The sequence below is a fragment of the Schistocerca cancellata genome, chromosome 8 (genome assembly GCF_023864275.1).
Source record: "Schistocerca cancellata isolate TAMUIC-IGC-003103 chromosome 8, iqSchCanc2.1, whole genome shotgun sequence".
In the NCBI taxonomy this organism is placed as follows: domain Eukaryota; kingdom Metazoa; phylum Arthropoda; class Insecta; order Orthoptera; family Acrididae; genus Schistocerca; species Schistocerca cancellata.
This window is the reverse complement of record NC_064633.1, coordinates 147,152,952-147,225,040: the sequence shown is the minus strand read 5'-3', so window position 1 is coordinate 147,225,040 and position 72,089 is coordinate 147,152,952.

Below are 72,089 nucleotides of genomic sequence, written 5' to 3'. Positions count from 1 at the left end.
CTTGTCGGTCCTCTTTTAGAATACTGCCGCGCGGTGTGGGATCCTTCTCAGATAGGAGGACTGACGGAGTCCATCAATAAAGTTCAAAGAAAGGTTATCACGGTTTGTATTATAGCGAAATATGAGAGAGAGTGCCACAGACATGATACAGGATTTGGGCTGGAAATCATGAAACGAAAGGCGTTTTTCGTTGCGACGGAATCTCCTCACGAAATTACAGTCACCAACTTTCTCTTCCGAATGCGAAAATATTTTGCAGACACCTATCTACATAGGGAGGAACGATCACCACGATACAGTAAGGCAAATCAGAGCTCGTACGGAAAGATATAGGCGTTCATTCTTTCAGCGCGCTATACGAGATTGGAATAATAGAGAATTGCGTAGGTGGCACCATGAATCCTCTGCCAGGCACTTAAATGTGATTTGCAGAGTATGTAGAATAAATAGTTTAGTTCGAGGTAATTCATAATCTTCGTAGTACATTACCCGTGTTAAAATGGACCGTTTATCACTTGCGGCAAAATCGATATTGTGATGATGTATGGCTACTGTGATCAAAATGCCCAACGCGCGTGTACTATGTATGCTGGTCGGTATCCTAAGCGACATCATCCAAGTGTCCGGACCGTTCGCCGGGTAGTTACATTATTTAAGGAAACAGGAAATGTTCAGTCGCATGTGAAAGGTAACCCTCGATCTGCAACAAATGACGATACCGACGTAGATGGTTCAGCTGCTGTTGCGGCTAAACCGCACATCGGTAGCAGAAAAATTGCGCGAGAATCGGGAATCTCAAAAACGTCGGTGTTGAGAACGCTACATCAATATCGATTGCACCCGTACAATATTTCTATGCACCAGGAATTGCGTGGCGACGACTATGAATGTCGTGTACTGTTGTGCCACTGGGCACAAGGGAAATTTCGGGACAATAACAGATTTTTTGGACGCGTTCTATTTAGCGACGAAGGGTCATTCACCATCAGCGGTAACTGAAACCGCCATAATATGCACTATTGGGCAACGGAAAATCGACGATGGCTGCGACAAGTGGAACATCAGCGACCTTGGTGGGTTAATGTATAGTGCGGCATTATGGAAGGAAGGATAATTGGCCCCCAATTTGTCGATGGCAATCTAAATGGTGCAATGTAATCTGATTTCCTACGTAATGTTCTACCGATGTTACTACAAGATGTTTCACTGCAAGACGGAATGGCGATGTACTTTCAACATTATGGATGTCCGGCACATAGCTCACGTGTGGCTGAAGCGGTACTGAATAGCATATTTCATGACAGGTGGATTGGTCGTCGAAGCTCAATACCACCGCCCGCACGTTCACCGGATCTGACGTCCCCGGATTTCTTTATGTGGGGAAAGATGAAGGATATTTGCTATCGCGATCCACCGACAACGCCTGACAACATGCTTCAGCGCATAGTAATGCGTGTGCGAACATTACGGAAGGCGAACTACTCGCTGTTGAGAGGAATGTCGTTACACGTATTGTCAGAAGCATTGAGGTTGACGGACATCATTTTGAGCATTTATTGCATTAATGCTGAATTTACAGGTAATCACGATGTAACAGCATGCGTTCTCAGAAACGATAAGTTCACAAAGGTACATGTATCACATTGGAACAACCGAAATAAAATGTTCAACCGTATCTACGTTCGGCATTTTAATTTAAAAAACCTACCTGTTACCAACTGTTCGTCTAAAATTGTGCGCCATATGTTTGTGACTATTACAGCGCCATATATCACAAAGCGAAAACAGTGGTCCAAATAAACATTCATTTTTATTTACGTACTACACAGAGATGTAATAAAAAATGGAGGTTCCTATTTAAAAAAAAAACGCGGTTGATATCCGTTTGACCTATGCTAGCGCCGTTTAGCGGGCCAACCATAGCGCCATCTGGTTTCCCCTTTCAAGCAAGAGGAGTTTCGTTCTTTGTAGTTTTTTCGTTTGATGCTTATTTCGTGAGATATTTTGCCCAGTCACTATCAATGGACCACCCTGTATATCTCTCAACTGCCGTAGGTACTATCTCTTTGAAATAATTCGATAACTTTTCTATGCTTACATGATCAGGTAGGAGGGAGTTTAGACTGTCTGTTAAAGAGGCGTTAAGAGCAATTTTATCAGCTTTTTTAAATACACGTACTTTCTGTTTGTTTTTGATTGTTGTGGCTGTTACTGTATTCAGTCTAGCAGGAACTGCCTTGTGGTCGCTGATTTCTGTACCCGTCATGATATTCCCTATGTGTCCAGGATTATTTGTTACTAAGTGGTCAAGTATGCTTTCACAGCCATTTACGCTTAGAGTTGGTTCATGAACTAATAGTTCAAAATAATTTTCTGAGAGAGCATTCAGTACGATTTCGGATGACGTTTAATGCCTGCCGACGGTTTTAAACGTATAATTTTTCCATTTATCGAGGGTAGATTAAAGTCACCACCGACTATAATTATATGAGTGGGGTACTTATTTGAAATGAGACTCAAGTTTTTTATGAACTATTCAACGACTATATCAGAAAATATATATTGGTGGCTTTCTATTGCCACACATACTTGAAGGTTCTAAACAATACAAACTACTCATAATAGTAGTAATATCTAATCTGCAATAAAAGTAAATTCTGATATGTTTTTCAGTATAATGTCCTCGGTTGTCAATAAAAATATTTGATCCTGTATCTCTAACACCATTTATATGTTTGTATGGTTATTAAACTGCCCCTACCACTGTCGTTTTATGCAACAGCAATACTATAGCTGGCCCGTATATATCATACACAGGATATTCACATTCTCTCGCTCGTTATGTGCAAACTATTAGTCCTACAGGAAAGATCCACAGGACTTTTATGAACGAAATTTAATGTAGTTACATTCAGTATTGGAATACGTAGTTTTCTAGATATTCAAGAAACACGTACAAAAATTCAACCCACTCCCACACTCGGCACCCACTAGTCCTTATTTCACGGTACAAACACTTGCGACTGCACGAATTATTTCCAGCGTTCGACGTGTTTTGGCCTTCACTGCCGGGCCTTATTACGCCACCGCCTTAGTCGAGCACTTACAAATTTAAAACTGACGTTTCCGTCAATTTTACCTAAAATTTTTGTGAACTTTGACAGCATAAAACAGTTGCAGCCCTGTATTCTTCAGGTCATCTGACTGCGAAACTACTGTGCTTTTAAGGACTAATTTTGGGTCAAATTGCTAGCGTAATTACTTTTAGTGTAACCCATACGAAAGTGTACTCTCCCCCCCCCCCCTCTCTCTCTCTCTTTCATTCTTTTTTTACTTTTTTTTCATACACCAACCTCATTTGCACGTTTAAATCAATAATCTACACAAAGAAGCCGACTATGCTGGTGGCATAAAAGTCCCATCAATGGAGACCAAGGAAGGTCAAATATGGGAACTAGTTTGTGTAGTCAAAATTTTTGTACAGCGGAAGGAGAGAGTGCCACGAATAACATACAAGAAAACCTGATGACTGAGTGGGTGGAGGTGCGTTTGAAAGTTACTTTCGTACGCTTTACCTCAGCGAAAACGTATCCCAGTACAAAATTTAGCTATGTTAAATTTGCTACGAAATGATCCTGTGCATCTTTCCTGTAGGGCTAATAACTTTGCACGCAGACAGAAAACGACAATCTCACACGTGGTTTCCGAAGACCAGCTATAACATTACGGGATGTACATATTGACATTGGTTCGAGAGATATGTACAGGGCCAAATATCTCACGAAATAAGCGTCAAACGAAAAAACTACGAAGAGCGAAACTTGTTTAGCTTGAAGGGGGAAACCAGATGGGGATATGGTTGGCCCGCTAGACGGCACTGGCATAGGTCAAACGGATATCAACTGCATTTTTTAAAAATAGGAACCTCTATTTTTAATTACATAATCGTGTAGTACGTAAAGATATATGAATGTTTTAGTTGCTCAATTTTTTGGCTTTGTGATAGATGACACTGTCATATTCACAAACATATGGTTCACAATTTTAGACGAACAGTTAGTGACAGGAGGGTTTTTTAAATTAACATACAGATCGTAAGTACGTTTGAACATTTTATTTCGGTTATTCCAATACGATAAATGTACCTTTGTGAACTTATCATTTCTGAGAACGCTTGCTGTTCCAGCATCATTACCTGTAAATACCGCATTAATGCAATAATTGCTCAAAATGGTGTCCGTCAACCTTAATGCATTTGGCAGTACGTGTAACGACATTCCTCTGAACAGCTAGTAGTTCGCCTTCCTTAATGTTCGCACATGCATTGACAATGCGCTGACGCATGTTGTCAGGCGTTGTCGATGGATCACGATAGCAAATATCCTTCAACTTTCCCCACAGAAAGAAATCCGGGGACGTCAGATCCGGTGAACGTGCGGGCCATGGTATGGTGCTTCTACGACCAATCCACCTGTCATGGAATATTCTATTCAATACCACTTCAACCACACGTGAACTATGTGTCGGACATCCATCATGTTGGAAGTACATCGCCATTCCGTCATGCAGTGAAACATCTTGTAGTAACATCGGTAGAACGTTACGAAGGAAATCAGCATACATTGAACCATTTAGATTGCCATAGATACAATGGGGGCAATTATCTTTCCTCCCATAATGCCGCACCACACATTAACCCGCCAAGGTCGCTGATGTTCCATTTGTTGCAGCCATCGTGGATTCTCCGTTGCCCAGCAATGCAAATTATGGCGGTTTACGTTAACGGTGTTGGTGAATGACGCTTCGTCACTAAATAGAAAGCGTGCAAAAAATCTGTCATCGTCCCGTAATTTCTCTTCTGCCCAGTGGCAGAACTATACATGACGTTCAAAGTCGTCGCCACGTAACTCCTAGTGCTTTGAAATATTGTACGGGTGCAATCGATATTGATGTAGCGTTCTCAACACCGATGTCTTTGAGATTCCTAATTCTCACGCAATTTGTCTGCTATTGATCTGCGTATTAGACGCGACAGCAGCTAAAACACCTACGTGGGCATCATCACTTGTTGCAGGTCGTGGTTGACGTTTCACATGTGAATGAGCATTTCCTGTTTCCTTAAAGAACGTAACTATCCAGCGAACGGTCCGGACACTTGGATGATGTCGTTTAGGATACCGTCAGCATACATAGCACACGCCCGTTTGGCATTTTGATCACAATAGGCACACATCAACACGATATCGACCTTTTCCGCAATTGGTAAACGGTCCATTTTAGCTCGGGTACTGTATCACGAAGCAAATACCGTCCGCACTGGCAGAATGTTACGCGATACTACGTACGTATACGTTTGTGACTAATACAGCGCCATCTATCACAGAGCAAAGAAAAAGGTGTAAGTATGCTGTTTAGGTTCCTATATTGGTAACGCCGCCGCCACGTAGCCCTCTCTGTATGAAAATCACTGGCTGTGCTGTGTGCAGTCTGTGGCTAGTTTGCATTGTTGTCTGACATTGTAGTGTTGGGCAGCGGCAGCTGGATGTGAACAGCGCGTAGCGTTGCGCAGTTGGAGCTGAGCCGCCAGCAGTGGTGGATGTGGGGAGAGAAATAGCGTAGTTTTGAAATTTGTAAGACTGGATGTCATATATATTATGATTATTAAGGTAAATACACTGTTTGTTCTCTATTAAAATCTTTCATTTGCTAACTATGCCTATCAGTAGTTAGTGCCTTCCGTAGTTTGAATCTTTTATTTAGCTGGCAGTAGTGGCGCTCGCTGTATTGGGGTAGTTCGAGTAATGAAGATTTTTGTGAGGTAAGTGATTTGTGAAAGGTATAGGTTAATGTTAGTCAGGGCCATTCTTTTGTAGGGACTTTTGAAAGTCATATTGCGTTGCGCTAAAAATATTGTGTGTCAGTTTAAGCACAGTCTTGTATAATTGTTCAAAGGGGACGTTTCATATGGTGACCCTGCCAGGATACGAACCTGGTCTGCAAGACTTCTAAGGACAATTCCAAAAACTTTTTGTGTGCACAAGTGGTGGTTTATGGACTTGCTATCTTCTCTGCAAGACTCTTCGATGGTGATTGTGCACCTGCACAGTCGCAGCAGATGGCTGCTGGCCATCTCTACAAGGACTACAGTGGGTCTACACCTTTGATGACCCACCAATACCATTATTTCTACAAGGACTGCAGTGGGTCTGCATCTTTGGTGGCCCACCAATACCATACTCTCTACCAGGACTACAGTGGGTCTGCTCTGTGATGACCTACCTACCAATATTCTTCATAACGTCGAATGACTCTGCTGTGGGTTTGCTCTGTTGTGGCCCATTACCTGTCAGCATGTCAAGAGTCAGCACTGTCTTTCCGTTGGAAGGACAACACTACTTCTTCAAGACTGCATGGAAATCCACTACTTCTGTGTGCAATTTCTTTTACTAATGAGACTTTGTGAAAAAAAACTGTAATTACTATTGTGATGAATGATCAGGACTATCTTTATGGACTGTGAGAAAATTTTAGCTTTTGGCTAACATTGTATCAATAAGTGTGTGCATTTGATTTATTTGTTATTGTAATTATGAAAAATTTTATCAAATCATTATTGGCCACTGCCCAAAACAATTTGTAAAATGTTTTGTGGGGAGCATGGGGGCTATGTAAGTAGGCTGTTTAGGTTCCTATATTGGTAACGCCGCCGCCACGTAGCGCTCTCTGTATGAAAATCACTGGCTGCGCTGTGTGCAGTCTGTGGCTAGTTTGCATTGTTGTCTGACATTGTCGTGTTGGGCAGCGGCAGCTGGGTGTGAACAGCGCGTATCGTTGCGCAGTTGGTGGTGAGCCGCCAGCAGTGGTGGATGTGGGGAGAGAAATGGCGGAGTATTGAAACTGGATGGCATATATATTATGATTATTAAGGTAAATACATTGTTTGTTCTCTATTAAAATATTTCATTTGCTAACTATGCCTATCAGCAGTTAGTGGCTTCCGTAGTTTGAATCTTTTATTTAGCTGGCAGTAGTGGCGCTCGCTGTATTGCAGTAGTTCGAGTAATGAAGATTTTTGTGAGGTAAGTGATTTGTGAAAGGTATAAGTTAATGTTAGTCAGGGCCATTCTTTTGTAGGGATTTTTGAAAGTCAGATTGCGTTGCGCTAAAAATATTGTGTGTCAGTTTAAGCACAGTCTTGTATAATTGATCAAAGGGGACGTTTCAATGGTCCAACTAAAACTTTCATATTTCTTTGCGTACTACACGAATATGTAGTAAATTGGGGGTTCCTATTTAGAAAACGCTGTTGATATCCGTTTGACCTATGGCCGCGCCATCTAGCGCCATGTGGTTTCCCTCTTCAAGCTAGATAAGTTTCGTTCTTTGTAGCTTTTTCGTTTGACACTTATTTCGTGAGATATTTGGCCCGGTTACTATCAATGGACCACCCTGATAATGTCTCACACCAAACAGCGATTCTCGAATCCATGCCTCTCCAACTCATAGTGTGAGAAGCTGTTGTGTATCACAACATGACTGACAGTAGGAGATTGCAGGAACCCACACTGCAGCTCACACAACAAAAGCCGTGAATGATCAGATACCATTCTGATCTGCTGGGCGCCATGATTTCTTATTCACATAGCATGTCTTGGATCGGGTGAGAGGACATACGCTTTTCCAGTCGGCAGCTTTTGCGAACCGACACACCATGCCAAGAACTTCCTCAACATGACATTCGAATGCTGGTTTCTTCCACGTCACAGAGAGTGAAAGAACGTATTTGTGCCCTTGGGCGTGACATAATATAAAGGTACTGATGATTAAGATGAGTTCCGAATCGAATGAGTGTTAATTCCCGTTACATGACGAACATTTCCACAATAATTGATAATTGCCGCTTCATGGTGTGGCGTTTTCAATTCCTGCCAGTACTTTTTTTTCTTTATTGTGATTTCATTCCCCTGCCCCATATGGGCAGGGGAGGGCTGTCAGCATCACAATCCGCCTCTCTTCAGCCGAGTGACACGAGAACTAAAACAAGAATAAAATAATACACAAATAAGGAGATAAACAAGGGGAACATAAAACAGAGTAAGGGGAGAAAATGGAGGTAAAAATACACTTACATATAGACGTTCATTGGGGAGAGTTAAAAAAGTCACCAGAAAGTTAAAAAAACACAGTTGGCGATTCTTAAAACACAGAGAAGACACTGGATGCGCATGTACAGGTTAAAAGTTGGCTACAGTATTAAAACACTCCGAAACAACACACTTAAAACCCACTTGGAGCACACACGACGAAGAATAAAACTACCAGGTGGGACCTGCCGAGGGAAAGGTCAGAGAGGATGGAAAAGGAGGGGAGAGCATGGGGCAGCTGGGGAAGCGGCGGGATGAAGAGTGGAGGGGCAACCGTGGGTTCACGAAGAGGCAGGAGACACATGGGGTGGGAGAGGAAAAGGGAAGACAGGGCAGGAGGGAGCGCAGACACTGAAAGAAGGCACAAGAGATGGAAGGGGAGTAGGAGGGGAAATCCGCTCAGAAGGAGGGAGGGGGAGGAGAGGGAGCCCTGAGGAGGAGGCAGGAAGAGGGGGTTAGAGTTGGTAGGAAGGGTAGATGTCAGGGCGAAGCTCATCATCCGGGAGGGGTAGACGGTGGAAGTTGTGTTGGGAAAGGAGATGGAGGGTGTGGAGATGGAGAGAGGGAGGGACACAACGGTAAAGGCACGGCAACTGGTTGGGAGTGGAGAGGAAGGGAGACACCAGGGGGTGAGGGGGATCAAGGCGGCGGACAATATATAGTGTGCGGATGTGTTCAAGGAAAAGGAGAAGGTGGGGGAAGGGGATGTCATAGAGGATGCACGTGGGGGACGGAAGGCGGATGTGGAAGGTGAGGCGGAGTGCATGGCGATCGAGAATTTGGAGGGCTTTATAGAACTGGGGAGGGGCGGAAATCCAAGCGATGCTGGCATAACAAAGGAAGGGGCGGATCATGGATTTGTAGGTGTGGAGGATAGTGGAAGGATGCAGACCCCACGTCCGGCCAGACAGGAGTTTCAGGAGGCGGAGGCGGTTGTGAGCTTTGTTTTGGATGGTAAGGAGATGGGGAGTCCAGGTGAGGTGGCGGTCGAGTGTGAGGCCACGGTATTTGAGGGTAGGAGTGAGGTGGATGGGACAGCCATAAATGGTGAGGTAGAAATCATGGAGATGGAAGGAGCGGGTGGTGCGGCCTATGATGACCGCCTGGGTTTTGGAGGGATTAACACGGAGGAACCACTGGTTGCGCCAAGCGGTGAATTGGTTAAGGTGGGTTTGGAGGGTACGTTGGGACCGTTGAAGGGTAGGATAAAGGGCTAGGAAGGCAGTGTCATCAGCGAACTGGAGAAGATGAACAGGAGGGGGAGGTTTGGGCATATCAGCAGTGTACAGGAGATATAGGAGAGGGGAAAGGACAGAACCTTGGGGCACGCCGGCAGAGGGGTAGAAAGTACAGGAGTTGGATTTGTGGATAGTCACATAGGAGGGACGATTGGAGAGGAAGGAAGCAACGAGATGGACGAAATTGATGGGGAGAGCATAGGTCTGGAGTTTGAAAAAGAGCCCGGGATGCCAGACACGGTCATAGGCGTTCTGGAGATCAAGGGAAACAAAGATAGCAGAGCGACAGGAGTTAAGTTGGAGGGAAAGAAGATGGGTAAGGTTAAGGAGCTTGTTGTCAGCAGAGAAGGAAGGCTGGAAGCTACATTGGGTAAGAGGAAGGAGGCGGTGCTGGTTAAGGTGGCGGTGGATACGGCGAGAGAGGATGGCCTCAAAGACCTTACTGAATGCGGAGGTGAGGCAGATGGGACGATAGGAAGAGGTAGCAGAGGGGGGTTTGTTAGGCTTAGGGAACAGCAGGACACGGGAAGTCTTCCACAGGTCAGGGTAAAATCCAGTGGAGAGGAGGACATTGTACAGGGTAGCAAGAACAGACAGGAAAGATGGAGGGGATTCCTTGAGGTGACGGTAGGTGACGCCATCATGACCAGGGGCGGTGTTGCGTTTGGAGCGGAGGACGAGTGTGAAGTCTTGCATGGTGATGGGAGTGTTGATGTCAGAGGGGGGTAACCGATCCAAGTACTGAAAGCTAGGGGCGAGCGGGGGGACAGAGGTGTCAGTGCGGTCAAGGACGATGGGGAAGAGGGAGTAATCAAAATGGGGATTGTCAGGAATGGAGAAGACCTCGGATAGGTGGGAAGCAAAATGGTTAGCCTTACTGAGGTTGTCAGGAAAGAGTCGATCGTCATGGAGGATGGGGTAATGTGGGGTGGGATGGCTACCAGTAAGGTGGTGGAAGGCTGACCAGTAATTGGAGGAGTTAACAGGGAGGGTGGAGTTGAGGCATGTGCATGTCTGACGCCAGTCCCGGCGTTTCTTTGCTGTAAGGAGGTTCCGGATATGTCGCTGTAATTGCCGGTGGCAGGTGGGAGTATCCCTGTCACGAGTGCAGAGGAAGGAGTGGTAGAGCCTGCGGGATTCATGCAGAAGAAGGACAGCCTGTGGAGGAAGCGTGGGGTGGTGAGGGTGGATGAGTTTGGTAGGGACATGAGCCTCCACAGCGTCAGTGATGGTCTTCTGAAGGAAGGAAGAGGCATGGGTGATGTCATCAGGGTGGTGGAAAGTGAGGGGGTGGCTTTCGACCTGTAAGGCAATGGATTCCCGGTAGGCATCCCAATTGGCACGGTGGTAGTCATGGACAGACTTTGGAGGGGCAGTTGGGCGGGTGGCTGCAGTGGCAGGACGGGTAGAGGAGATAGTGAGAAGGACAGGGAAATGGTCACTACCGTCGGGATCGAGGACATCAACGGCAATGTGACGAAGGAGGTTGGGGGAAGCGAGGATAACATCAGGACTGGAGTTACCTTCAGGACGCCTCGAGCTAGGGGAAGGGGATTGTCAGTGCGGTGAAGGAGATAAGGGGAGATGCGGACCACATGGTGGGGTTGGAGAAAGGTTACATTAAGGATGAAGGAGTCAACCTGGTGCTCAGAGAGGGTATGCATGAAGAGGTATTTGTTTGCAGGGAGGGAGCTAATATTGAGGTAGAGGAGATGATACTGTTGACGAGCCATGAGGTTGGTTGTGGGAAGGGTGCGGGAAGGGGAGAGAGGGGCTTAAACGAGGGTGTCTAGGCGGATGAAGGTAAAGTGGGCCTGGTTGTGTGAGTATGTGGCGTAGGTGTTTAAGTGGAAAACAGAGCAAGCAGCGAGGGAAATCTGCTGGAGTGTGTGGGGGCGCTGGAAGGGGTGGATGTTCTGCAGGACTACGGTGAGGAACTGAATGATGTCTTCTGCTTTAGGGGGAGGGCGGAGGGTGGATGGGTGGGTCAATGGGGCGAACGGGGACAGTGAGTTCAGGGTTGGTGGGAGGGGGTTTGGCTTTGCATTTGGAGGAATAGGTGAGGTGAGTTTCATTGCAGGTGTTGCAGGATGGGGGGCAGGCGAGGTTGGGACACTGTTTGAGGAAGTGGGAGGCTTTACAATGGGGGCAGGTGGGTGGGTTCTTGTAGTTTTGGGTGAGGTGGTCATTGTACAGAAGACCACACTGGCAGCGGTAGGATTGAGGAGGGGAACGGGACGGGTCAACAGGGTGGCGGTGGTTGAAAATCAGGGCTCCCTGCATGAGGAGGTGGTCGATGGAGGAGGTGGACTCTGTAAAGATACGCATGAGTAAAGTAGGGCCAGATGAGTTGTAAATACGGCGGGCAGAGTGGACTTCCAGGGAGGGGTGGGCATTCAGTTCCGCCAACACCTCAGTCTCCGTGACCACAGGGCTGAGTTTTGTGATGACGGCAGTGAGGGTTGGCGGACGATGAGGCGGTTGGGGTTGACGAGGAGAGGAGGTTGTAAGGAATGGGGTGAGGGATGCGTGGGGCCCAAAGGTGATGCGGGGAAGGCGCCAGAGGAGATCAGTATGGAAGGACGGAGAGGGAGACTTGATGAGAACAGAGTCTCTGCGAGGGAGAAGTTGGGTGATGGGTGCACTGGGGATGTACTTCCGGATTTCAAGGGTGAGGGTGCGGGCACCCAGGAATTTCGGATCAGGGTTGGCTAGGACAAAGGTATACAGGGAGGGGGCTGGAGAGGAGGGAGGTGGGGTGGTATCCATAGCAGGGTCAGTGGGAGGTGGGGCGGGCCATGGCTTTTTGGAGGAAGGAGTAGAGGAGAGGTCGCCACTGGGCCGTTTGGAAGATTTTTTGACGGGTGTTGCCTGGGAGGAGGGATGAGAGACTGGATGGATGGGGAGGTGGTGGGAGGCAGGGCCCTCCTGTGAGGCAGTAGCACCGGATGAGAGGGTGGGGCGCTCTGTGGCGGCGACTGTGGCGCGGCGGGCGGAGACTCTGGCAGGGGAAGCAGTGGTAGTCGCAGGGGGGAGAGGGGGAAAGTCGTCTCGGCGGCCGACAGGAGTGGGAGGGGGGTTGGGAGCAGGGACAGAGGCAGGAGCAGGAGAAGCAGCAGGGGCAGTAGCAGGGGTAGGAGCAGGAGTGACGTACAGGTGGGGATACAGCGATGGAGAGGAGATAGATGGGGAGGAGACTGTGAGTAGGGGAGGTGCATGAGACGGGTGAATCCCAGAGGAAGCACTCCATGACGTCACAGTGGGGGCAGGTGAAGGAGAGGTGTAGATGATGGTGGTAGTTGGGGCGTCCATGATTGCAGGCGGCAGCGAACACCGAGAGACGGCGGCAGCGGCGAGCACCGAGAGACGGCGGCAGAAGAAGCGGCAAACACCAAGAGACGGCGACAGCGGCGGCGGCGGCTGAAGAAGCGGCGACCAGGCGGCGGCGGCAGAAGAGGAAGCGGCGAGCACCGAGAGACGGCGACCAGACGGCGGCGGCGGCGGCGGCGGCGGCGGCGGGCAGCAGTGACGGCGTGCAGATGGGCAACAACGCGACAAGCACGGTTGGGGCTCTTCCACGTCGAAGATACACCCTGAAAGTAGCCCAGGCAGTGCGAGTCCTCGATGAGGAAGTGAGGGAATCCAACCCTCGAATGTCCTGCCAGTACAACTGTCGTCCACTTTTAAATCAAATATTCAGTTTCACTGATGCAAGAGTGCACTTTTGAACAGAATAAAATATGTACAGCTACATCGACATCCATATTCGGTAAACTCCTCTGGAATAAATGGCAGTGATAGCGTTCTATTGCAGCTCGTAAATCGTTTCTTTTTCTGTTCTATTCCTGTAGGTTAATTGTGTCAACCCATCTGCGCGTGCTGTAATTACTCTGCTGTTCTCTACACCGTGGCTACCGCAGCGCTGTGAGAGAAGCAGTAGTAATTTCCTAGTACTATTCTGCAAAACGCTCCATTTAAAGTGGATAGATGGGTAAACCAAGTGTGGCCTGGTAGAATGAAGGAGACAGAGCGAATCAATTGCAGAATCAAAGAGTAGATATTTTATTTTATTTACTTGTTTGTTTATTTTTCCAGAAGAGATATATGATGGTATCCTGTTTCTTCTTTAAGAAATCGAGTACATTACAGACGATTTCCAAAACAAAATTTGCCTTTAGGAAGGCCGAAATATATATTCTAGAAGAGAGTTCCCTTCATGATTTTATTTTGTTTATTTTTCCTGAAGAGATATATGATGGTATCCTGTTTCTCCTTTAAGAAATCGAGTACATTACAGACGATTTCCAAAACAAAATTTGCCTTTAGGAAGGCGAAATATATATTCTAGAAGAGAGTTCCCTTCATGATTTTATTTCGTAAAACTGCCAACAATAATAGTGATAAGCTACTCGCCATGTACCAGTTCACCACGTTTAAACAACAATATGTCTACAGTGTATCATAAATGATCGCTAGTGTTTCCCGGATTCCACATTCATTTAAACGAGCTAACAACGCGCCCTCTGCGTAATTTTCCCCAAATACGAATTCCATCGCTTTTCCCAACTGTATATCAGTAATACCGCAAATCCCTCGCATTTTATTTGTAAATTAATTCCATTTAATGGATTACCCACGCCAGTGATAATTATTACCGATGACGAGAACGCTGCGGCCTTCAAAACTAACGCGTTCCGCACAGTATTATTTGTTCATACAGTGTGAAAACGAACAACCATCTGGCTGTGCACACTGTTTCAAGTAAACCGTTCCAGAGGTGTTGCTCTGTATGACCCAGTTTTACGTTGGAATCATGTTTGATATGATGGCAATGTAGTTGACAAACGTAATTCCACGATAATATTACAGCGTAGAAGAAACTAAGGACGTAAAGTATCGACTCTAACAGCTGCTGTACATGTACCAGCATCCCTAATATTTAGCTGAATGACTGTGATCACTAACTGTGGCAATTATACGAAATTTTAATGATACATCTCTCTTTGGGCTATTCAGAACAAAACTGATTGTATGTACGCTCATTCCGTGATATGCAGTCATTAAAAGTCCTTTTCAAGCATAATGCCATACGAATAACTTTTTAAGTACGAGATTAAAACGTATCTACAAGTAATTAAGTCATTTCAATTACAAAAAACAAAAGGGTTTTGTCCTAAGGACATTATGAGTCTATATCCAACATCCAAAGTTTTCTCTGAAGGTTAAGAGTTTCTCTTCAGTTTTCAAAACGCTGATATCCCCCCTTTCACGTTTCAATTGTGATAGAATACCTGTGTAGAAATTAATGTATTTCAAAGAAGAAAATTGGAATTTCCCTCGCTGTAATTCCTTGCTGTACACTAGAATTTCAGTTAGCGCGGCAATTTTGCATACGTTAATATATTCTTACATTCAAATTGCTCAGTACCTCGGTCAATGAAGGTAAAGGTAAGAGAAACAACTTTTATATTAAGTTCACAAAACAAGAAAGAATAGCGAAACTGTCACGCCATTTAGGAGCGATCAGTAATCATCTGGTATGTAAGGAGCAGTACTACGTTCGAAATCCAGAAAAGAATGCTAATGATGTGCAGAAACAGATGAACAGTCCATAAAACGCTCAACATTTAATGGAAACGGATAAAAAGATGGACAAATACGTAATTAAAGCGTATCAATACTACTATATTTAAGAGAGGAACAGGAATATTTGTGATCAAAAATAAAAATCTGAGGGGAACTGACAACGGAGCTAATTATAGCTCATGACACAACTCTTCCCTCTGAGAGTAAGATTATATCGCAGCAATCTTAAGTATTTGTAAATAGTGAAGGTCCCAGAAAATCTGAATCTGGAAATGAAAAGGCCCATCTAGATATGGTAGGACTCAGTGAAAACAACGGGAAAGGAGTTCTGGTCAAACAAAAGTAGGGTATCAATAACAGCAGCAGAAAATCATACAGTACGGCAGGCGTAGGTTTTGTTACAAGTCGAAATATCGGACACTGCAAACAGTCCATCGAAAGGTCTATTCTTATTACAGTTCCCATAAAAACAATTAGAACAACAATAGTTCCGGTGTACATGCCGACGCGAGAAGAAGAAGACGTAGGGATGGAGGCAGTATATGAAATAATTGGACGAGTCACTCACTATGGAAACGGATATGAAAATGTATCAGCTCAGAGAGCACTGGAAGTCTGTAGTTGAAAAATGAAATGATCGTATGAATTATTTCGTATGAGCTAGATCGACGAACTAGCGCAAGTCTTCGTATCGGGCACCACTTCTGTTTGGCTAATGACGAAATGAAATGACGAGGAGACAACACAAACCCACAGTCCCCGAGCGAAAACCGAACTCAGGACGCATTATCGAGAGAAAACAACGCTAGCCCCAAGATCATTTGTTGCGGACGCTGTACTATACAAAGTAATAGCAGGCAGATGATACGGGAGAACATGGGTTTGATGGTGGAACTGAGAGAGGGGAACACTCCGTGAGTTCTGCAATAAACCACAATTGTTAAAAGCAAATATTTGCTGTCCAAGAATCACAAGAGAAGAAGTTATACTTAGTATACATGGAGAACACAAGGAGACAGGTGAAGACACCAGCTACATTATATCACTATGAGACAGAGATTAGTAAATCAAGTATTGGACTGTAAGGCGTATCCTATAGCAGACATTCCTCTATATCAGGTTTAAGTACTGATCAAGTTTCACCTGGAGTTTAGGACAGTCGCCAGAAAGAAACAGTGTGTGGTAGTGGGGTACTAAAGGACTGAGGATTGATGAAATGGTCTGAGGATGTAGATACTGTGATGATGAACACCAGGTACGTAGCTCAGACATCACTAATAAGAGCAGTCACATATGGAAACTGAATATGAAAGGACCTTGGATGACAGAGGAAATAGTACAAATGTTGGAAGAAAGGAGCAAATATAAAATAATTCTGGAAATCGAAGAATTTCTGCAATGTAATTCTCTTAGGAATGAAATCAATAGAAAATGCAGGCAAACTGAAACCAAATGGCCGCAGAAAAAAAAAAAATAACGATGAAATCTAAATGTAAATGGTCATCGGAACATTAGACTCAGCACACAGAAAAATTGAGATGACGAAGGCATTGAATGTAGACAAGAGAGATCAGCAGGAATGGTGAGCGCAACGGAAATAAAGGAAGACTTGAGCAGGCAGATGACTGAAGACGAAGCCCAACTGTCCCGAGGAAGCTTACTTACTAAGTTTTGTACCTATTATAACATATTTAACCTTCTGTGAATTGTCTTGATTTTGTGTTCCTTGCTGCGCAAGGATTCGTCAAATTTTTAATTTTTGGCTCATGGTAAACTTATTACACACTGGTGTACAAAACTTAAAGACGAAGTTCACTTTCGAATGATCCGTCACAGCCAAGTAAGCTCGACGAAGCATGGACTGTACATAGAAAGCACTGTTACAGTATGGTTCAGAAGGTATCTAAAGAAATACGCTATGAGATGAATAGACATGCCACTTTTTTCCAAAAAGAGAACAGCTGCGTTGAAGTAACCCCGATTCGTGATTGTCACCTGGACGTTGTAGAAGGAGAAACATGGTGCGTAAGAGTGCGTGGGATCGCCACGGAGGCAACGTATGTTCTGCATCGTGCTCTCATGCTGACCACCATATCTGTAAGAAGCTCTTCTGGTGGGACGTTCCATTGCTCCACCAGCATGGTTGACAACTGCTTAACGTGAATGTGGATGTGGTGAAGAGGTCTCCCCAACGCTCGGAGAGTGGACTTGCCTGACCGTTCCGCCAAGTTAAATCATATCGAGCAAGTGCGGGATGTGTTAGAGAAGTGTGTTTCAGCATGTTCACACGCACCAACGTTCTTTCAGCTGTTGTCAACAGCACTTGCGGAGAAATGGAACGCCCTACCGACGTTGTGGCCAGCATGGGAGCACGTTGCAGAGCTTGCATTGCCGTCCGTTGTGGTCACATAGTCTATTAAGAACCATGTTCCGCTTATTGCAACGAGCAGGGGACCATCACAAACTGCGGTGACTCCGGTGTCATTATCATTTTTGAATAAAAGTGTTATTTCTGTTCGTCTCATAGCGTGTTTCTTTCACTTACTTTCTGTATTACATTGTCGCAGTTCCTTCTATAAACAGTCCAAGTTTCATCGAACTGTTTTACTTAGCAGTGACGCATCGTGCGAAAGACAATTTCGTTCTCAAATTTAGCATACCAGTGTATTAAATACTTATATACATACATTCACACACACACACACACACACACACACACACACACACACATATATATATATATATATATATATATATAGGGCTATTACAAATGATTGAAGCGATTTTATAAATTCACTGTAGCTCCATTCATTGATATATGGTCACGACACACTACAGATACGTGGAAAAACTCATAAAGTTTTGTTCGGCTGAAGCCGCACTTCAGGTTTCTGCCACCAGAGCGCTCGAGAGCGCAGTGAGACAAAATGGCGACAGGAGCCGAGAAAGCGTATGTCGTGCTTGAAATGCACTCACATCAGTCAGTCATAATAGTGCAACGACACTTCAGGACGAAGTTCAACAAAGATCCACCAACTGCTAACTCCATTCGGTGATGGTATGCGCATTTTAAAGCTTCTGGATGCCTCTGTAAGGGGAAATCAACGGGTCGGCCTGCAGTGAGCGAAGAAACGTTGAACGCGTGTGGGCAAGTTTCACGCATAGTGATGTGAAAGATTTTAAACACTGAATCTCCTCTACCAAGAAACGTGCCAGAACTACGAGCTCGCATCAACAATGCTTTCGAACTCATTGATGGGGACATGCTGCGCCGAGCGTGGGAGGAACTTGATTATCGGCTTGATGTCTGCCGAATCACTAAAGTGGCACACATCGATCATTTGTGAATGCCTAAAAAAACTTTTTGAGTTTTTGTATGTGTGTGCAAAGTACTGTGAAAATATCTCAAATAATAAAGTTAATGTACAGCTGTGAAATCGCTTCAATCATTTGTAACAACCCTGTATATATATATATACAGGACGGAAAATGTAAGTACGGCGACAAACGCAACCACTACCCACGGAATGGTACCTCACAAATGCACAAAATATTTTACGACTGCTTTGCAGATTACAGTCATCAAAAAGACAAAAAGGGTACAAATTCCCACCTATAATAACACAGTTATACTAAATTGTTATATTAAGGTGAGCAATTGAAGCAAACCAAACAAAATATACACTGAAGAGCCAAAGAAACTGGTACCTCTACATAATATCACGTAGGGCCCCTGAGAACACGCAGAAATGCCGCAACACCTCGTGGCATGAACTTGACAAATAACTGAAGCAGTGCTGGAGGGAACTGACAGCATGAATCGTGCACAGCTATCCATAAATCCGTAAGAATACGAAGGGGTGGAGATCTCTTCTGAACAGCACGTTGCAAGGCATCCCAGATATGCCCAATACAGTTCATATCTGGGAAGTCTGGTGGCCAGTGGAAGTGTTTCAACTCAGATGAGTGTTTCTGGAGCCACTGTGTAGCAAATCTGGACGTTTGGGGTGTCTCACTGCCCTGCTGGAATTGACGAAGCCCGTCGGAAGGCACAATGGACATGAATAGATGCAGGTGATCACACAGGATGCCTAAGAACGTGTCACATGTCAGAGTCGTATCTAGACGTATCAGATGTCCCATATCTCTCCAATTGCATACACCTCACGCCATTCAGAGCCTCCACCAGCTTGAAAAGTCCCCTGTTGACATGTAGGCTCCATGGATTCATGAGGTTGTCTCCATACCTGTACACGTCCATCCCTCGATACAGGTTGAAACAATAGTCGTCCGACCAAGGAACATGTTTCCAGTCATCAACAGTCCGATGTCGGTGTTCACGGGCCCAGGCGAAGCGTAATGCTTTGTGCCGTGCAGTCATCAGGGGTAGACGAGTGGTAATTCGGCTCCGAAAGCCCATATTGATGATGTTTGCTCGAATGGTCAGCATGGTGACACTTGTTGATAGCCCAGCATTGAAATCGGCAGCAATTTGAGGAAGGGTTACACTTCTGTCAGGTTCAACGATTCTCTTCAGTCGCCGTAGATTCTGTTGTTGCAGGATCTTTTTCCGGGCGCAGCGATGTTGGAGATTTTTTTACCGGATTGCTGATATTCACGGTACTCTCGTGAAATGATCTTACGGGGAAATCCCTACTTCATTGCTACCTCGGAGATGCTGTGTCCCATTGCTCGTGAGCCGACTCTAACGCCACGTTCAGATTCACTTAAATCTTGATAACCTGCCTTCGTAGCAACAGTAAACGATCTAACAACTGCGCAAGACGCTTGTTGTCTTCCATGTGCGTTGCCGACCGCAGCTCCGTATTCTGCCTGTCTACATATCTCTGTGTTTGAATACGCATACCTATACCAGTTTCTTTTAAGCTTCAATGTACATGTTATAATTTTTAGGCCTGCAGTAGGTATATGACTGTAAAGTTAATAGCCGGCCTGAGTGGCCGAGCGGTTCTAGGCGCTACAGTCTGGAAACGCGCGACCGCTACGGTCGCAGGTTCGAATCCTGCCTCGGGAATGGATGTTTGTGATGTCCTTAGGTTAGTTAGGTTTAAGTAGTTCTAATTTCTAGGGGACTCATGACCTCAGCAGTTAAGTCCCATAGTGCTCAGAGCCTTTTGAACCATTTTTTGTAAAGTTAATATTGTTATTTACAGTAATAAAATTTTCCCACAAAAGATGACACTTAGGTGTCGAAACATGTCTGCGCGAATAAAAAGAAATGACAGTGTTTTGCATGAGACGGATTTCGAAACAACACAATTTTTTTAAATCAGAAACAGGGAAAAATGTCAAGAGGAGCTTCAGACCTCAGTAGCATGATTCAGTGTATTAACCTAAAGAGTATTAGATTGTTACTGACAATATTATTGTAGCGGGGCAGAACACTGGACTCATCATCAAAAAAGACAAAATACATTTCACTCAGTCTAACGACAACAACTTTGCTGTAGCACATGTTCTTCAGGTGACAAGAAAATGTAACGAAAGCAATAACCGCCACATCCAGTTCAGAGCAGTCGAATGAAGAGAAACTGGAATCAAAATGACTAATTCAATCGCGTTTTCATATCAGCACAGGCGGCTCACTTGTATGATACATGAAATTACAACTGCTGTCATAATATTTCATCTTACGGTAGACTCAATAAAGTATAAAGTGGACAGGGTTGTACAAGACAACAGTTTTATGAAAAGTAAAATACTCGAAGTAATGCGTAAGCGCAAAAATGAAAATGCCATTAACACTTCAAATAATGTCTCTTTACATTTTACTAGAGTAAAAAGGAAATTGCATTACTGAATTCATAACCATTGCCCAAGCTTACTATTGAATTTACAAACACAGCAGAGAAGTATGGTCCTGTGATTAGGAACAAATGGTCCTGAATTAATGTGTAATTAAAGTGCACTTCATCCCGAATTGTGCTATTCAAATTGACTCTAAGCGTGTGCTTGAGGCAAATACGATTGTCAATGGCCTCTGTAGTTAGTAAGGTTATATATATAGTTAGTCACCACAGTCATGAAAACGTCCATAGTTGACGTCCACTATCTGTGCGGAAATGAAGGCTCACGATTCCTGTTATTAGTCCTTGTGCAATCTGGGCAGGTTACGGGCCCCTCCAGAAAACAAAGAGAACTTTTAGGAAGATCATACTAACTACATACGGCCTACCCAATCCATCTGATATTTGTTCATCACAAACATTCCAAGCAGATTATAGCGAGGATAGTGCACGTCCACCGGAAACGACTGTTACATTGGTCCTCGTAACTGTAAATACCTACCAGATTCCCCACGAAAAATTTAAGATGTTGTTAAATGTTCAAAATCTTCCTCAGCTGCTAATTATGATGGACAGTATTGATATTTAAAGTTGAGTGTAAAGTAATCTAATTCTTGACAGATTTGTCAACTGATTACATGGTTAACATTTTACAGCGGATCTTACTTAGTTGCTACTTCAGTTATGCTTGTCGTATCAATGAGAAGATGTATCATTCATCTTTTGCAACTGACTGATCATTTGGTTTCAGCATATATTTTTCAGTTATTCGTATTAGGCTGCATGTACAGTGTCCATCTAGTTCCTCAACAAAAACTAATGGGTAAACGAAAATAACTTAAAGCATGAGAATGTGATAAATCACAATCCTATAATTGTAAATAGGAAGTTAACCTAAAAGTTCTGCCAGGAAACAGTTCTTGACTTCTACCAAAGAAATAACTACCTTTTATTTTATAGATAACTAATGATTTATAACATGAAAATGTAAAACCTGTAAAGTTAAAAACAAAGATTCAGTTGCAAAAGACCCATGACATTTGCTCTTATATACATGATAATTGTAATGTAAATTGGTTATTAGGAGCACTACCACTTTCTCCGCTTATAAAGCAACAGGAATACTGACAGGTGCTAAGAGTCTCTTGAATGCAGACTATGAGACTATCTCTTGGTTGGTATTTCAGGAGAATGTCCTCTTCCTACCTTTGCTTAAAATACGACTAGCGTCCAAGTAAATTTCCAAGATATGGCATCGTGCCTCTGGAAATGTGTAAAATCTGGAACTCTCCTCAATACTATGAGAAGCAAATTGAAAGGTGGAGGTAGAAAGGAAGTTAATACATAACTCATAATGAGGCTGCTAATGACCACCGAAAGTCGTGGAAGACTTTCATAAAGATTGTAAATCTGTTTTTGGGTAACCACACAGTGCAAAACCGTTATGTCAAGATTTATTACAAGATGAAAGGCAGAACATAAGTTTCGTGTTTTCCACCAATACCTAATAGTTTTTTAGTAGAATTTCGGCGTTTGCACTAAGGAAATGGATGAACTCTTTTAAGAAGACATAGGCTGTTGGAAGGAATATCTGAAGTAAAACACCGCAAGCAGATGCATTGCTGTTGTCTCGGAGAATGATAAGGGAATGCGAGCTAAAATACAAGTAGACTAGAAGAAACACACATTTGTGCACAAGATATTGATTAATTTTTAGAGAAGTGAAGAGTACAGAAAGAGTGAAAACGATGATGCTTACAATTGAACATCTACAAATCAAAATATCTTCGAATTAGGATAGAACATTCAACATGAGACAGAGAAAATTGCAAACTGCAGCATGCAGTAGTTTCACACATGTAGAAGTAGAATTTGACACCCCAGGTAAAGATGATTTACGAAATTTACAGAATTAATAACTCATACTGGAGGGCTGATTTTTGTTTCACCGCAATCCTTTGGAGTAGCGAAATAGCAAAGAAATTGGGAATATATTATCCCTAAAACTCGAAGTGAAAGTTTTTTGTATGAGGCAGAAGCATGGACTGTCACACAGGGTAAGAAGAGGAAGTTGGAGGCCACCTAAATGGGTGTATCGGACAGTAATTGGTGTATCCAGATGAGAGAAAATTCTTAAGTTCGATTATGGATGGGAATAGAAGTGTCATTAACAGTTAACGCCGAACGAAAAGAATTAATGTGGAATGGTCACATACAATGGATTGATGAATTTGTGAATCTAAGTCGCCTAAGAAGATTGCTGTGGATACCATGGAACAGCAGATAACATGGAAGGGTATGGAAAAATTGGAAAGAGGAAATTGTAAAAGCAGTTACGTCGGGAGATTTGAGAGAAGATCAATGGCACAATAGACATTCATGGTAACTGGACATCTGACAACGCCGGAAGGCCTTCCAAAACGGATTTACGACAGTAAAAGAACATTTTTCGTTACTTGCAAAGTAGAAGATACTTTGTTTGATTCATTGCGTCTCTTAATCTATGCAATTAACTGTGTGTGATATTTCTCCATATCAATTTGATTAGGTATTTCTAAAAATTTCGAATATTCGACAAAATTATTTGTTAATATGATGTGACATTTTACGTTATAATTTTCGACGAGATTCAAGGCAAAGAGAATTAAAAACTTACTAAAAATTTACTTGGACATAATGTATAATAGTAAAGTAATTTTCATTATTTTACATACCTCATGTGGACTGAAATTTTTACGTCTGATAGATCTTACTGGGCATATCCGCGTCTAATGACATACAAAATCCTTGCACAACAGCGATCGCTGGTTTGGCGACAATGTTAAAAGAAAACGAACTAGATACGTGGTGTAAATCACCACAGAGTCTTTCAGGAAGGAAAACTAAATGAAAAGTCTGAACAGATCGCATACTCAATCTAACATATTTTACTACGTCACGATATTGGAAGAAAACTGGAGGCGAATTCTAGAGACAATAACAAACTATTCTGGGTCTAATGTAACTAAATTAGTTTTCCGACCTAAATCCTTCAGGCTGTAGATGTCTTGCTCCCGGTAGACGTGTCGTTGGTCATAATCCTATTCTCATGACTCTTTTCACACTGAAAATGGCTCTTTGTGAGAAATGGAACTTGTTTTCCATGCGGCACGTGGGCACCACCTTTAAAAGCAGAAGAGGTTGCTTTATGTGCTGCGTCGCTTCTCGGTTTCGACGTAATTTACGTTATCTGTGTTCCACTAAGCAAACGCACCTTTTCCGTACGTTTCAGTTTTGTTCCAATTTCGCAGTTACTTTGTGATCCACCAACATTTGTTCATACGAATATACTGTGTGTTACACTGCACACCCTTGCTGAATTTCTTCATATGCAATATTTTAGTTACTGTACTTACATTTTCTTAAGACAAGCATTTTCAGATTTCTTTGTCTATTCTATTCCATGATTAATCTCAAAGGAGCCTTATATTGTTGCTTTATTATCATATTATTATTGTCATTATCATTATTAACATTTGGATTGTCACGTCCTTAGAGTTTTAACTGAAACTGGAAACAGACGCTATTATGTTAGCTAACTTTTCCGTCGTTCATTGTCAGGAAACCTCATCATTGCTAACGAAAAGCAGAAATTTGTTACTGTCATTTATAATATGTATTGTTATTAATTTATATTTTATTTCCACTTTCCTTCCTGTGATTACGAACACAAAAATAGCAGTCAGATGTATTATGTCTAATTTCTTGCAATATACAGTATTATGTGCATGCTATATTTCGGCTTTTCTATATTAGCCTGATTACTCTCTTTGGATTTTTCATACAACGCCTTCGGACACATTAGGCTAATTCCTTTCCATCAGCTTGCAGATCGCTTCGGCCTTAAGGAAGATTTAAATTCTGCGTCATTATGAAAGTTTAAAATGCTCATTACATATGATGAAAAAGTCTTGTGTACACTAGGTAAAACTGGATAACGACAAAGGCATCGTTTATAGTTCTTGGACTGTGATAACGGATGACAGTGGGAAAAATGAAATGCATAGAATTTTTGAGAAAAGAAGGATGCTGAGTGGAGTGGAGAAGATGGGAGATTACTGGACGTAATGAAGCGTAGCAATCCAAACTGTACACGGCACTACAAACCGGGGCACTACAAATCTTGTTATAAGGGCAATTATCCGCCTTAGTAGTCGTTAATATCAATTTTCGGACAGGTTTCTCGTTATTGAAATTCCAGTATTAAGTTGTAACCAGGTACCTCGAACAGTGTTCCTTAGTAGGCGCTGCCGTTTAAATACACTACTCTGGCACGAAACTTACTATAGAGAATGTTCCTACTAACAGTTGTCAGAGGCGTTTCCTCTGTCTTTTCGGCAGATGTTCTCAATTTTGTTTTTATAATGTGTAGCTGTAGTGAACACAAACACGTACCGTTCATTACTTCCCTTGCGCTACAACCATGGTCGCCGGATACGTTGATTTATCTCCCATTTTTAAAGCGGAATTTTACTGGTCCACTCCATAGAGCTCTCCCAAATTATTCTAGTGTAGTACACTCCTGGAAATTGAAATAAGAACACCGTGAATTCATTGTCCCAGGAAGGGGAAACTTTATTGACACATTCCTGGGGTCAGATACATCACATGATCACACTGACAGAACCACAGGCACATAGACACAGGCAACAGAGCATGCACAATGTCGGCACTAGTACAGTGTATATTCACCTTTCGCAGCAATGCAGGCTGCTATTCTCCCATGGAGACGATCGTAAAGATGCTGGATGTAGTCCTGTGGAACGGCTTGCCATGCCATTTCCACCTGGCGCCTCAGTTGGACCAGCGTTCGTGCTGGACGTGCAGACCGCGTGAGACGACGCTTCATCCAGTCCCAAACATGCTCAATGGGGGACAGATCCGGAGATCTTGCTGGCCAGGGTAGTTGACTTACACCTTCTAGAGCACGCTGGGTGGCACGGGATACATGCGGACGTGCATTGTCCTGTTGGAACAGCAAGTTCCCTTGCCGGTCTAGGAATGGTAGAACGATGGGTTCGATGACGGTTTGGATGTACCGTGCACTATTCAGTGTCCCCTCGACGATCACCAGTGGTGTACGGCCAGTGTAGGAGATCGCTCCCCACACCGTGATGCCGGGTGTTGGCCCTGTGTGCCTCGGTCGTATGCAGTCCTGATTGTGGCGCTCACCTGCACGGCGCCAAACACGCATACGACCATCATTGGCACCAAGGCAGAAGCGACTCTCATCGCTGAAGACGACACGTCTCCATTCGTCCCTCCATTCACGCCTGACGCGACACCATTGGAGGCGGGCTGCACGATGTTGGGGCGTGAGCGGAAGACGGCCTAACGGTGTGCGGGACCGTAGCCCAGCTTCATGGAGACGGTTGCGAATGGTCCTCGCCGATACCCCAGGAGCAACAGTGTCCCTAATTTGCTGGGAAGTGGCGGTGCGGTCCCCTACGGCACTGCGTAGGATCCTACGGTCTTGGCGTGCATCCGTGCGTCGCTGCGGTCCGGTCCCAGGTCGACGGGCACGTGCACCTTCCGCCGACCACTGGCGACAACATCGATGTACTGTGGAGACCTCACGCCCCACGTGTTGAGGAATTCGGTGGTACGTCCACCCGGCCTCCCGCATGCCCACTATATGCCCTCGCTCAAAGTCCGTCAACTGCACATACGGTTCACGTCCACGCTGTCGCGGCATGCTACCAGTGTTAAAGACTGCGATGGAGCTCCGTATGCCACGGCAAACTGGCTGACACTGACGGCGGCGGTGCACAAATGCTGCGCAGCTAGCGCCATTCGACGGCCAACACCGCGGTTCCTGGTGTGTCCGCTGTGCCGTGCGTGTGATCATTGCTTGTACAGCCCTCTCGCAGTGTCCGGAGCAAGTATGGTGGGTCTGACACACCGGTGTCAATGTGTTCTTTTTTCCATTTCCAGGAGTGTATTAGTGTATCTACAGGGTGGTCCATTGATCGTGACCGGGCCAAATATCTCACGAAATAATCGTCAAACAAAAAAACTACAAAGAACGAAATTTGTCTAGCTTGATGGGGGGAACCAGATGGCGCCATGGTTGGCCCGCTAGATGGCGCTGCCATAGGTCAAACGGATACCTACTGTTTTTTTTTAGTAGGAACCCCCATTTTTTATTACATATTCGCGTAGTACGTAAAGAAATATGAATGTTTCAGTTGGACCACGTTCATCGATTTGTGATAGATGGCGCTGTAATAGTCACAAACACATGGCTTACAATTTTAGACGAACAGTTGGTAACACGTAGGTTTTTTAAATTAAAATACAGAACGTAGGTACGTTTGAACATTTTATTTCGGTTGTTCCAACGAGATACATGTACCTTTGTGAACTTATCATTTCTGAGAACACATGCTGTTACAGTGTTATTACCTGTAAATACCACATAAATGCAGGAAATGCTCAAAGTGATGTCTGTCAACCTCAGCGCATTTGGCAATACGTGTAACGACATTCCTCTCAACAGCGAGTAGTTCGCCCTCCGTAATGTTCGCACATGCATTGACAATGCGCTGACGCATGTTGTCAGGCGTTGTCGGTGGATCACGATAGCAAATATCCTTCAACTTTCCCCACAGAAAGAAATCCGGGGACGTCAGATCCGGTGAACGTGCAGGGCATGGTATGGTGCTTCGACGTCCAAACCACATGTCATGAAATATGCTATTCAATACCGCTTCAACCGCACGCGAGCTATGTGCCGGACATCCATCATGTTGGAAGTACATCGCCGTTCTGTCACGCAGTGAAATACACTCCTGGAAATTGAAATAAGAACACCGTGAATTCATTGTCCCAGGAAGGGGAAACTTTATTGACACATTCCTGGGGTCAGATACATCACATGATCACACTGACAGAACCACATGCACATAGACACAGGCAACAGAGCATGCACAATGTCGGCACTAGTACAGTGTATATCCACATTTCGCAGCAATGCAGGCTGCTATTCTCCCATGGAGACGATCGTAGAAATGCTGGATGTAGTCCTGTGGAACGGCTTGCCATGCCATTTCCACCTGGCGCCTCAGTTGGACCAGCGTTCGTTCTGGACGTGCAGCCCGCGTGAGACGACGCTTCATCCAGTCCCAAACATGCTCAATGGGGGACAGATCCGGAGATCTTGCTGGCCAGGGTAGTTGACTTACACCTTCTAGAGCACGTTGGGTGGCACGGGATACATGCGGACGTGCATTGTTCTGTTGGAACAGCAAGTTCCCTTGCCGGTCTAGGAATGGTAGAACGATGGGTTCGATGACGGTTTGGATGTACCGTGCACTATTCAGTGTCCCCTCGACGATCACCAGTGGTGTACGGCCAGTGTAGGAGATCGCTCCCCACACCATGATGCCGGGTGTTGGCCCTGTGTGCCTCGGTCGTATGCAGTCCTGATTGTGGCGCTCACCTGCACGGCGCCAAACACGCATACGACCATCATTGGCACCAAGGCTGAAGCGACTCTCATCGCTGAAGACGACGCGTCTCCATTCGTCCCTCCATTCACGCCTGTCGCGACACCACTGGAGGCGGGCTGCACGATGTTGTGGCGTGAGCGGAAGACGGCCTAACGGTGTGCGGGACCGTTGCCCAGCTTCATGGAGACGGTTGCGAATGGTCCTCGCCGATACCCCAGGAGCAACAGTGTCCCTAATTTGCTGGGAAGTGGCGGTGCGGTCCCCTACGGCACTGCGTAGGATCCTACGGTCTTGGCGTGCATCCGTGCGTCGCTGCGGTCCGGTCCCAGGTCGACGGGCACGTGCACCTTCCGCCGACCACTGGCGACAACATCGATGTACTGTGGAGACCTCGCGCCCCACGTGTTGAGCAATTCGGCGGTACGTCCACCCGGCCTCCCGCATGCCCACTATACGCCCTCGCTCAAAGTCTGTCAAATGCACATACGGTTCACGTCCACGCTGTCGCGGCATGCTACCAGTGTTAAAGACTGCGATGGAGCTCCGTATGCCACGGCAAACTGGCTGACACCGACGGCGGCGGTGCACAAATGCTGCGCAGCTAGCTCCATTCGACGGCCAACACCGCGGTTCCTGGTGTGTCCGCTGTGCCGTGCGTGTGATCATTGCTTGTACAGCCGTCTCGCAGTGTCCGGAGCAAGTATCGTGGGTCTGACACACCGGTGTCAATGTGTTTTTTTTTCCATTTCCAGGAGTGTATCTTGTAGTAAACATCGGTAGAACATTACGCAGGATATCAGCATACATTGCACCATTTACACTGCCATCGATAAAATAGAGAGCCAATTATCCTTCCTCCCATAATGCCGCACCATACATTAACCCGCCAAGGTCGCTGATGTTCCACTTGTCGTAGCTATCGTGGATTTTCCGTTGCCTAATAGTGCATATTATGCCAGTTTACGTTACCGCTGTTGGTGAATGACGCTTCGAAGTTACAGAGGACGCGGTCAAAAAATCTGTCATCGTCCCGTAACTTCTCTTGTGCCCAGTGGCAGAACTGTACACGACATTCAAAGTCGTCGCCATGCACTTCCTGATGCATAGAAATATGGTACAGGTGTCATCCATGTTGATGTAGCATTTTCAACACCGACCTTTTTCAGATTCCCGATTGTCCCACAATTTGACTGTTACTGATGTGCGGATTAGCCGCGACAGGAGCTAAAACACCTACTTGGGCATCATCATTTGTTGCATGTCGTGGTTGACGTTTCACATGTGACTGAACACTTCCTTTCCCATTAAATAACGTAACTATCCGGCGAACGGTCCGGACACTTGGATGATGTCGTCCAGGATACCGAGCAGCATACATAGCACACGCCCGTTGGACCTTTTGATCACAATAGCCATACGTCAACACGATATCGATCCTTTCTGCTTTTGGTCAAAGGTCCATTTTAACACAGGTAATGTATCACGAAGCAAATTCCGTCCGCACTGGCGGAATGTTAAGCGATACCACGTACTTATGCGTATTGACTATTACAGCGTCATCTATGACAAAGCGAAAAATGTGATCCAACTAAAACATTCATATTTCTTTACGTAAAACACAAATATGTAATAAAAATGGGGTTTCGTATTTTAAAAAAAACGCAGTTTGTATCCGTTTCACTTTTTGCAGGTCCATCTAGCGGGCCAGTTATAGCGCCATCTGGTTTCTCCCTTCAAGTTAGACAAGTTTCGTTGTTTATAGTTTTTTCGTTTGACGCTTATTTCGTGAGATATTTGGCCCAGTCACTATCAATGGACCACCCTGTATATGTACGCTTATAACGGTGAGCATACGGACGTATTCCATTAAAGGGGGGTGTAATCTGAAAGATCTAACGAACATTATTTGTTTGGGCTAATTCCATCTGCAAACTGCAAAATGGAAATTTGCAAATATGTACCGAAACATCAGATGAAACGCAACTGGGGTCTCTCAGGAGGATTACCCTGCAGAGTGCTGAGAATAGTGTCCCGTTTCCTCTCTTGTCGGATTATACCAGCTACACAGTGACACCAGCTGCCAACAGATTCCTCCGTCTCAGTGAAGCCTTATATTTCGTTTCAACCACCTTATCCGACACTCAGTTATTGAGTATGCTACTTTCTCAGGAAATCATCAACTTTTGTTTGTTGCGAAACTAAATTTGACTCGCCATATCCCCAAACAGATACGAGTTCAATTGTTCAACCCGTCTGTGTTTGCCACACACTGGTCCCGATAAGTCCCAAACATGTATGCTTCCCCACATTCGCTACAATACTGATTCTCAGAATACTGTTCCCAATTCGGTCTACGAAAGTTAGCTGTGCACCCAGGAGAGAACTTTAATCGTAAATAGACGATTATATTACAGCACATTTCTCGCACCCCAAAATTCAGCCTGCAGTGTAACGCCGTTTCCATAAGACTTAGTAAAACAGCACCGTATGCAGGTATTAGCCTCCACACGTAGTGTCAACAGCATCCACGGTAATAATGTTATATCTCTCTGAGTGGAGCATCTTAATTACCCTGTGTACAATCAACATAGGGATTAATTTTTGTTTTGATTCAGTTTAATCCTTTACTGACATATTCGATAAGACTTACAGTGATGTACATTAGGTAAAGTTTTCTGTTAAGACATTTGTAATTGAACGGCTAAGTACAGCTGAACAAATCTAACTGGTTTAATCTAACCCTTGTTGTAGAGACGTTCAAGAAAATTCTTTTGTATACCGCGGAATTTTTCAGAACCAATTCATAAGAAAGCCTCGGCTATATTCAGTCAAATATCAGGCTAGCTAGGTGTGGATCAAATGGGTTCCAAAGAGTTGCGGTTCTTTTCTACCAGTGGAGCAGACTGCTTCATAATTGGCGAGGGGGAGGGGGGAGGTAAGCATTTTAGGAATTATCAAACAAAAACTATTTATTTGTCGAACAATGTGGTCCGATGTGCCATGTTGTTGTTGTTGTTGTGGTCTTCAGTCCTGAGACTGGTTTGATGCAGCTCTCCATGCTACTCTATCCTGTGCAAGCTTCTTCAGCTCCCTGTACCTACTGCAGCCTACATCCTTCTGAATCTCCTTAGTGTATTCATCTCTAGGTCTCCCTCTACGATTTTTACCCTCCACGCTGCCCTACAATACTAAATTGGTGATCCCTCGACGTCTCAGAACATGTCCTACCAACCGATCCCTTCTTCTAGTCAAGTTGTGCCACAAGCTCCTCTTCTCCCAATTCTATTCAATACCTCCTCATTAGTTATGTGATCTGTCCATCTAATCTTCAGCATTCTTCTGTTGCACCACATTTCGAAAGCTTCAATTCTCATTTTGTCTAAACTATTTATCGTCCACGTTTCACTTCCATACATGGCTACACTCCATACAAATACTTTCAGAAACGACTTCCTGACATTTAAATCTATACTCGATGTTAACAAATTATTCTTCGTCAGAAACGTTTTCCTTGCCATTGCCAGTCTACATTTTATATCCTCTCTACTTCGACCATCATCAGTTATTTTGCTCCCCAAATAGCAAAACTCCTTTACTACTTTATATGTCTCATTTCCTAATCGAATTCCCTCAGCATCACACGACTTAATTCGACTTCATTCCATTATAGTTGTTTTGCTTTCGTTGATGTTCATCTTATACCCTCCTTTCAAGACACTATCCATTCCGTTCAACTGCTCTTCCAAGTCCTTTGCGGTTTCTGACAGAATTACAATGTCATCGGCGAACCTCAAAGTTTTTATTTCTTCTCCATGGATTTTAATACCTACTCCGAACTTTTCTTTTGTTTCCTTTATTGCTTGGTCAATATACAGATTTTATAGCATCGGGGAGAGGCTACAACCCTGTCTCACTCCCTTCCCAACCGCTGCTTCCCTTCCATGTCCCTCGACTCTTATAACTGCCCTCTGGTTTCTGTACAAATTGTAAATAGCCTTTCGTTCCCTGTATTTTACCCCTGCCACCTTCAGAATTTGAAAGAGAGTATTCCAGTCAACATAGTCAAAAGCTTTCTCTAAGTCTACAAATGCTAGAAACGTAGGTTTGCCTTTCCTTATTCTTTCTTCTAAGATAAGTCGTAGGGTCAGTATTGCCTCACGTGTTCCAAAATTTCTACGGAATCCAAACTGATCTTCCCCGATGTCAGCTTCTACCAGTTTTTCCATTCGTCTGTAAAGAATTCGCGTTAGTATTTTGCAGCTGTGACTTATTAAACTGATAGTTCGGTAATTTTCACATCTGTCAACACCTGCTTTCTTTGGGATTGGAATTATTATATTCTTCTTGAAGTCTGAGGGAATTTCGCCTGTCTCATACATCTTGCTCACCAGATGGTAGAGTTTTGTCAGAACCGGCTCTCCCAAGGCTGTCAGTAGGTCTAATGGAATGTTGTCTACTCCCGGGGCCATGTTTTGACTTAGGTCTTTCAGTGCTCTGTCAAACTCTTCACGCAGTATCATATCTCCCATTTCATCTTCATCTACATCCTCTTCCATTTCCATAATATTGTCCTCAAAAACATCGCCCCTGTATAGACCCTCTATATACTCCTTCCACCTTTCTGCCTTCCCTTCTTTGCTGAGAACTGGGTTTCCATCTGAGCTCTTGATATTCATGCATATATCCATTGTGCCATATAAAAATAATATAAAATTTGTTTCTGAGTGCGTGTGTTTGTGTTTGTCATTGCGTGAGTGTAGGAAGGTGAGTGTGGGAACGAGTGTGTGAAAACGTACGGTGTGAAAGCTAGAGTCTTTTGAACCAAATATCAGTAGGATGGCAGTGATGCATGAGAGTCCCAATAAGAGATAGTTGGAAGAAGATTTCTTGTTCCAGAATTCCCCTTACAATCAAAGGAAACTCCCCGGAATTAATTATGGGACAATAAGTATCAACCTAAAAAGTTTCAAGCGATATGTATGTGTACTTATAAACGAAATGAAGATAGTGACTTCATCCACATCTACATCTACATGGACACTCTGCAGTTCACACATAAATGCCTCGCAGAGGGTTTCATGGAACCACCTTCACAATTCTCTATTATTCCAATCTTGCATAGCGTGCAGAAAGAACAAACACCCAAATGTTTCCGTACGAGCTCTGATTTCCCTTATTTTATCGTGGTGATCATTTCTTCCTATGAAGGTCGGTGTCAACAAAATATTTTTGCATTCGGAGGAGGAAGCTGGTGACTGAAATTTCATGAGAAGATTCAATCGTAACGAAAAACGCCTTTCTTTTAATGATGTCCAACCCAAATCCAGTATCATTTCAGTTACTCTTTCTCCCATATTTCCTGATAATACAAAACGTGCTGCCCTTCTTTGAAATTTTTCGATGTACTTCGACAGTCCTATCTGGTAAGGATCCCACGCCGCTCAGCAGTATTCTAAAAGAGGACGGACAAGCATAGTGTAGGCAGTCTCCTTAGTAGATCTGTTACATTTCCTATGTGTCCTGCCAATAAAACGCAGTCTTTGGTTAGCCTTCCCTGCAACATTTTCTATGTGTTTTTAGTAACTGTAATTCCTAGATATTTAGTTGAATTTAGGGCCTTTTCATTGGACTGATTTACCGTGTAACTGAAGTTTAACGGATTCCTTTTAGTACTCATGTGGATGACCTCCTACTTTTCGTTATTTAGGGTCAACTGCCAATTTTCGCACCATTCAGATATATTTCTAAATTGTTTTGCAATTTGTTTTGACCTTCTGATGACTTTATTAGTCGATAAACGACAGCTTCATCTGCAAACAACCTAAGACGGTTGCTCAGATTCTCTACCAAATCGTTTATATAGATAAAGAACAGCAAAGTCCTGTAACATTACCTTGGCGAACGATAGAAATCACTTCTGTTTTACTCAAAGAATTTCCTTCAATTACGACGAACTGTGACCTCTCTGACAGGAAATTACACATCCACTTAACTGAGACGATATTCCATAAGCGCGCAGTTTCGCTATAAGCCGCTTCTGTGGTACAGTGTCAAAAGCCTTCTGGAAATCCAGAAATACGGAATCGATCTGAAATCCCTTGTAAATAGCACTCAATACTTCATGCGGATAAAGAGCTAGTTGTGTTTCACAAGAACGATGCTTTCTAAACCTAGTGGACTGTATGTCAATAGACCGTTTTCTTCGTGGTAATTCATAATGTTCGAACACAATATATGTTCTAAAATCCTGCTGCATATCGACGTTAATGATATGGGCCTGTAATTAAGTGGATTACTCCTACTACCTTTCTTGAATATCGGTGTAACCTGTGCAACTTTCCAGTCTTTGGGTACGGATCTTTCGTCGAGCAAACGGTTGTATATGATTGTTAAGTATGAAGCTAATGGATCAGCAAACTACGAAAGTAACCTCACTGGTATACAGTCTGGACCAGATGACTTGCTTTTATTAATGGTTCCTGTCTCTGCGTTATTCCTGTGTTCAGCCTGCACCCTTTGGGTCTGAAGCCCTTCTTGTGCCTCATGTTGGCAGCTGTTCTTGATTCGAATTCTGGAATATTTACTTCGTCTTCTTTTCTGGAGACTCGACGTGTAACGACCCACGAAGATACATTGTCGTTATGACGCAAATCAACCACGGTGTCACTACTACTAGAATTATTGTCGTACATGTCCCGGCGATCAGCCGCCTTTATTTGTTTTTCACAGGAGATCAAGTTAGTGGTAGTTACAAGTCCTTTGGAAAGTCAGTGACACCTAAGGTTTGTACTTTAACTTGTCCGTTCGTTGTTTTTAATAAAAGGTGACGTTACTGTTTTGCTTTGACAACAACTAGATCTACGATCTTATTTTCTTCGGGGAACGTCTTCCAAGCGGTGATGCTCGCTGCCTATAATCATCTTTCAGCGTCATTATGCCATTCAACAATGTTATCCACCACGTTTAACTCCCATGAAAGAAAAATCTCAGTTATTATGTCAGATTATCTGCCATACCAGAACCTTTTTCAGATAATGGGCAAACTGAAAAATTGTCCGACAAAACCGCACTTCGGAATGTGACCGGAAATTATTCTATATTGAACTGAAAACCTCACGAATTGAAGTTTACCGATCATACACGGATGCTGAAATTTTATAACATGTATGTGCACATATGTTTCAAAATTGGAGTAAAAATTTCTAAAACACCCCATCACAACTGTTTTGCAACAATCGATTCTCACACTGCATCCTCACCACTGAATTCCACGAAAAAGAATGGACTTCTCTCATCTGAAGCTTAACTAAAAGATTACGACTTTCAGTTCCAACTTTTCCCGCGTTTACAAACTCCACTAAGAACTCAGGAGATCAATGTGGCTGCTTTTTCCTTTGCAGCCATGTTTGCAGCACCAATCTATGTATAACTCTGACACTCTCTGACTTCAGCTGTCTGTGTATCGCTTCCGGATGCATCTGTAATATTGGACATGACAATCATTTACCTTAGGCGTTGCTTATTAACGTCGATACATTCCAAACAGAGTAATCCCGCTATAAAAGCAATTCGTATCAGTTGTATTACATTCGAACAATTCTTGGAATCCGTTAGAAAAGTAAGAGAAGGCTATAACGGAAAAGGACTCAGATTGTGGTCAGTCTGCTTAATGATTTTAAATAGGATAACCTGTAGCTTCACGGAAGATTCACATTGGATATTACACAAGCTGTAGCTAAGCCGCAGTTCATTATTCGTGTAAGGGTAGCTCCGATATGAGCACTATCGGCGAACGAATATTCTGGCTTTGAGCCACCGTCCACAACAATTTTCCAAATTGAGAACAATCCGCTGCATATGAATGCATTCACTATGGAAACAAAAAAAGTGAGAAACGATAGACCGCAAGTAATGGAAGTAAGAAGGCCCTCTTCATACAGTGGAAAAAAGTATAAATATATCTTACAAAATAGGTTGAAACAGTGTGAATGTTTTTTCCCCATTTTTTCAACACAATGAAAGAAGCACTATACCTTAAAACCATAAAACGATTATGGCAGAGCAAGACAGTAAGAACAACGCAACCGAAATTATCCCATAAAATGCCAAAGTAAATTGTTGCACTGGAAAATGGAAATATGGTAAATTCCCTAATCGCTTCGGATATCGATGATAAAAACGTAAGTGGAACATTTTTTTAGTATGTGAATTCTGAAAAGACTTTTTTTAGCTATAATTCCATATTTAAAGAACAGAAATTTTTACTAGAGATTCACCTGTTTACTGCCCTCAGCCATCGATACTGAGGTGTGGTTTACAAGCACGTAGTATTCAGCCGAAGCATGGAACCCGCGAACGCCTAAATGCCTCGCCGACGCCTTTGAACACTCCAGCGCTTCGGCAAATTACCAAGCGGATTGTCAGACATCATAATTATAATGTCAACAACAACTGGCAGCGGCTCAGAAGGCACAGGCGAATCAACGTCAACGAAAATTAGCTGTCGCCTTTGATAACTAAACGTTTCGTCAGCATCGGCAGCGAACTCGATTAGTCGTAATTGGACGTAGGGCGTGGAAACCGGGGCCCCGTGGGATATTCCCCGCCTACCACACACAGCAGCGGGCAGACCCGAGCATCGAGCGTTTGCACACGCACGCACTCACACACACACACACACACACACAGCCGTACAGGAGGCTCGCTACCGCATACATTACGTGCGGCGTGGCCAGGCGCCTCGCTATAAATATTAATAGTCTTCGGTTTTTGCGAGCGAATGGACACGACGTTGTGATTGCATATTAATGTATTTTAGCGTGTCAGCCCCGCTGCTCCGTACCTTTCGTGCTAGTTCCGCGTCCAGCGGAGGGACGAGAGACATCCGGGTAGCATCATTATAATGATTTCAAGCGGTAATATTCACTCCATGTCCGTGAGGATCTCTAGAACAACAACCACCACCGCTATATTGTGAAAGCCGTGAATAGCTACTGACGGTCTTTTAGTTCCATTCATGCTGCCCATTCTGAGTTTTGTACTGAATACCGAGCGTGAGTTTACTAATTGTAACAGATGAGCAGTGAAGTTACGTGAGAGGGATGGGAAAATTTTTAAGTAATTTGTAATGACGCATCCCGATGTATACCTCATCAGAATAATCTGAAAAAAATCCAGATAGAGCAACGAATAATTCGTAGTGCAAAACTTTCAGGAAAACACGTCATACGTGAGTATGGAGTCCTGTATCTTATCCTTGAGGCAACGCGCTACTGAATCATTACGATGACTGCGCCGATCAGGAAGACAGGTAACCCAGCAGGTGGCAGTACTAGTGAGCAATGATTAAAGCTCTGTAGAATGGAAAGCATGGCCATCCTTTTACCTTGTGTTTACCGTCGTCCACACTTCAGGATTGGCAGAAACCACGTAACGTGACATTAGCAGCCACTGTGGGCCCAATCGTTACGTGTAAAGCATAGAAACTGTTGTGTATCTTCGAAGTTTCAAGTAGAATATTGCCTCAGTGCTTCAATGGTTCAGATGGCTCTGAGCACTATGGGACTCAACTTCTCAGTTCATTAGTCCCCTAGAACTTAGAACTAGTTAAACCAAACTAACCTAAGGACATCACACACATCCATGCCCGAGGCAGGATTCGAATCTGCGACCGTAGTGGTCTCGCGGTTCCAGACTGCAGCGCCTAGAACTGCACGGCCACCTCGGCCGGCTCAGTGCTTCAAGTTTGGCTGTTAGTTTCAAGGCGGAGAGGGAGGAAAACTGTACAGAATTCATTCCGAAGGGAGAGATGCAACAACAAGGAGTATATTCGTCACAATGGGAAAGGTTGCAGGAACTCGACTTAATCATTCAGTTAATATTATTCATTTCTGACCTTGGGTATTTGTCTCCTTTTTACATTTTTGTTACTTAGTTTCCAATCCATTCGAACAGCAAAAAAAAAAAAAAAGGTCAGATGAGCTAATAAGATGGTTTAGTGGTAGTTTAATTACAAAATAGAAATCTTAGAGATAAAACTGCCACAGTTAGTGCCACAGTGAGTGCTACCGTACGAAGTTGCCATGGCTGGTATAACATTTGACGTGATTGACTGTACAGTGTGATTTAAACTTATATTTACCATGCTCACAATAATAAATTCTACTTTGTTCCACACAATATGATGTAATAATGTACAAAAAAAAATTCAGTAAGCAAGTACCGAACCTACTACTTTTCATTCACTAACCGTTAACGTTACCAGGAGACTATTGTTACTGTTGCAACATGGCTGCTAATCTGCATTGCATTAAAACGAATAGAGTTCTCACTGTTTCCTACAGCCTACTTTTGATCGTAGGCGTAGTTTAACTCGAACACACTTTAAAAATATGCAGGCATGTTTATCAGTTTTATTTACTGAGGTATCGCGCATATATATTTTAATATAATGGTTTATTTCGTGTAATAAAAGAGACATTGGGCGGATTTTTTGTAGCACCGAGTAGCAGGAACAAGCAGTAAGTAGACACAGAACTTTAAATTACCGATGGATTTTTCCTTGCAATTGCGAATTAAGATTGGTTCCCTTTTGTCCTGTTGACTATTGGATGAGGTCAATTTAACGCTAGTTACGAAAACAGGTGTTCAAACTCGATACCGCAACAAGAACTGGGAAATACGCTTTCGCTATTAGTACAGGGTAGCAGGGAAAAAACTGTGTTTCATGCTCGCCACAATAAAAGCTTTTCGATTCATTTAGCTTAATTTTGTTGAGATTTTTGTTGCTAAATATCCGAAATGTTCCGTTTGAAGCCACTAATCACTTTTAGCAGTGCATTAGAGGGTTGAATAGAATTCTTTAATATACACAGCTAAATACGCTACAGAAGTCAATGTACCATCAGCGGCACAGTGGGCCCAAAATGGCGGCCACCGGCAAGTTGGCGGTACTTTCCCAATATCGAGCTTTAGCAATAATACATAAGACTTAACTACAGCTATAATTCCACGAAGAATGACGAAGATAAGAGGTCATGTATGATTACAGAAGAAATGTGCATCAAATCATAATAAAATTATAACTGTCTTGAACATAAATAATATCTCATATTGTAGGGGAAGCAAGCCAATAGGGGACTGCCAGTTAAAGGTAGGAGGGGCTAATACATGGATCGGCACAATCAAAAAACTTTTTATTACACAGCATTTAAGATTAAAATATAAATAATTTGTACATTTTTTGTCCACCCGCACATGAAATCAGGCAAAGGAAACACACCTTTATATAATTTTGTGACGTATGTTTCATAAACAACCTTGGTCATTAGTGCAAAATAACAACATTATATGGAAGGAAATACAGGACACAATAATTACACAGAGAAGGCACAATATAGATTGCAACACTGGTCGTAAATGTAAACTTACAATAATGAAAAAATAATGGCTCTGAGCCACTGAGGTCATCAGTTCCCAAGAAGTTAGAACTACTTAAACATATCTAATCTAAGGGCATCACACACATCCATGCCCGAGGCAGGATTCGAACCTGCAACCCTAGCGGTCACGCGGTTCCAGACTGTAGCGCCTAACAATATTGAACTACAGAATCGTATGCGCTTTAATGTTGGTAGTTTGCATTAATGACCGGTTTTGTAACGTACATTGCACTATTTATATGCAATAAATCAATAGAAAGGATTTCTGTCCTATGGTGTTAGCTTCCGTACAGATCCTGGAATTTTCCCTACAATTGTTTCTATATTTAGGTTTCATTTTATATGTCATTTCTCGACTTTTTTCCCGACAGATCCCGCTGACCTGCTCTGCGCCCACTCTCCGGACTCAGATATGTCTAGTATCTAAAACGAACATTTCGCTCTGCATCGGAGTGTGTACTGTTTTGAAACTTCCCGGCGGATGAAAAATGTGAGCTGAACCGTGAAACGGAGCTGAAACCGTCACTGTCGCCGGTAAAGCAATTTCCGGCGCTTCCTACGATCCGGCCTCAGAGTTCCACCTCTGCTGGTAGCTCTCTTCTACTTTCGCAGAATGTACCCTGCGTACCTTATTGGACTAGTGGTGCCAGCAAGTGAAATATTGTGGAGAAATGGCTCACAGGAAGACCATACGAACTTCCCCTCACTGATCTGATTCACACTGACAGGGTGCGTAGGGACGACTAGAACACATTAGACAGGAAGATGCAAATCATGACGCTTTCCAGAAAATCTAGTTCGTAATTTGAAAGTACACTTATTTTCTCTGCATGGCCGCTTATGCGCATTCAAGAAAATTGCAACCGAGCGTGTGAGAGTCTAGTTTCAGATCTCTAAATACGAGTAGAATCTCGTTGCTCGCACTTTTTTTCGCAGCCAATTAATTCTAACAATAGATTTATTTAGAATGTGCAGATAATCAGAATTTAATAATTCTTTTTTTAGGTCCATAACTTTAATCCGATTTTTTTAAGGAGATTAGAAATACATAAAATACTAGTATAGACATCGTATTTGTAATATTTTATCCACATTTGCGATAAGTGTACTGTGTAACCTCGAGAGCACACCACGGATGTAAATGATACTGTCTTTTTTTCTTCTGACTGGTGTGATGCCTCCTCTCCGGTACCAGTCGCTTCATCTCAGAGTAGTGCTTCCACTGTCTTTCTCAGATCTTTGCTAGCTGTATTCCAATTTCTGTCTTTCTCTCAGTTTTTAACCTCAACAGCTCCCTCTGGACTTACAACGTGCTTTCTCAACTACTTGTCGGATGTATTCCAGTTTCTGCCTCTCTATCTTCCCTTATATTGATGTCCATTCACCTTGAATTATGAATCCGCTAGAACCATGGACGCTATTCCTTGATAACTTAACATATCTCTCATCATCCTGTTCCTTCTTCTTGTCAGACTTTCCCATATACTACTTTCGTCTGTAGCACCACATCTCAATGTTACGATTTTCTTCTTATCCGGTTTCCCCACACTCCATCTTTCGCTACAACACGATGTTCTCCTCCACACGTACATTCTCAGACATTTTTTCCACAAATTAAGCTAGTTTGATGCTAGGAAACTTCTCCTAGCCAGGAATACTGTTTTGTCAGTGCCAGTCTTATTTTTTGTTCGCCTTCTTCCTTCCACCATGAGGTCTTTACAGCCTAGGTAGCAGAATTTATTGAACCCGTCTCCTTCGTGATTTCCAAACCTAACGTTATGTTTATTGATGTTCACATTTCTACTAGTTCTCATTACTTTCATCTTTCTTCGACTTACTCTCAATCCATTTTCTGAGCACTTTAGACTGTTCATTCCATTCTGTAGATCCTGTGATTCTTCTTCACTTTCGCTGAGGGTAACAATGTCATCAGCGAACATTATCATTGATGTCCATTCACCTTGAAATTTGAATCCACTCTTTAACTTTTCTCTTATTTATGACATTGGTTCTTCGATGTGTAGAAGGAGCGAGAGACTACATACTTGTCTTACAACCTTTTTAATCCGAACACTCCGTCCTTGGTTTTCCACTCTTATTGTTCCCTACGGCTCCTGTACATATTGTATATTACCCATCTTTCCTCGTAGCTAACCCCAATTTTTTTCAAAATTTATAACTTGCACCATTTTACATTTTCGAATACTATTCCCATGTCAACAAACCCAATGAACTTGTTTAATTTTCCTCACGTCAGAACTGCTTCCCAGGTGCCAAGATGATCGTCATCTAAGACATCCTCAATCTTCTTTTCCATTTTTGTGTATATTATTCTTGCCAACAACTGGTATTCTTGAGCCGTTACCGTGACTGTAGAATAATTCTCGCACTTGTCGACTTTCGCAATCTTAGGAATTGTGTGAACGATGTTTTTTCCGAAAGTCAGATCATACTTTCTAACACTAACGCGAATACTCAATTTGTTGCCAAATCCCCCAATGACGTTTGTGAATCTTATGGAGTGTCTTCTGGTTTAGTCGATCTTAATTCCTGCAAAGCTCTTTCAAATTGTCATTCTAATATTGGCTACTCTACCTCTTTTAATTAGGCTCCCGTTTCTCCTTCGATCACGTCTCCAATCATGTTTTCCCCCTCATAGAGATCTTCAGTGTACTCTTTATACCTATCTGCTCTCTCCACTGCATTTAACATTAGTGTTTCAGTGCACTATTAATGATACCAGCCTCGCTTTAAATTTCACCGAAAGTTTTTTTTACCTTTTTATATGCTGAGTCAGTCGTTCCGAAAATTATTTCTTTTCGATTTCTTCGCATTTTTCATACAGCAATTTCGCCTTAGCTTCACTGCATTTCTTATTTCATTCGTCTGTGACTTGTATTTCTCTGTACCTGAGGTTCCCTGAATATTTTTGTACTTCCTTCTTTCATCGATCAGCTGAAGTATTTCTTCTGTAACTCATGGTTTCTTTGCAGTTAATTCTTCGTACCTACGGTTTTCAGAGATGTTCGTTTCCCTTTAGCTGAAGTGCCTACTGAGTTATTCCTTAACGCAATATCTATAGCCTCAGAGATCTTCATGCGTACCGGTATCTCTTCATTCCTTAGTACTGATCGTAGACATACGGAGAACAATAACTACTCTGAGATGCACACATGTAACAAAGGACGAATTTTTGCTTGTGGATCGTTTCTTCCGTTACGTCTACTGGAAAACAAACCTGGGTTGGATCCCTTAATGGTTATCGGTCATTACACAGTTTCACGGTTTACCACGTATGCTGAAGCACATTACCGAATATTGGTGCACACAACTGACAGTGTGCGATTGACAGAATTTTTGTGCAGTTTTCTTTCCAAGCTCTCTACTCTGTTCAATGATGTACGAGGAATTTTGTAGTCCTTCTGCAAGGTTCTTCACCTGCCTCTAAAAACAGAGGTCTCATGACTGCACCAGCATGGTATATTTTGGAAGAATTACTTTAATACCACTTGTTGACAAACCCTCCCCATCTTGAAAAGTTTGACGTACAAGTCCGGATTCGTTTCCCCTCCCCATGAATAGAAGAGCGAAAGACAGTGTCATTTTATTTATAAATTTGTTGGGTCTCGTAGAGTGCCCATAGAATCATCTCAACGCTGGAAATCATATGCTACAGTTTATTTCGATGAAACAGGTTACACATTAGTTTAAGGCGTATCCCGTACAAAGTAGCTGTATAATGTTGTTTTGAATTTGGCTAACATTGATGTCATTGTATTTATTTTTTTTTTAATTTGGCAGCCACGGATCACACAATGTCTTGCATGGGAATGAAGACAGGTTGTTTTAATTTCCCGGATACGGCGCGAGAATAATGTACAGTGCACGGATGTGTCACTTTACGCAAGTACTTCTGCTGTGCAGTCATAATAAAACTTTTGTTTTAATTACGACGGAATGAAAGATAAATTATCAGCAGGGAAATTCGACAGAGACACTTGGTGAATATGAAATTAATCGCCTACTTATCTTACTACACACTTCTTCTGTGTTAGCAACGATATGGTGCACAAGCAGGCTAAAATCATCAGAGTCTGTTTTCTCGAAAACGGTTGAGAGTTGCGTCTTCCTGTTTAAACATTTTGATTTTCTGGTCGCACACTCCACACGCTGTCCATGCGAATGAAATCAGTGAGAGGGAGTTCGTATGAAACCCTCGTTATCCACGGCTAGCTTTTACAATGCAGCTTCTTAGGAGACTGAAAAATGTAGCCGCGCGGCATTAGCAGAGCGGTCACTGGAGCTGCAGTCATGGACTGCGTGGCTGGTCCCGGCGGAGGTTCGAATCCTCCCTCGGGCATGGGTGTGTATGTTTGTCCTTAGGATAATTTTGGTTAAGTTGTGTGTAAGCTTAGGGACTGATGACCTTGGCAGTTAAGTCCCATAAGATTTCACACACATTTGAACATTTGAAATATGTTACCCGCGAGAACCAATGTTTAGGGACTGTGTCCCACTCCAGTACACAGTTTAGCAAAAGAAACACTTTGGGGAACTATGAAAGGTACTGCTCTTTGTACAGACTATGGTTATCTAAATATGGCCTTACGGAAGATACCGGTAATCAACTCATGAATTTAACATTATTATGACTGTGAATTACGTTTCAGTACAACTGAAAATTGCTGTCACTCTATAGTCCTATGGCAGTTTTAATGCCTCGATTGCTCTAGATATTTTGAAAAATTAATATAATGGCATGTCTCTCTCCAAGCGATTATATCGTTTTCTTCTGGAGATGTGACAGCAAAATATTTGTTTTTAGTGAGAGACTGTTTATCTGCCTTACCAGGCCAAGTGACGAGCTATCTGATGTAGGTAGGTGCTGGCGTTAGGAAAGTCGATTTCAACAGCGGGAACAGCGGTGCAGTCTGCAAAATATCTTGCAATTACCTCATCTGTATGCGTCGTCTCATAGGGAAACTTAAATATTCCTACAACCCTGCTGACACCTAAATAGTATGGAGATGCGCAGAAGTCGCATGGATATGTGAACACTTTGATTCAACTGTAGAGCCGCCCTAAAGGTCAGCTACTTGTCACTGCGTACACTCAATGTACAGGCGACGTTGAGTTGCTCTTCCTTTCAGGATAATACGTTTGAAAGATTTGCATTAGGCAGGAAATGATTGGCAGTGTTCATCTCTAAGTTCATTTCGAACATTTACCAGAACTTCTTCATTTGACACGCTTCACAGACAATGAACGGCAAGGTGCGACTTAGCTTTTTTATGGCCTATCACTTCATTCTTTTATTATATATGCTGATGGTTACAACTAATGGCCTTCCCAGGCTTTTCTCTTATGCCATTGTTTTTCCTTCGGTTCCCAACGAAGGGACTCAGTGGGAACAGATAAAAGTCTGCTTAGCCGAAGATTAAGCAAATTGTAAATATGATTTACAATACATAAAAACAGTTGCAAAATAAATGATGATTTTCTTGAAGAATACTTGGAAGAAATTATTTATGATTTTCAAACGAAACAAATGCCAAGAGGTGACTTTTTAAAAAAATGCATTCTTGGACAACACTGATGACTTTTTAAAACTATACAGATGGATATATAATAGAGTGAAAACATAATTAGTCTTTTGAAATGTATGTTCCAGAGAAATATTAAGTGTCAACTTTATACGGGTTAATCAATACACGCCGAAACAATCAATTAAATTTTGTACCTAGCCGAGATTCTAACCTGGCTCTCCTGCTATTATGCAGGTGCGATACCCATTGCGCTACCCTGGAGACGCTGTAGGATAATCCGTGCAGCTATGCTAGCCGTTGTACCGAGGTGGTAAAGCGGTTAGTGCATCTGTCTACTGAGCGGGAGACCAAAATTCGAGTATCAGTTTTGGTACAAATTTTAATTTATTGTTCTGTTCATTGCCATAGAAAATATAGTCACTGATGATCATGTAACTGATGCAATGGTGTATTGGTGATGCCGGTGATAAAGGTTATGATGAAGGTGGAATGACGAGTAGGTCTATGAAGCCATATGGAACCGCAGGTAGCGAGCAGAAATCAACAAGTTGGATAAACAGTTCCCTGAATAGCACTACGTTAGTACAGTCAGGCGACCTGTCTGGCCTAGTGGTAATAAATTGTATGACAAATTTTCTTATGAATCAGTCCATTTATTATTGAAAACCATATCAAAATCCGCGCAGTAGCTCCTGAAATTAGCCTTCTCATACCAACATGAAACGCGATGGAAACTTTAATTTACAATATATAGCCTGTAGTTTCTAGCCAAGATTCGCAATTCTCTGGGGCTGCGACTGTTGTTCACGTAACTGCTTTTACCGCCAGATACCGCCTGCTCTGCAGCTGATCATCCCGTAGTTATCATCATTGTCACGAGATGTTATTGGAAACGCCATTTAAATAATGAACAGATAAAAATACACATATTCTATTATTACTATAGTTGCAAACTAATTACACAAACATTCCCGTGAATTAGTCTATCTCTTAGTGAGAAACTGTAGCAAAATCCCGGAAGGAGTTTCTTACATTAGCTATAACACACAGAGAGAAGAACGCAGCGGGGGACTTCAGTAAAATTAAAAAAAAAAAAAAAAAAAGAAAAACCAGTATTGTTTTAAAGCTTCACACTATTTTCTTACTTACCCTTGGACTGCGAGGTTTCATGAAGTCCATTTTTCAAAAGGAATGTTACCACACATTATCTACGGGGGCTTTCTTACCTACAGAAGTATCTCGCCGCAAAAGCGGTGTAGGATCTGTCCAGCTTTGCGCCTTTCCTAAAAATGTTGCGTTATATTGCGAAAGTGTAAGTACAAAAATTAACAAAAAGAATAAACAAGCTATGAAATCGAGTAATACTAAGACACTCTGCCGCGATAACCTAATTTTATAGTGTTTGAACATTTAAAAACAGACTACAGGCCTTGATTTACTATTCAGCGCTTTGCATCCAGCTCAAAATGGAACATGTAGGTATGAGCAATAATCCAGTCTATTGCCTACATAGGAGCGCTGTGGGAAAGCCATTTCTGTTGACGTAACCGTGTTATAAGTGCACCAAGAGCGTATTACAAATAGACGATTGCTCGACAGCATCGCTGTGGCCCACGTACCGAGCGTTGTAGTGCAGTGGCTAACACACTGGACTCGCATTCGGAAAGACGACCCTTCAAACCCGTGTCCAGCTTTTACCATTTAGGTTTTCCGTGATTTCCATTAGTCGCTGAAGGCAAATGCCGGGAAAGTTCCTTCGAAAGGGCACAGCTGCTTTCCTTCCCCATCTTTCCCTAATTCGAGCTTCTGTTCCGTCTCTAATGATCTCGTTGTCAACGGGACGTTAGATACTGATCTCCCCCATCTCCATGTCATTTATCTTTATGCGACTCGTAAGTCGCTGGCGATGTGCTAAGGACCTCTATGGATGATTTTCGTCTACTATGGAAACTACAGTACCGTAAGGTGGGGTAATATCGGATGGAATTTTCATATTCTTTAAGGTAACTTCGTAAAGAACATTAAATTCTCGCTATAAAGTGCGAGATATATTGGATCACATTGGACAATAATGTGATCAAAGAAGTGTAGTCAAAAATATTTTTAATTAGCCAGAATGTTACAAATAAAACTTCCCGATGCTACCCCTTTGGTGGTTTAATGTCAGACATTCATTTAATTTCCAGCAGAGGTCCACCTGACCCTCTAATGTGGTAATTTCGGACAGTGACTATCTTTTTAAAAAGTAAACATACTTAGAAAGATGTTTTACGTGTTTAGAAAACATTTTTTGCAGATGGCTACAAAATATTCTACTCATCTTCAGTAAACATTTGACACATATTAAGAAAACTTTCACAGACATATTTACAAAATATTTCATTAATAAAGACAATATACTAATACAACAAACCAATAATAGCCTACGATGTGTTCTCACTGAAAGAAAACTTCCCCTTTTCTTCCCTTTGATTCGGCAACACTCTTACAATTTGGCCTTTGCTTACAGCATCATGGTCGGGAACAGTAGGAACAATAAGCACAGATTTGCTGCCTTGATATGGACACAGAAATCTGACTTCCACTTCTTTCGCGCCCACTTCTGTTCTGATTCCGACAAATTACCTATTTAGCTGTGCCCCCCCCCCCCCCTCCCACCAAGATGTGTTGATAATCCACAAGACCAAAAGCTTCCAATTCCAGAACTGCTTCCTCTGCTGTACTGATTTCGTCACCAGTAGGTATTGCATCATTATTCACAAGCAATTCAGACACTCACTCAGCATTATCTCTCTTTCTCATATCGATGCCGAAAATGCATTTTAATGGGACAAAATCTAATTCTCGCTTTCGCTGGATACTTGTGTTATCTTTCATTCCGTAGCGAACATTCTGAAGCATGTCTTCAAAGCTTGAAGACCAGAATTCTAGAGAATATTTTTGAGATTTATCTCCATCTGTCAATTTTTTGAGGACTCTTATAAGGTCAAATGGAATTAATCCCACTGCACGGTATGCACCCCTTTTATTGTCTTCTTCATTTGCTGACAGCTTTTTAAGCGTCCCCTTCAAAAGTGAGGGGAAAGAATCTTTCAATATTGGTCCATGGGAGCTTTTCTCCCATTGCGTAAGCACTGCCCGCACTGCCCAAGCAGCTTTTAAACCTACGTCTAATGACTGTAAAATATGAGTACTGTTTGGCGGCAACAAAATAAAAGAGATTTGGTTCTTCTCATATTCATCAATTACTCGCAGCTAAATGTGACTTGAAAGGTTGTCTCCTGTCATAACTTTCTCCCCCTCCATTGACTTCAGGTAAGGCAGCGTAATAGCAATACACTAATCTTCAAATGTAGACAGAGCAAACCACCCACTTTTATTGCAGTTACAATGGGTTCTTTAGGGACCTCCTTCTTGCCAGGTGTCCTATAAATGCTCCTATTTGTAGACAACATAAGGAGATAATAGCTTTCCGTCCCCAGTGGCAGTCATCATTACTGAAATGTTCCCATGCTTCCTCCCAGGGTCGTCACACAGACCGGTCTCGTCTTATTTGCTTAAATTTTTGGGATCGTTTTTTTTTCGTTTTTTCACTAACATTCTGAAAATATGATTTCACTGTCTCATAACTCACTTCAGCAAGTTACCTTCTAATGTTCTTAGATAGCCGGACGCTTAATATGGCAGAGTTAAGCCGTAAAAATGAACGCGATCACTCAAACCCCTTCTTGTTACATGGAAAGCGTTTTACCCTTCGTCCACATTTATCAAGATATTCTTTCAAATGTTCAAATATATGTGGAATCTTACGGCACTTAACTGCGAAGGTCATCAGTCCCTAAGCTTACACACTACTTAACCTAAATTATCCTAAGGACAAACACACAGACCCATGCCCGAGGAAGGACTCGAACCTCCGCCGGGACCAGCTGCACAGTCCAGGACTGCAGCGCCTCAGACCGCTCGGCTAATCCCGCGCGGTATGATATTCTTTCGCTATGTACCTAACATCATCAGAGGTAAAAGGAAAACCCAAATTTGCAGCCCTTAAAATACCATGAACAAGTGTGTTCTCTTCAATGGTACTTAAGACAGAAATTCTTTCAATCACAAGAGGGTTTTATTATTAACTTTATTCTCTAACGTTGAACGACGTACATTAAATTTGCTTGACCTCTTCCTGAACGATAGTTTTCCTGATCGTACAGCAGAAATCGCCTTTTCAAGATTTTCAGGATCATAATTGCGCCTCAAAAGAACACCAAGACTTCTTTTGTATGTACGTGGAATTCTCCGATATTGCTCCAACGTGTGTGGTTATTTGTAAATAGTTCAGTAGACACTAGCGAAAGGGAGATGAGGAGACAAACTGTATTCGCATTTCCTTCTTAACATTTAAGTAAGTAAACTATCAGCAAATTAAGCTTACCAATTTTTGCTCTTCTTGTGCAATGACGAAAGTATTCGCATAAAGAAAAATAGTAACAATTCTACACAGCACTGTAACACGCTGCACATCACTGTTTCATTTTCCAATGCCAACTGTGTGTGTTCGTATATGCTTGACAATACGTAAGATGTAAACAGATAAATTCGTTCGCGAAATAAAAGCTTACATTCAATGGTACCAACGTAACAACAGAAATTCGCAGGGTCCGAAATTATCCCTGTGTCCGACATTTCCCCATCTTACGGTATTTGACAGTATAGCGAAAGAAAATATGTACGCGGTATGCCTGCTTTGGAGGCCGTGCCTCGGTAACACGAAGGTGGAGATTTGAGTTAGAATGTTCATTGGGATGAAGGAAGACCTGTGCTTCCACCGAATAACTAGTCGCATCGCGCGGACACTGCCCGCTATTTTTATTGTTCTGTTTATTTGAATTCTACACGTTTGTTTATTATTTCACTTATATGTCCATTTCTACACTGTAAAATACAGGAAGTTATCGTGAGAAGGTTGCTGATAGCGCTCTTTGGTTATACATTTTATATTCGTGGTTTTTCCGCTTTATCGATATGCTTTCTTTGTGACCAAGTTTAAATTTGTTCTTCCGAGCGAGAGACTTTGTTACGTGTGCAAGGATAAATATCGGTCTGACGTTAACTCAGTAGAGTTGAAGTTCATGAAATATGTAAGAGGTTGTAATAAAATCGATAAAATAAAGAATGAAACAATAAGACCGGATTGAAATATCTTTTCAGTTAATGACAAGATAGAAGAAAATAGAATGAAATGGAAGGACCATGTTGACAGAATGACAGAAAATAGTTAGTCAAGAATGAAAATGAATCATCGGCTTAGTGGAAAGGTATAACTAGGCAGCCCTCGTAAGAGATGGATGGATAGGTGATACGTTCCTGAACAGTTGATTACAGCACCTAATCCCTGGAAGGAGATGGTGATGAAGGTAACTAGCTCATCCGTGAATGCAGGTCATGGTTAACATTACTATCGCACTTATTTAATGTTACTACGGGGATTGTAAATTATATCGAGTACCATTTATTCCATTTTTGATGACTTATGTTGGTGTACTTCACTTGATCCGTAGAGGGCATACGTAATTTCATCCCATAAATTTTCATTCTTGTATAACAGTCCAAGGTTATTTCAAATTCTCTACAGATTTTTAAATCCGAAAACCACTCATAACTTGCCACGTGCTCACTTATCTTTTGCCTGAAGTTGCAATTGACGCTAACATCCTTAAGTGAATTCGTTTTGACTTCAGTGGAGCCGTTATTCAGATAAACTATCATCGGGAAATAAAGTAAAGAGTGATTCACGAAGATATGCAATATTTTAATACGTTATTCTACAAGTAAAACTAAAGAAAAAAATCATATAAACATAGGCCAGAAAATGTTTAGTTACGGAGCTACGACTAACAAAAGATTTTCACTGAAATTTACGCTAACGTAAAACGGTACAAGGTTTCCATTTATTTTGTTGTTATTGATCTGGTGAACCTAATAAAACGTATCGCAGGCGAGTATCTGCTGTAGTTTTACAGAAAATCCAGAGAAGCAAAGAGGTAATTACGTAAAATTTTTAGTTTATTGTTTACCTGGCCCACTTTGGTTTTAAGTTCCAGACAATTACAACTACACAAAGTTTTCAATAGAAATGATCAAGAATTTAATATTGAAAAAAATTTTGGTAATAATGTTAACTGAAACTGTATCAATGAGTCAGATAATCTACTTTTATTAATATCATAGCACACGTGAATTCATTTTAAATCGAAAAAAAACATACCTCAGTGTTAAGGTAGTTGTACAGTGTACATACAATTTCACAATACATTCACAATAAATGTACAAAAATGTCTCCAACAAGTGTAATGAATTTAGCATCACGTGTACGAACAGATTTTGTTGCTCATTTCAGTTTCAAAGGGTTGTTCTTAATTTGTCTATATCATTCGTAGTGCGAGCAAATAATGCCCCACGTGTATTGACTTTTTCCCGATTAACTATGTCTTTCATCCATCCCCATACACAAAAATCCATTGGTATTAAATCGGGCGATATGGGTGCCCACAACCGTTTAGGACAATGACCAATCCATTTCTGGGGAAAGTGTTCATTTAAATGTGTAGTAAATGTGCAGTAAAACACATGTGTGTGCGATATGTTTTATTAGATTCATCAGACCAATAACAATAAAGTAATGGAAATCGTGCTTTACGTTATCATTGTACATTTTCGCAATGGCTTCATATTAGCGAAGTTGCTAAATTTTGGCAAAATCTTTTATTAGCCGTAACTCCGTAACTAAAAATTTGCAGAACTATGTTTATATGTACTTTTCTTTAGTTTTACTTGTAGAATAATATATTAAAATATTTGCATATCTTCATGAATCATCCTGTATTTATTTGTTGATGAGTCTTGCTAGCTGTATGGCCGTGATCGAAGAAACTTCTCGGTTCCTGACGATTCGTTCGGGGACGGATATTTGCACAAAAATTCCAGCCACCGTCTGCAACAAAAGAGAGATGAAATCGAAAATCTTCATGACACAGCCAAAATAATTTGCGCACTGAAACACAAGGACGTCGAATTAAAACATCTGAAGCATACTATCGAGAAGAATGCTGTTTGGACAAAGAAGTGAATATGGTTCTGGTACTGAATAACAGTATGAAAAAGGACAAGGTTTATGCACCACGATTGAAGAACACGGTTTCTCTCCAATTTTTCAACGAATTAACTGATCAGGTCGTCAAGATTTTACAAGAGAATAACATCAGACTAGTTTTTAGACAACTAAGAAAATATGTCAAGTACTCTGATCTGTAAAGGACAAACGCCCTCCTCTATCATGAAGTGGTGTATATAAGATTCCGTGTACGTGTGGAAAGGTCTGCACTGGAACTACCACGAGAAGCCTGAATATAAGACTGGAAGAATCTAAGAGTCTTTGTCGACTAGGGAAAACTGAAAAATCAGCCGTAGCAGAACATGGTCCTCAGTGAATATGTCATGAAGTGAAGTTTCCCGAAAACGGAATTTTATCTACTATGACACACTAATATCCATGACTATATAGAGAAACCATCGAAATATGTAAGCATAGTGACAATTTTAGCAGAAACGTAGAAGCCATGAATCCAGTGATACATGGACAGTGGCTCAGCAGAATCGACACACAAGATTTTACACGCGACAGGCAACTATCTATTGTTAATTTTTTTTCAGAAAAGATTTCCTGCGCTCATCACCTGTAAACTCATCTGCGCCCCCTTTACACAGTATTTATGTCGGCAACATTCAACGTGGCTAGGAGTTCTTCCAAGACGTACAGCGCAATTTTGGAGGAGAAGTCAAGAAAAGAATAGTTTCTTCGACCACGTCCATGCAGCCCTTAAGACTCATCAGCAACTACGACAACCTATCGTGAAAGCCTTTATAATGTATTCATTTATTTGGAATCATATTCCAATGGGTTTGAGGTAGGTCTGAACTGCTGAGGTCTTTTAGACACATGGTGATCTTTAGTGTGTTAAGAATGACTCTAGAGATTAAAACTTCTTGTAAATAGGTGTTAATGGAATCTACATGTACATCAAGAGCAAGAATTTATTTACAAGGGAGGATGCAACATACTTCCAAGTTGTGTTTGTAGATTCGGTCGTACTTTCCTTTACGTAAATGTATGTTCAAGATTCCCTATTTTTATTGGTGCGCCGTGAAAGCCCTAACACTTTCCACATATCTCATAAATAAAAGCCAGATTGCGTTATTGCTATAATTATTACTATCGCCAGTTCCCACTTAAATCGAGTGCGAAAATACAATCAATTCTGTTGACGTTTCTTCTATATCTGTTTTTCCCCTAAAATCTCCCATACATTCACTATGTTTCTTCTCCCTCTTCTCTGTACACTGCTTTCCTGTCTTTTTCCCTTTGGGCGTTTGCTGAAAGTTCTGTTTTCTGTTTCTTTCTCTGTAATTTTCCCTGTCATGTCTCCCGTGCAGATGTTCAGTTTCTCAAGGTCGTCCGTGTTTTCCATTACCCAGTCCGTTTTCATTTTTCGTCACTGCTTAAAATCTTCTTGATACGTCTGTTTTCGAAAGTTGTTTATAATCGTCTCTGTCTGTTCGCACAGTTCTTTTGTCGTACTCTTTCTCCATGTACCCTATTTCTAAACCAGGCCGTATATCTTTCTCAATATTGTTTTTCCATCTCCTGATTTTCGTTCTTCCCTTGATTACTATTGTCTCTGAGGCATACAAGACCTCTGGTAGCACTACTGTATTAAGGTGTCTTAATTCGGCATTGAGTGAAATATTTCTTTTGTTGTAATAGTTCATGTAAATCTGTTTGCTTTTTGTAGTTTTTTGATTCTTTCTTCATTGGATGTCGAGTTCAGTCATGTTATCTGTATAATCCCTTGCAGTTGTTTGAAACTTTCTACTTGTGTTAGCTTTCCAATACTTCGTTACCAGTCTCTGTTCATGGAGTTTGTGTCCATGTACTCGGTATTTTCATGTAAGTTTTGCCGTCCTGTTTTAGCTGGGATTTCTAGTTGTGTCTCTAGAGCTCCTTTGGCTTCTTTTCTGCTATTTATTATGATCACTATAGCATTGACAAAGGCCATGCATTATGTGTTGACGACCGAGCGAGGTGGCGCAGTGGTTAGCACACTGTACTCGCATTCGGGAGGACGACGGTTCAACCCCGCGTTCGGCCATCCTGATTTAGGTTTTCCGTGATTTCCCTAAATCGCTCCAGGCAAATGCCGGGATGGTTCCTTTGAAAGGGCATGGTCGACTTCCTTCCGCGTCCTTCCCTAATCAGATGAGACCGATGACCTCGATATCTGGTCTCTTTCCCCACAACAACCCAACCCTATGTGTTGACGGTTTTGTTCTCGTGTCTCCCCATCTTTATCCTTTGACTCTTTTGTTTTATGTCCTGATTATTTTTTTTTTCAAAAACCGCGATAAATAGAACGCGTGATAGGCCGTTTGCCTGCCTCACTTCTGTCTTCGTTTTGAATGTCCCAGATCTCTCCCATCTCGCGTTGTTACTTATTTATGAGACAAAGTTTTGAGTGAAAGGGTAGTGTTTGGAGGGTATTAACACTGACATCATACCAGTTACGTACTCTGATTAGATTTAAAAAGAGAGATGAGGCTTTCACTAATATGCTGCAGTAGTTTCAATGGCTTCTTAATCTACCTAACATGGGCATATTACAGTTTCGGTATAGAGACATAAAACAGACGATTAGAAATAGAGGAAATTCCGAATATACAGCGCTGGAAGTCTGCGCATTTACAGTAAAAGCGGACACAACGCGGCCCGATCACAATGGAAGCTGTAGACTCAACTGTTACGGAGAGTAATCGTGAATTCGCTGCCCTGCACACTCGTACACACACGCGTGGATCCCTCGGACGAATCCAGAAGCTGAACATTAGTCTTGCATCACGCAGCCCCGCCCTAACAACTATGGCAACGCTTTTCGCAAATTAATACTGTAGCGCTCGGCGTGTAATGAATTAAGCTAGCGCAATCTGGAAAATTGAACTCGTGTCTAGGCGGCAGTGGCAACCGGAGCTGAATTTATGCTAATGCCGGGCAGTAAACGACAGCGGCGAGGGCGGCGCAGTGCGTGGCGCTGCTGTTGGGCCGGGGGGCGTGGCCTGGACCTGCCCACCACTGTACGCTGCCCGACTGTGACGCGCGGCCGCGCGCTCGTAAGCTCGCCGCATTATGGCGGATTTGGTCGCATTGCTGCTGCTGCCGCTGTTACCTTCACGTCACTCGCTGCAGCTCCCGACCATCACCACTTTGGTAATTACTCACTCCAACTTTACAGCCAATCGGAGCTAATAGCGCGTACTATGTCGCTGGGCGATTCTCTCGTCCTCTCTCTATGTACTCCGCTGGTCTCGTCCGCTTATTGGTTGACTCGCTGTGGAACCAGCAGTGACAGTCTGTAACTTGTCATTTACTGGTAAATGGCGGCCAACACACTACCGTAAGCTGCTGTTGAAATCCGGAGATTTTCAGGAGGAATGCTAAATTCACTGTAAGAAACGTATTCACAGTTGTGAATATGAACAACCGACAGCTGCATAATGTACGAGGCTGAGTCAAATGAAAACCTTAAATATTTTTTAAATATTATTTATTGTGCAGAAGTGGTACAAACCTGTATCACCTTTCAACATAATCTCCCCCACGCTCAATGCAAGTCCTCCAGCGCTTACAAAGTGCATAAATTCCTTGTAAGTAGGTTGTTTACGTTTATATGTTGGCAACGGCACGTAGCGCCCTGTATGAAAATCACCGACTGTGCTGTGTGCAATCTGTGGCTGGTTGGCATTGTTGGAATACTCGCTATTGTAGTGTTGGGCAGTTGAATGTGAACAGCGCGTAGCGTTGCGCAGTTGGAGGTGAGCCGCGAGCAGTGGTGTATGTGGGGAGTGAGATGGCAGAGTTTTGAGAGCGGATGATTTGGACGTGTGTCCGTCAGAAACAGGAAATTTGTAAGACTGGATGTCATGAACTCATGGCCGGCCGGAGTGGCCGTGCGGTTCTAGGCGCTACAGTCTGGAACAGCGTGACCGCTACGGTCGCAGGTTCGAATCCTGCCTCGGGCATGGATGTGTGTGATGTCCTTAGTTTAGTTAGGTTTAAGTAGTTGTAAATTCTAGGGGACTGATGAGCACAGCAGTTAAGTCCCATAGTGCTCAGAGCCATTTGAATCATTTGAACCTGCCTCGGGCATGGATGTGTGTGATGTCCTTAGGTTAGTTAGGTTTAATTAGTTCTAAGTTCTAGGTGACTGATGACCTCAGAAGTTAAGTCGCATAGTGCTCAGAGCCATTTGAACCATGAACTCATGACCACTATTAAGGTAAATACATTGTTTGTTCTCCATCAGAATCTTTCATTTGCTAACTATGCCTATCAGTAGTTAGTGCCTTCAGTAGTTAGAATCTTTTATTTAGCTTGCAGTATTGGCACTCGCTGTATTACAGTAGTTCGAGTAACGAAGATTTTTGTTAGGTGAGTGATTCATGAAAGGTATAGGTTATTGTTAGTCGGGGCCATTCTTTTGTAGGGATTACTGAAAGACAGATGGCGTTGCGCTAAAAATATTGTGTGTCAGTTTATTGTTGATCAGAATAAGTAAAGAGAAAAATATGTGAGTACGTTCAGTTTTGGTCAGCTGTTTGTAAATCAAATAACGTAGAGGTTTTCCAACACTGTCATTCATAAATGTTTCTAAGGGGATGTTTCATCCTTTAGAAAAAATTCTTTTGGTAGTCTGCGGAACCACTCATCCACCACATGGCGTACCTCTTCATCAGAACGTAACTTCTTTCTTCCCATTGCGTCTTTGAGTGGTCCAACCATATGGAAATCAGTTGGGGCTACTAGGTCTGGTGAGTATGGTGGGTGAGGAAGACACTCAAAATGCAGGTCCGTAATTGTTGCAGCTGTTGTACGGGCAGTGTGGTGCCTTCCATTGTCATGTTGCAAAAGGACACCTGCTGGCAGCAATCCACGTCGCTTTGATTTGATTGCAAGTCGCAGGTGATTTTTTAGGAGATCTGTGTATGATGCACTGGTGACAGTGGTCCCTATAGGCATGTAAGCCTTCAAAATGACGACTTTTTCGTCCCAAAAGAAAGTCAGCATAACCTTCCCTGCTGATGATTCTGTTCGAAACTACTTTGGTTTTGGTGATGAGGAATGGCGCCTTTCCTTGCTCGCTCTCTTCGTTTCCGGTTGGTGAAAGTGAACCCAGGTTTCGTCCCCAGCAACGATTATTGTAGGGAAGCCATCACCTTCTCGTTCAAAGCGCCGAAGAAGTTCTTCACAAGCATCAACACGTCGTTCTCTCATTTCAGGAGTCATCTGCCGTGGCACCCATCTTGCAGACACTTTGTGAAACTGGAGCACATCATGCACAATGTGATGTGCGGACCCATGACTAATCTGTAAACATGCTGCAGTGTTATTCAGTGTCACTCGGCGGTTTTCCTTGACTATAGCTTCAACTGCTGCAATGTTCTGTGGAGTCACAACTCGTTGTGCCTAACTTGGATGGGGAGCATCTTCCACGGAAGTCACTCCATTTGCGAACTTCCTACCCCATTCGTAGACTTGCTGCTGTGACAACATGTATCACTGTACTGAACCTTCATTCATCGATGAATTTCAATAGGTTTCACACCTTGACTACGCAATAACCGGATAACAGAACGCTGTTCCTCCCTGGTGCAAGTCGCAAGTGGGGCGGCCATCTTTATACTGATACTGCGACTGTATGTGCGCATCTGCACTATGCTGCCACCTTCAGGCAATTCTGCACGCAGTTTGTAGCACGCTTACCAACTTACAGGATAACGGCGCGAAATTTCGATTTGTTATTACAAATTTAAGGTTTTCATTTGACTCACCCTCGTAATTACAACAATGAAATTTTCTGCCGGACCGGGAATAGAACCGGGATTTCCCGATTATCGCGAGCGGTCGCCGTATCATCAGAACGTCCGAACACTATTTACGCCAGACCTAAACTTCCATACGTTGCCAACCATCTGTCTATAACCTTTACTCGTACATCCACTATTAACTCGTAATTCGGGATAACACAGGCACTTGAATATTGAAACGTCGCTAAATGCACTGGTGCGTAAAACTTACAGACAAAACTAAATTCCGTACGATGTGTACTACGAAATAACATAGCTCGATAAAACCTGTACTATGTACAGAAATAAGTGCTACAGTACAGTACAGTACTGATGGCAACTGGAAGAAATACGCTAGAGACGAACAGAGATGAAACTTTTATTCAAAGACAATAATACACTGAAATCACCGCAGTTTATGATGGTCCCTCGCACACGAATGAAGGCGGGATATGGATCTTAATAGGTTTTGTTATCACCACGGACTGGCAATGTACTCCCATACTGCCAAAAATTCTGATGAATAGTTCTTGTAGTAGGGTCTCCGTTCGTACACCAGCGCCATTTACTACTATTAGATGGTCGTTGGTACATGTGGATTTGCTGCGGTACGTCTCCCCAACGCAACCCACACGTTTTCCATTGGATTTGAGTCTGGGGAACTGGAAGTGAGCTGATCGACGCTGTCGCACGTTGTCATCCATACAAATGAAGCCAGAGAGCTGAATGCACCCCTGAAAGGAAGCACATGGGGAACGAGTTTTTTGGAAATTCAACCTACATTTTCAATCATTTGCTGAATACATCCCAAGCTCTGTCTTCCACTTGAGTTTCCAGCCTCTACAGCTCTCTCTAGTACCACTGTCTGCACCGATGCTCCATTGCCCTGTCCCTTCTTCTTTTCGGTCTTTCCATACATTGCTTTCCTCAGCGGTTCTGCGGAGGACCTCCTCATAGCTTACCTTATCAGTCCACCTAATTTTCAAAATCCATCTGTAACACTGCATCGTAAATGCCTCAATTCTGTTCCAGTTTACCCCACCTAATTTTCAAAATCCTTCTGTAACACCGCATCTCAAATGCCTCTGTTCTGTTCCAGTTTACCCACAGTTCGTGTTTCACTCCAAACGTACATTCTCAGGAATTTTTTCCTCGTATTAAAAGTTTAATAGCAGTAGACTTCTCTTGGCTAGGAATGCCCGTTTTACCAGTGCTAGTCTGCTTTTTACGTCCTCCCTGCTCCGTCCGGCATGGGTTATTTTGTTGCCTAGGTGCCAGAATTCCTTATCTTCATCTACACTCCTGGAAATTGAAATAAGAACACCGTGAATTCATTGTCCCAGGAAGGGGAAACTTTATTGACACATTCCTGGGGTCAGATACATCACATGATCACACTGACAGAACCACAGGCACATAGACACAGGCAACAGAGCATGCACAATGTCGGCACTAGTACAGTGTATATCCACCTTTCGCAGCAATGCAGGCTGCTATTCTCCCATGGAGACGATCGTAGAGATGCTGGATGTAGTCCTGTGGAACGGCTTGCCATGCCATTTCCACCTGGCGCCTCAGTTGGACCAGCGTTCGTGCTGGACGTGCAGACCGCGTGAGACGACGCTTCATCCAGTCCCAAACATGCTCAATGGGGGACAGATCCGGAGATCTTGCTGGCCAGGGTAATTGACTTACACCTTCTAGAGCACGTTGGGTGGCACGGGATACATGAGGAAGTGCATTGTCCTGTTGGAACAGCAAGTTCCCTTGCCGGTCTAGGAATGGTAGAACGATGGGTTCGATGACGGTTTGGATGTACCGTGCACTATTCAGTGTCCCTTCGACGATCACCAGTGGTGTACGGCCAGTGTAGGAGATCGCTCCCCACACCATGATGCCGGGTGTTGGCCCTGTGTGCCTCGGTCGTATGCAGTCCTGATTGTGGCGCTCACCTGCACGGCGCCAAACACGCATACGACCATCATTGGCACCAAGGCAGAAGCGACTCTCATCGCTGAAGACGACACGTCTCCATTCGTCCCTCCATTCACGCCTGTCGCGACACCACTGGAGGCGGGCTGCACGATGTTGGGGCGTGAGCGGAAGACGGCCTAACGGTGTGCGGGACCGTAGCCCAGCTTCATGAAGACGGTTGCGAATGGTCCTCGCCGATACCCCAGGAGCAACAGTGTCCCTAATTTGCTGGGAAGTGGCGGTGCGGTCTCCTACGGCACTGCGTAGGATCCTACGGTCTTGGCGTGCATCCGTGCGTCGCTGCGGTCCGGTCCCAGGTCGACGGGCACGTGCACCTTCCGCCGACCACTGGCGACAACATCGATGTACTGTGGAGACCTCACGCCCCACGTGTTGAGCAATTCGGCGGTACGTCCACCCGGCCTCCCGCATGCCCACTATACGCCCTCGCTCAAAGTCCGTCAACTGCACATACGGTTCACGTCCACGCTGTCGCGGCATGCTACCAGTGTTAAAGACTGCGATGGAGCTCCGTATGCCACGGCAAACTGGCTGACACTGACGGCTGCGGTGCACAAATGATGCGCAGCTAGCGCCATTCGACGGCCAACACCGCGGTTCCTGGTGTGTCCGCTGTGCCGTGCGTGTGATCATTGCTTGTACAGCCCTCTCGCAGTGTCCGGAGCAAGTATGGTGTGTCTGACACACCGGTGTCAATGTGTTCTTTTTTCCATTTCCAGGAGTGTACTTCGTGATCACCAATTCTGATATTAAGTTTCTCGCTGTTCTGAAGTACTGTGTCACAATAACGTTGGCTGGAGAATGTACAGTGTTCCAAGATCTGGAGGTCAGTACCTCCATGCCAAATTATAGCTCCATACACCTTGTAACCTCCCCGCAAAGAAATGATGTCAATGAAAATGAGCCAAGAGTAACCTTCCCACAAAATATAATAATTTATAATTAAATGAATTTTTAAATATTGTAACCTCTGAACAAAATTGATTTTAATGTAACCTCTGAACAAAATTGGCTCCCATTTATAGTCTCTGTGCAAAGAATGCATTCACACTTAATATTCCCACAAAATTCTTTTCTCATTTAATGTCAAGTTTGGAATAGAAAAATTCCTAAGCACCAAAAATAATAAAAAGGTTCTGTAACCTGATAAATTTTATGAGGACAGCAGCGCTGACCTTCGGCCCTGTATTCTGAATAAAAAAAGCAAAAATTCATACCTCAATAAAACTGCAATTATATCTGCTCTTAAATTAGTCATTTTTCGACACAGCTTCGTGCAATGCTGGCGTATATTTTTTTTGATTATTAGAAGGAATGATCATGCATTTGAAATAATCTTTAAATTGAAATGAATAATTTTCTTTAAAAGTGTTGCTTTATATTATAAAATTATTATTGGGGTATTTCTTTGAACAAATTAAATTACAATTAGCATACATTATTAAATATGCGCAAGGCTGCTTCTTTACCTTCTACAACAATACTCATAATTGAAATGAATAATTTTCTTTAAAAGTGTTGCTTTATATTATAAAATTATTATTGGGGTATTTCTTTGAACAAATTAAATTACAATTAGCATACATTATTAAATATGCGCAAGGCTGCTTCTTTACCTTCTACAACAATACTCATAATTGAAATGAATAATTTTCTTTAAAAGTGTTGCTTTATATTATAAAATTATTATTGGGGTATTTCTTTGAACAAATTAAATTACAATTAGCATACATTATTAAATATGCGCAAGGCTGCTTCTTTACCTTCTACAACAATACTCATAATTGAAATGAATAATTTTCTTTAAAAGTGTTGCTTTATATTATAAAATTATTATTGGGGTATTTCTTTGAACAAATTAAATTACAATTAGCATACATTATTAAATATGCGCAAGGCTGCTTCTTTACCTTCTACAACAATACTCATAATTGAAATGAATAATTTTCTTTAAAAGTGTTGCTTTATATTATAAAATTATTATTGGGGTATTTCTTTGAACAAATTAAATTACAATTAGCATACATTATTAAATATGCGCAAGGCTGCTTCTTTACCTTCTACAACAATACTCATCCTCCAGAGTCCTGACCAGAGTCGCGAGCAGAGCACACAGCCGACGCATGCCAACTCCCGCCGACTAGCACGGACTAGCACGGACTGACGACTACTACAGGACTGACTACTACTGTCGACTCGCGCGGTCAAGCGCAGACTAGCAACAACTAACGATAAACTACTCTCTGGTCAGAGATTCCGTCATGCCTCGCCCATCGCCGGCAATGTATACGTCTTTCAACCTGCAATACCTCAAAGATCATTTTCGAGAATGTCCAAGGGTGCATTACGTGTTCCCATCCCTCCTCTCGTGAGGTTACGTTCAGAAAAACTACTCAGAGTCAATTTACTCTCATACGAGATGGGCACAGGACCCCCAACTACGCTATTGCCGGCCGCGGTGGTCTAGCGGTTCTAGGCGCGCAGTCCGGAACCGCGCGACTGCTACGGTCGCAGGTTCAAATCCTGCCTCGGGCATGGATGTGTGTGATGTCCTTAGGTTAGTTAGGTTTAAGTAGTTCTACGTTCTAGGGGACTGACGACCACAGTAGTTAAGTCCCACAGTGCTCAGAGCCATTTGAACCTACGCTCTTGGAAACATCGCAGACCGCCCCGTCGATTTGCAGGCGTCAACAGGGCATAACGTACTGGTCGTCTGTCAGTGAGACTACCCTGATGCAGTCGCCGTCCAGTGTGCAGCGTGAGATTCCATGTTCCGCAGTCCTGTTAAATGTGTGGCAACTGCATCCATTGTTTGACGTGGATCCCTTCTTGTCCCTTTCGCAACGAAGTGGTTATGCTCCAGTTGACTGTAGTCCACCACTTGCTCCCCTTAGGGCTGTGTGCCTGTGGCTCGGAACAAAACCCACGCACGTGAAAGAATGGTGTAGGCAATACAAAACTCCCGGCCTACACTTCTCACACACCGTCCTCCTTCCAGATTACAGATCATTCTTCTACTGTGGAGTCTCCTAAATACTGTCTCCGCGACATGTTGTAATGAGAAACACCACTACAGTGTACTGTAGCAGCTCGATGGTTCACACAGTCACACACTGTCTTTTCTCCTTTCTTCTGCTGCTTCGTGTTGCAGAACTAGCCCCATTTTTCGCTATAGACTCGCTGATCTTACGCCGTGTGACGTTCCGCTTTGTGTGGAAGACTGGGAGACCTCTGGCAACACGTTCCCACACTCGCATTCATTTCCACTGAGAAGGGTACCCTCCATACGGTAAATCACGGATTTTGATGCGCTTCAAATAAGTTGTAGAGGCACGTACCCTGAGTATCTCCAGCGCGGTAGCCGTGAACATTTACAGCTGCGGCCGGCCGAGGTGGCCGAGCGGTTCTAGGCGCTACAGTCTGGAACCGCGCGAACGCTGCGGTCGAAGGTTCGAATCCTGCCTCGGGCATCGATGTGTGTGATGTCCTTAGGTTAGTTAGGTTTAAGTAGCTCTAAGTTCTAGGGGACCGATGACTTCAGAAGCTAAGTCCCATAGTGCTCAAAGCCATTTGAACCATTTACAGCTGCCGTACGCTGTCTTGCTCGAAACAGATGTAATATTACGGATATACAAAGCACGCAGAGCAATCAATGAACTTCAAAAGCGATTTTCTCAAAAATAAAGGTCCGTCGCTAAAACAACCGGATAGCCATGTACTCTGCGTAAGTGACTGTGCAACACATTTGAAGTGCATCAAAATCCGTGATTTACACTATGGAGCGTCCCCTTGTGAGTAGCTATTATGTTACGTTACTATCCCTAGCTTGTCCTTACATTCTGCAGAGCAGTGTATTTTAAAAGGCGCTAGCATAAATTGATTCATTTGAAAATTACCAATAGCACGCGTCCAACTTGTTTGGTTGCAGAGATACAGGTGTTAGAATGTAACCCGAGCAAATACTCACAGAAGATATTAAGCAAATTCAACTGATTAAATTGAAAAGTGACGTTCATAAATTATGCCTTCAACTTCAATTCTGGTTCGAATTCTCTTCAAAATATTATTCTCTTCAAAATATTACGTTTAGTTCTTCTGAGGTCGTCTGGGCGTTCTTTTATTAGAGGAGCAGTTCTCAAAGTCCGAATGACCAATTCGTCTCTTGTGCTACATTTTTCATTGTTGACATTGCCTTTCAACCATGCCCGCAGGCAATATTTATGAAATAAGGTCCAGAGATCTTGTAAGTCAAGAAATGTGACCACACCTGCTGCACCATCTTACGGAAAGTGCTACGTTTAAATAATGTGTCATCCTGCAGCTAGAATGTGCAGGGGACCGGTCATGCTACAATAACAAATACTTTCTTGCAACCGATGGAACCGCTGCCATTCTGGATGAAGCTCATTTACAGGACTGTATAGAAAACCTGGCCCTGTATGACGATGCGGTAACACATGAATTCGACTCAACGGATTGCGCTCATACCAAACCACATGTTTACGGAAAAGCGTTCTCGAAAATTCATCTGAAGACAGGCGTATGTGTTCTCATCGCACCACATATACCTATGACTTACAAGCGTTACTGATCCCGTCACGATCGAAAGTGTCTTCGTCAGTAAATAGTGTTAATGGACTTATTCGGTGTTTTTTAAATTACGCAAAGAGAAAATTACAGTCATCTACCTTCATCTTCTTCTCGAAACGGTTGAATCAGTTGTAAATGATAAAGATTGAGGACAAGCATATTAACGTCGACCATATTCTTACATGTGGAACACGTGTAGAAATTCTGCATGAGCTTGTTGAAAGGCTACGTTCTACGTTTTACTCGAAACACGGTGTGCTCATGCGCACGGTCAGATGAAACACGACTGCTGGACACTGCATCAGTCTCACGTAGCTGAATGGGAACATCAGTAAACATTCTTGAACCTGGTATCCACTGATTAAGGAAACGACTGCAGTATCTCCACAAGCAGCAGCAGTGTTTCCACTACAGAATTCATATACAAATATCGTATAAGCATACTCAGCATTTGAAAATCATTGTAGGGCGCTTAAGAGATACAATATAATTAGCCAATAAATTACAATCACAAAAATAGCTGAGAAATGGAATAATGTAAACCCGAGTATACATTCATCTCTGTAGTGGGGTTGCTAACGTATGCCGATGTGGTTGTGTTCGACTCGGAAGCAAGCCGGTTTAAATCTTGTTGCAGGAAATTTTTCGCTGCCAGTACTCCTCCAGAAATGGGTGGAGAGGTAGTGGCGTAAAACTGGCGATCACTAGTCTTTGTGCCAATGTTCCGGATTAAACTTTAAATTCCAGTCTTCCTCACGATATCCCATGAAAAGAGGGTATGTGACACTCATGATGGTAATCCGTCCATCGGGTGACGCCATTAAACTCAAGTGCCCCCCCCCCCCCTCCCTTCGTGGTATTCGAGACAAACAGCCCAGGTGCCGGCACTGGTTGTCGCCCTGTGCCTTCCCTTTCCAAAACAGACAGAACGTTTATCAGTACAAGCGCTCAATACATTCATTCACACGACACAGGTTCACACGTGACGCTTTATAGGAGGATGGTGTAAGGCAACGGAAAACCGCCTCCACCAGGATCTTGCCTAGAACGATGATATAGGATTCCTGTATCTGCTCCCCTACGCTCGACTTCATAGTGAAATAAAAACTGACCCCTGTAACCAGCAATAACTTAGTAAGCAATAAACATTGAACACTTGTTATATGAAATCTGTATGCCAATTAGTCTAAATTACCACATCTGAATGTATCTACTACCTCTCCTGAAACACTCTGTATACTTACTTATCATGCTTGAGCACTTGCGACGCCTACTTGATCTCTGATAAACCTTGAGTACATGCATTGGTTGCTGAGAGACGTGCAACATAGACATTGCTAAAATTTCTCTTATTTGGAAATGTGAAGTAAGCACAGTCCCCCTTTTTTTTCTTTCTACATCTACATAAATACTCGCCGAACCACTTTATTCTGGTTGGCGGAGGGTACCACATACCACTAATAGTCATTTCCTTTCATCTTCCTCTCACAAATAGTGCGCTTGAAGTATGTGTGCAGGCCCATATACGAGCCTGTAACAGCATAGCTCTAATACTCTACTGATTTATTTTGCCTTTTGTTTTGTTTAGTGTTATATCGTTAAGGTTCTGTAAATGTTGTTGGACTGAATCGATACCATGAGAGTGTTTATTCTTTTCTGTTAAAAACTTTGATGGCTTTTAGAGTATAGGAAGTGTAATCCCTCTAATATATACAATATGAGCAAATGACATGTTTTGTGTTTCTCACACAGTCTCTTTGGTTAACCTTGAGGATGAATAATTTTGTTTAAATTGTTTTTTTATAGAAATGTCAATATATGCAAAGGTTCTGTTTTATTTAAAATGTTTGTTTGCTGTTATGTAAACTGCTGACCTTCACTTAGGGTTTTTAGTTATTTTGTATGTAAAAGGTGTTGTGGAACGGAACTGTGCAGAGCGCGCAAATTGTGGTTGGCCTAGGTAGGAAAGGTGGAATCAAGACTCAGTAGGGGACGAGCTACCAAACTGTCTACTGCTCATGTAAAAGTTATATATTGTGCTGGTGCCGAGAGAGGCTTTCCGTGCTGCTTTTCAATGCCTTGGATGGATGGATAAAGAGCTGAAACTATTCTGGAATTGATGTATATCATCGCCACCAAGAAATGACCAGCAATTCTACCTGCAAATACACCTACCAACATGCAATTGCTACCACATTGCACAATCACTGTCCTGGAACACTATAGTAATGTACAGTGAAGGATCAGCTTACTGGATGTGTTAGTGTGCTCAAATATAAGGTAATTTATAACTGAATTTATGTACCTACCTCGATTTTTTTTCCTTATCATAACACCTATCAGTTTCCTCTCCATTTGAACCAAAGTGATTACCGAGTGTCTTTATTGAAAGAACATTAAAGCCTGGTGTTTTAACTAATTAATTCCTCTTGAACATAGTAAAACGAAAGTTAAGGTTAATGTGGCAAGAGAGTGGACTAAAGTAAATTATCCTTGCTGAAAATAGTTTTTCTATTAAAACTGCTTATTAATATGTTGTTGCCAGCTTCAAAATTAAAAGTTCTTAAAACTGAGGCTTATAAAGTTTTGCTTGGTAAATGATCACATTGTTGCCTGTTGTAAATCGCAAAAGGTGAGTCAGTATCTTACAAATATGTCAATTTTGTGTTTCACTTTAGTAAAAGTTGAAAACTGCAATTGTGGAAAGTTATATACTCATCCTAGCTAAGCACTTGTTTCTCTTGTGTATTGAAAGAGCATATTAACAGTGGAATAGGATCCATAGTTTATCATTTATGCTCTTGATAAATAACAATTAATAGAAAGACCACTACCTTTGAAAACAGTAACTTCTTTTATTCAAAAGACAGTGAGAAGTAACCTGTTAGTGAATTCCATTTAACTTTCATTCTAATTGGAAAAGTATTTAGTTCATAATTTTGCAGTGAACTACATTTACAATTTTATGTCAGCTAGGAAAATGTTTGAAAAATAATAATGAACCTATGTCCAATATATGATTCTACAGTGAATATTAGTAGTAATGTTATAAAGACCATTCAGTTTCACTAAGCCCTGAAGATAGTAGTGTGTACTGTTATCTGTGATATTTATGCAAATTGTTTGTTGTGCTCTAGCTGTCGACTCCAAACTTAACGTTAACATATGCAGGTGTCAGAGTTCATTACACTCGCGTGCGGCAAAATATAGGTTGTGTTTGTACGTTAAAGTTACTCATAACTACTTTCTTAAACAAGTTTGTTAATCATTCTCATGCCTAATTAGGTTGGCGACAGTTTCTTTTTCTTGTTTATTCTTGGAACAGTGTGGATAAGTAAATTATTTTTTGGTACTGTTTGAATATTCACGTACTTCTGACTTTCACTTCCGATAAGCCACCTCCGTTGGGTACAACACGATCAACACAACAAAATTCCTCTCAGAGGGTAACACCACTCTGCTACTTCATTCTATAATTACTTGAACAAGAATAATTTCGTTATACGAACTGCCTTCAGCTTTGAGGTTATGGTATAGTAGTAGCAGACGGAAGTGTTATAAGCCCTAATCCTATCTTGATGGTCCTTACGAGAAACGAATGTTGGCGGCAGAAGAATGTTTCTGCAGTCGGCCTGAAATACCGATTCTCTAAATTTCCTTAGTAGTGAGTCACGAAAACAACATCGCCTTCCCTCCAACGATTCCCATTTAAGTTCCCGAAGCATCTCCATGGTACCAGTATGCTGATCGAGCCTAGGGGTAACAAGCCTACCATCACGCCTCTGAAGTGCTTAGATGTCTTACCGTTGATCCGACCAGAGAGTACCCCAAACACTCGAACAGTAATCAAGAGTGGGTCGTACTAAAATGCCGTTTTCTTTATAGATGAGGTGCACTTCCCAGAAATAGCCTCAAAAAATGAAATCGACCATTCGCCTTCTCTGCCGTCAAATTACATGCCTTTTTCATTTAATGTCGCTTTGCAAGGCCACTATGTCAAGCGGCACACTACTAATGATTAATGATGTATTTAAACACCACAGCATCGTTTTTGCTACTCATCGGTGTTAACTTATACATTCCCACACTGAGAGCAAGATGCCATTGATCAACCAGAGTAGAAACTCTGTGCAAGGCATCCTGTATTCTCTTACTCTCAACGGCTGCACCTTTCCTAACATCACTTCGTCATCAGCAAACAGTTGTAAGTAAGTCAGATAATTTAAGTATGTAGAAAATAAGAGCATCCTGACACACATCTCTGGGACACTCATACTCATGAACACTTGCCATCGAGGTCAAGGTAGTGGATTCTATTATTTAAAAATTCTTCGAGCGGCTCACATATTTCGTAAAATAATCTTCATTCCTGTAAGTTTGATAACAGTCTGCTGCTGGACACCGAGTCAAATGTTTTTCTGCCCTGTGGCCTCCTAACAGTCGTATCCGGCAGCAGACTGTTGCTGTGGGCTACCATTTAACAACACAAACGATGCCCGATGCTTTACACAATCTATATTCTCATACAATTGTCTTCACACGAATATAGGTGAAAGGACTTTCAGCAAAAGCCTACCGAGCGGTAGCTCTGGCCAGGGCGCACTTCTTGCACACGAAACTGAGGAACTTTTTTCCTAGTGACTTGCGTATCAACCTACTATGGAAAGCGATTTACGTATAGAATGCGAGAACAAAGGAGGCTCTCAAAAGCTGACAGTGAAGGCAGCAGCTTTACCCGGCTCCAGCTCTTTCCTGCTCTCAACTCGTCTCGAGGTTAAGGGACAGGGTGAGGGCCAAGGAGGGGTGAGGAAACATGATACAGGTAGACCATTTGCGTCAGTCTCTCTTCCACGTTTGTGAGTAAGGGTCTTAACGTGGATCCCATGGCTGTTTGTTAAGTTTAATGTCCTTCTTACACAACATTTCACTGCTCTTCATACTACCATCACACTCTGCTTCTAGTGGAGCAGATCTTTAACATTCAATCCGCACCGAATATGTGGCCTAGTAAGGTTGACAGTAAAATGCTTCTTGATGCACAGTTTGTCTCTCGTTGCGCCCGTCACCAGAGTTCGATGAGTATCTCTATGGAGCCCATAAATTCGTAAACTATCCGTGACGAACGTGCCATTTCTCTTTGAATTATATCATCTCTTCTGCTAATTTAAAGACTAGAGATTATTACTATTAAGAATCACTCAATCGAAATATTCATACGGTTCCTCTGTCATGTTGTAACACTCCCACATGAGGACTATAAAAGTACTTGTTCAAAATGTGCCACTTTAGTCACACATCCGCGAACGGGGATACCAAGTGTAACACTATCACAGCACACAGGAACGAATATTAAAAATTTCGTATGTCACAATACGCACATGGGGGCATACAGCGATGCTGCGTGCGATTTACCTACGAAAATCCCGTGCGTCCGCCCTCTACTTCTCGAAACTGATTTGTAGTCGAGTTGCTTATCTTGCGTCTCGCAGACGTTGCCCCAATTGGTTTTTTAGACGTCAGTCGCGAGTTCTAACGTTGGTGCAATAAACAATGCATAATAAAGCGGTAAGTGGGTAGTTTTAAACGCTGAATGTAATGAACATTATAAAATATTAGGATGCCCACTAATTTTGTTTTATTTGTCCAATTGCGAAATTAATAAAACTATTTCTAGAACCAGTCTATCGTTAATATTCATAACAAGAATCCCTGTGATTAATCAATAGTTCTCGGATACCATTGAAGTCACAAAAATGCTTAACAGGATATTATAATTTACATGAGATGGCGCAAATATGTTTTCCGGGACGATTTTAACAATTATTTCCGTCTTTACGTAGACCTGCACTTCCTGCACTAGTTCGCGTGTTGCCACCTCGAAAAACGATCATTGACTGCCTTGAATTAACATAGCATCGCACAAGTACGTCATCCGAGGCAATTTTTCAACCAACTGTTCTTTCTTTAAATGAGATCAGATTTTATACACAGATTCATGTATTACGTCCTAGGAAACGGACCGTAGACCAATACTGAGCTATTTCAGCAGTTTGGCGCCTCCTCTTTGAAGACGCACTTGTCGTTGGTCCCTCCTTTCCATCAATATGCATTTATAGTAGCTAGAATTTGTAATTAACAATTCCTGGAGAATTGAGTGGCACTTAAATTATTATTAATATCTTCTCAGTGAAAGTAACGTCATCAGTAGGGATGAAGCTGTATATTAGTGTTTAAACAGTAACGATAAATAATATGAGATTCGCTTCTTGGCGCCCAGCATGGTAGGTGAAGCCCCTCTGTGTCTCTCTGCTCCAGTACGAATGGCTGTTGCTCATCCGGCCGTTCTCACGCTATGTGACAGTCTTGCACGTGATTCTATGAGTCTGCTTTGTGATCCTACCTTCTCCCTAGCCATCGTCTTATACTGTGCATTAAAATATAGACAGAAATATGTAATAAATGTAGGAAGGGATGTGGCATAAACGCCACAATGCGTGAATTACACCGTGGCACCTGCTTTACCTATATTTTTAGATGGTCCTTCAACTTTGCTGAAGTCTACGACTTTCTCAGTCACTTTCAGTGTAGAGATACCTTAGAGGAATTGTGCTCACAGCATTTCCTTTTGCCGCTGATTGACCTTTGATGCGCTCAGATGACTCGTCAACAGCGGAATATAGCGTGTGACACATAAAGTACTGAAAACTAGCTAGAAGAAGCAAGTTACCAACCATCACCAACTGCGTAAGAACGGATGACTTTGGAGCTACGTAGAAGGTGTACGTGTCTCCGCTGCTGCCAAAGTAATCCATAAGATATCGAACGGGCCGCGTCCACGAACACAGAGACACAAAAAGAGAAGGAAATAAAAATGAGAAGACTTCAGACTCTGTGCAGCGAGCTTCAACTTTTTATTTACCCCCGCCTTCTGTCTGACGACTTTTTTCTGTATCCCTGCAGTTTCTCGATTTGTCCCTGCTGATCTGTTGGCTTCCGCCTCTTCTTGTTCGTTTCTTCTTCGTTACGTTTTCTTTTTCTCCTCGCCTTCATTTTGCTGTCACGCAGCCATCTCCCGCCGCGCAGGGACAACGATAGTGAGTGCCCCGGGAGGTGGAGTTATTTATTTATTTTCGGGCCTGTTTTGACAGAGGCGTCTGCTTCTGGCGACACCCAGATACCGAAAAGTTATATTTTCTGGTGTGAGCAGGGTCCGATCTGTTGGGTTTGCCTTTCTTGTCACGTAACCTGCTGTTGGGGTACGGGGGTGGAATTGGGGAAGGGAGGAGCGCTAGGAGAATGAGGGG